Genomic DNA, 61,898 nt, shown 5'->3' with positions numbered 1-61,898 from the left:
GGATCAAACCCACGTCTCCTGCATTGCAGGTGGATTCTTTACCACGCAGCCACCTGGGAAGGAACTGCAGACTTCCTCTACTCACTGTGGGAAGGCAGACATGCTTTAGTACGCAACCCAACTCAATACAACTCTTACTCCCCTCAAAGAGCTTTTCAAGGGGGGCTTATATAGCTTTACAGAACAAAAACTGGCCCGAGCCACGCAAGTACATCATGGCACGCATGCGCAGTTCTCTAGGTGACCTCAGCTGTTACGTAACCGTGCAAAGGCACTATTTACAAAACGTGAAGTGACAGCAAAAGGTCATGGGGCAAGAGAGCCTGCCCACTGCCATCTTGGCTAATTTGTAGGAACAATCCCCACACTGAGTTATTTCCTTTTACAATAAACCAATAATCTCTGAGTCCTATGAGTCTCTAGCAAATTAAGCCCACAGAGGAGGTTGCTATAACTTTCATCCATATTCAATTGGTCAGTTCAGTTCAGTCACTCAGTCATGTCTAATTCTTTGCGACCCCATGGACTGCACCACGCCAAGCCTCCCTGTTCATCAACAACTCCCAGAGTTTACTCAAACTGATGTCCATCGATTTGGTGATGCCATCCAACCATCCAACCTCTGTCGTCCCCTTCTCCTCCCACCTTCAATCTTTCTCAGCATCAGGGTCCTTTCCAATGAATCAGTTCTTTGCATTAGGTGGCCAAAGTTACGGAGTTTCAGCTTCAGTTCTTCCAGTGAATATTCAGGGCTGATCTCCTTCAGAATGGACTGGTTGGATTTCCTTGCAGTCCAAGGGACTCTCAAGAGTCTTCTCCAACACCACAGTTCAAAAGCATCAATTCTTTGGTGCTCAGCTTTCTTTGTAGTCCAACCCTCACATCCATACATGACTACTGGAAAAACCATAGCTTTGACTAGACGGACCTTTGTTGGTCAGAAGCACAGGTAGTAACACTTTGTAGGGAGGAGGCGGGCAGTCTTATAGGACTGAGCCCTTAACCTGTAGGGCTCTGACACCATCTCCAGGCAGAGAATGTCAGAACTGAGTTGAATGGTAAGACACCCAGTTGATAAATTGCTTGGTGGTGTGGGAAAAAGGCCCACATTAAAACTGGTGATCAGAACCTTAATACTCTTATAAAATACAAATGGAAAATGAACAAAAATCAGCAAGTAAGTCGGCTTAAATAATGCATTTTTATTATGTCTTACTAAGAATATTTCTAATAGTAACCATGATCAAGCAACTACTATGTATAATCAAGGACTTCTCATATGTTATTTCAGTTAAAAACTCTCCATTAGTCCTTACAGGTATGCATTATCCTTATTTGGCAGATGAAGAAAATTAAGCCAAGGAGTAGTTACGTAAATAGCAAGTTCTCTGACACTGCCTGCAAAACCAGTCATCAGATCAAAACCAGGATGAGGTGGTGGTAGTGCGTCACCCCGCTGATCTCCAGGATTGATCTGGGTAGTCTGGGTGGTCTCTTGGACACCAAGTAGCCTTCAGATACAAATAGGTGCTATTTGAAAAGTTATGTGATCCCTTATACTGAGCATAGTAACATTTTATGATGTTTGCAAGTTTATTTAAGCCGTTGACGATCCTAGTGAATTACAAACAGCTCATATGTTTTAGGAATTTGCTTAAATTACTATAGAGCCTACCCTGAGCTGAACACACAATACCTTGGCCTGGGTGGAGACAGCAAAACTCAGGTGTCTCTCTGTCTGGAACACACCAAACTAAACTCCAGAGCATCAGCAAACCCTGTTAAACGGCACAGGACACCTTTGCATGCATTCTAATTTTTTAAACAGAATGGACAGCCAAATCAAACTGCCCCTTCAGTATCATCCAAGGGACCTACCTGAGAACACAGTCCAAATGTTGACCATCCGCTATTACTGGAAAATGGCTTGAGATGACCAATCAAAGGGAGCAATGGCACAGATTAAGAAAAATATTAATTGGGCAAGATGTACAATAAACTAAAACAACAGGAATCAGCTTTGCAAGGATCACTGTATCATGTACACATCCCCATGACTAATTGTCCACGACTGAGAACATACTGTTTAGCACACGGAACTCTACTCAGTCATCTGTGGTGAACTAAATGGGTAGGAAATCTAAAAAAGAGGGGCTATGTGTATATGTAAAACTGATTCACTTTGCTCTACAGCAAAAACTAACACTTCAGAGCAACTACGTTCCAATAAAAATTAATTTAAAAAATTTAAAAAGAAGAAAAAGAACTAAACTTTAAAGGAGAAAGGTCAAAGAGCCAACAAAGAAAAAAAAAAAAGTCCATTGCTAAGTTTTAATAATAGATGCCACACGTTGCTACACAGAGAATACAAGTATATGTGACTCTTATGCCTATGGATATGTATGTACATTGAACCTCTGGAATTACCAGCACGTGAGGGATCAGAAAAAGAAGCCAATAGGAAAGACTGGGGAAGAGTTACAAGAGCTAGTGGCCAAGACAGAGTTCCGAGAAAGAAGTATTTAACAGGGCAAAAAGAGCAAAAACATCCTAAGAAGTGCCCAATGGATCTGACAACAGAGTCACTGATGACCTTGACAAAAATGATTTCAGTAGATAGTTAAGGGCAAAAGCCAGTTTACAGTAGGTCAGTCAGTTCAGTTGCTCAGTTGTGTCTGAGTCGTTTTGACCCCATGGACTGCAACACGCCAGGCCTCCCTGTCCATCACCAATTCCCAGAGTTTACTCAAACTCATGTCCATGGAGTCGGTGATGCCATCCAACCATCTCATCCTCTGCCGTCCCCTTCTCCTCCCGCCTTCGATCTTTCCCAGCATCAGGGTCTTTTCCAATGAGTCAGTTCTTTGCATCAGGTGGCCAAAGCATTGGAGTTTCAGCTTCAGCATAGGGGCTTCCCTAGTGGCTCAGACAGTAAAAGCGTCAGTCTGCAATGCCGGAAACCCGGGTTCGATCCCTGGGTTGGGAAGATCCCCTGGAGAAGGAAATGGCACCCCACTCCAATATTTTTGCCTGGAAAATTCCATGGACTGCGGAGCCTGGTAGGTTACCGTCCATGGGGTCACAAAGAGTCGGACACAACTGAGTGACTTCACTTGACTTCATAGTGGGTTAAGGAAAGGGAAGAATGGAAAACCTTTCACCAGTCCATTCACCCATTCACTGATCCCGGTGTATCTAATTGGCTGTGGGTGCAGTGGGTTCTGAAAGGAAGGATGGCAACAAGTTAAGGCTTATTCATTTTTCCCAAGCTCTCCCGGCCAACAGAGAATCGAGTGCTCTAATCCACTCCCTTCTGCTTGACAGACATGATATAGTATCAGTACAAACTGCTGAAAACGAATAGAAGTTGAGTGATAAATACTCAGTATGGTACAAGCCATAGGAAAAATAATTTGACCGTAGTACAAAGAGATCCATGATTTACCCACAGGTCTAATTTCTTCATTCAAGGCCATTCATTGCCTGCAGATTGAGGTCCTGAGCACCAGCAGACATTTCTGCAGCATCAAATGGGATCTTCTCAAAATTAAAGTCCTTCCACTTTGAATATAGTGTCTGAGCTCCAGTCGCAACATCTTCCACCACAAAACTTTCGATCTTTATAACTGGAATCTCAAATGTCTTGTACGTCATGTGAATTCCCCAGTCATGGAGGCAGTCCTTCCTGGCACAGAAGATCTTAGATTTCTTCTCAAAATTCCCAAATTTCTTCGGTTTGGGATGTGACTTAGTCACGAAGCACTCCCTGAAAGCATCTCTAACCACAGTGAAATGGCATTCCTATAGATAAAGGGATTGAATAGCACCCGAAACAGAATGTTAGAACCAGACTGTAGCTGTGATTTAAAAAATAAAATTCCACAATAATCTGAGATGAGAAGGAGGCAGGATCCCACTTCTTTTACAGATGGAGTAGGGAGGAAATGTGAATTTGCCTCAAGACCAGAGTAGAATCCATGCAGTCTGACTCCCAACCACACAGATGGAGGTGAGGGTGGGCGTGGAGGTACCAGTGAGTTGATGGGGAACACTTCATGCAGAGAAGGACTAAGAAGTTTCCAGGCAACCTGGCTCCTGAAAATAGACTGTCACTGTTGTAGTCGCTAAGTCACATCTGGCTCTGCAACCCCATGGACTGTAGCCGGCTAGGCTCCTCTCTCTGTGGGATTCTCCAGGCAAAAATACTGGAGTGGGTTGCCATTCCCTTCTCCAGGGGATCTTCCCGACCCAGGGATTGAACCTGAGTCTCCCGCATTGGCAGGTGGACTCTCTACCACTGAGCCATCAGGGAAACCCCTGAAAATATTAACAGATACTCGGTATTAATTCAGAGACAAAGGGGTATTTGCTGAAGATCTGGGAAGCCCAAGTTCACCAGTGGCCCTGACAGAAGAATCCCAAGGATACAGAGAACAAGAAAGGGTCTATGTGTATCTGAAGAGTCTCAGGGACTAAGCTGTCCACTGGCCCCACCCACAACATTAGAATAAACCAGAACAAAGTTCACAGTGCACGGAACAAATACAGACCCTACAAACCAGGCCCTCAGGAAAACAGAGTCTAAAAGGGCTATTTCAACAGAAAATGGCCCAAATTGGAGCTGAAAGGACTTTTTACATCTAAAGAAAAAGACTCAGAAAGGTATGGGAACTTGCTAGTATTAGCCCTAAATGTGTTTCTTGCTCCAGTGTTGGACTGACCAGAGACTTCTGCTTTCTGAAGACTAAACATCCCTAATGTAACAACTCATCATGTGAACCAGCCCAGGCCCTCCACTGTCCCCAGTCAGCAGCAACAGAGTTATGTCCAATTTTTGTCTTTGGAGACTTTTCTAATCCTTTATCTAAAGGTTTTAAGAAAAAAAAAAAAAAAATAGAAAACTAAGCTGCAGATGTGTTTAAAATCAGGAGATTCTGCTTCCATTGTAAAAGTGATCCATATCCCCAAAAGAAAGTTTAGAAAACTTCTCTTAAAATAGGTGTGGGAGGAAGGCTCAAGAGGGAGGGGACACGTGTACTTGTGGCTGATTCACGTTGTTATACAGCAGAAACTCAAACAACACTGTATAACAATTGTACTCCAATTAAAAAAAATTTTTTTAAGAAAACATAAAATAGTAGAAAGAGAAAAGAACCATGCCGTCTCACTGCAAAATGTTAGTATGTTTTAGTATACTTCTGCTAGCCTTTTTTGGTATAAACTTAAGTGTTTTCACTGGTGGTGGTGATGGTGGTATTGTTGCTATTATTTCACACTGCTCTGATCATAGCATATTTACTACTTTGTATCCTGGGGTTTTTTCCACTTTGCCATTAATTTGTAAAAAGTTTTTCCTTATACTACATAAGCTTCCTAATTTTGTTTAAAAAATTTTATTCTGGAGTAACTGCAGATTTACAGAAAAGTTGGAAAGACTGTCCTGTGTACCCTTCACCTAGCTTCCTTAATAAGCACTTCCATCTTACATATCATAGCATATTTGTCAGAACTAAGAAATTAATATCGGTACATTACTATTTACTAAGCTATAAATTTTACTACTTTTTCTAATAATACCTTTATCTGTTTTAGGATCTAATCCAGAATACCACATTGCATTTAGCATAACAGTTATTTGTAATGGCTATACAGTATTTAGTTAAGCAGCAACTTTTAAGGTATTCCTTTACTGTTGAACATTCAGGGTTTCTTTTAAATGTTTTAGCCTTTTAAAAATACGTGGACCTTGGCCAGGATAACAAAAGAAATAAGAGTATTCTTACTATAATTCTCTCACCGATAGATAAGCTTTAATGAGTGCTAAAAAATGACCCAGTGCTCTTTGTGAAAAGCGTTGCTTACCTCCACCACTCTTATATCAGCTGTGTAACACGCAAAGGTTTTGCACTTTCCGCAGAGCAGTTTTTTATTGTTCTTATCAACAACAGGTTTTACTTTTCCTTGATTATCCCTGATTAATTTTTCTTGAACCTGTATCTGGTGAATCTAAGTGCAAAAAAGCAGACCAAAAAACCTTTAAATTTGTACTCTCGGTATAATTAATACATACACACACACACACACACACACACAAACACACACACCCCGTACATTATAATTTATTCCTATACAACTTCTATGAACATACAGTACCTGGTTTTGTTTATAAAAAATCCCACAGATAATTTTGATTCTCCTAATTCTTTGTTAGTCAGTGTTTAACTGTGGCCTCTCCAATTAGTCTTTCCATATCTTCATCAAAGATCCATAAAAGCATGAAAGATGTCCATAAAATAGTCATGCGAACCATGCTTTCTACATTAGTAGTTGGTAAAACTTTTAAAATCCTTCACAAATAGACATATGATATGCATTGACTGTTTTAGGAATAAAATACCCACTCCCAAGGTATAAACCTATTGAATAGAACAGCAGGCAGAAGAGTCCCCCACCACCTAAAATCTTTTTTCTCTCTTCCCTTCCAAACCACAAAGAATATTGTTGAATTACATTAAAGTTAAATGTCTAGGATGACTACATTCTACCTCAAAATTTAGGCCTTGGCTAAGTACAACTTAAAACACTGAAACATTATATATAAAATAAACATAAGATTCTGAAGGACGAAGAGAAGAAGGCAGACCAGCTAGGAACCATGGGGCCCTAGAAACCACATGTGAGTGAGATCCCTGGGGTTTGTCTTTTTTCGCCTTGTGTATATATCCCAGACATGGGGCCGAAGAAGCTGGCAACCAGAAATACCTCTCGGCACACACAGAAAGTCTGAACAAAAGCCTGTCTCTCTAGCCAAAGGATGAAGACAGGGGCAACTAGCGAGACAGAAAACTTTTAGACACTAGCTGTTCCACAGAGAGAAATCAACAACAGTGACCAAAAAAAAAAAAAAAAAAAGAACCAAGAAACCCTGAATCTAGTGGGGAGGAACCTAGAATTCCACTTCGCAGGGCTGATACGAAGCATCTCAACACTCCCCCCTGGTGGTGTCAGAGAATGCCACACAGGGAGCCAGGATTTTCAGTCCTGCCACACGGTAGCCCCCCTTGTCTGCAGAATCCATAGAGATCACGTTGGGGTCCAGAACGTCCATCCCCAAGGGGAAGTAACAAGGAGCCTCCCCTTGCTGACATCAACAGAAGCTGAGTAGGAAACCTCGACTTCTACCCTCGCCTGGCAGTTATGAAACAGGGTCACCTACCTCCCCTGCCAGAACAGTATCAGAAGCAGCCAGCTAACACGGAAGGTTAAGGTCCCAAATTTCATCATCTGGTATGAAAACCTCTGGGTTTTGATTTAAAAATCACTCTTTATACCAAAGACCAGAAAGATCTCAATTTGAATGGAAAATAAAAGACAACCAGTTGATGTTAACACTGAGATGACAGAGATTTGAGAATCATCTGACAAAACCTTTAAACTAGCTATAATAAAAATGCTTCAATGGGTCATCATAAACACTCCTGAAGCAAACAAACTTAGAGGCTCAACAAAGAAATGGAAGGTATAAAGAAGAACAGAATGGAAATTTTGGAACTAAAAGATACAATAACCAAAACAAAAAGTTTGGTGGATGGGCTCAATAGCAGAACGGAGAGGACAAAGGAAAGAATCCGTGAATCTAAACAACAGAAAGCAAACAGAAAAAAATTAACAAATGAGCAGAGCCTCAGCTAACTTGAGGACTACTTTAAAAAGATCTAACAGTTATGACAGGAGAGGGGAAAGAGCAGAGCTTAAAAAGTACTCAAAGAAACAATGACTAAACATTTCCCAAATTTTGCATAACAGAACCCTACAGACATAAGATGCTGGACAAATCCAAACAGGATAAATGCAAAGAAACCACACCAAGACACATTGTAGTTAAACTTCCGGAAACTAAAGACACAGGAAAAAACTTCAGTGTGTATGTATGGTTTGCCCCTTACCTTCATTTATTTATCTATTTCTGGATTTACATGGTTTTTACATGGTAATTTCACCTTTAAGAGATTTATCCTATGGGAAGTCCAGATCATTTGATTTATATTGTCTTTTAAAATATTTTTTCAATTGAAGTGTAGTTGATTTACAATGTATGCCAATCTCTGCTGTATAGCAAAGTGACTCAGCTACACACATATAGACACGTTTTTTCTAGTATGGTTTATCACAGGATATTAAATATGTTCGCTGTGCTATCCAGTAGGACCTTCTTGTTTATCCTATTGTTGTGTAAACTATTACATATAACAGTTTACATTTAATTCGCTGATCCCAAGCTTCCCTCCCCGATCCACTCCTCCCCGGCAAACACAAGTCTGTTCTCTAAACACACAGGAAAAAAATCTTGAGAGCAACCAGAAAAAAAAAAAAAAAAAAATGGCACCTTACCTACAAGGGAAAAACCATCTGAATGACACCAGATTTCTCACCAGAGAATGTGGACAGCAGACAAAAGTGGCACAATATTTTTCAAATGCTAAAAGAAAACCCTGTCAATCCAAATGCCTATATTTGCAGCAATATATACTTAGAAATAAAGAAGAAATCAAGACATTCTCAGGTGAAGCAAAAGAAATTATTTTAAGAATTTGTGCACCAGCAGACATTCCCTTCCCTAAAAGAAGAGCAAAAAGAAGTTCTCTAAAGAGAAGAACATGACAGAAGAAGAAACCCTGAAACCTCAAACATAAAGGAAGAAAGAGCATGGTGATTATAGAGCAGAGCTGGCTGTGGAAGGGTCTGCTCTGCCCCACTGGTCTGTGGGGCTGCCTCTGTTTTATCCAATGTTCCAGGTGGAACCAGACAGCTTAGGTGTAAGCCCTGTTCCTACCACTTACAGCCGTGTCATTCTGGGCAAGCGCCTCAAATATAAAATGGGAACAGTCACAGCATTTACTTCAGAGGTTGTTGGGAGGTAACATGAGTTAATAATTGATCAGGACTGCCTGGCATAGCTTTAATGCTCCTAGTATTCGTCTTGGTCTGTTAGGCTAGTATTTTGCCAAGAACCATGAAAATGTTAATGATGGTGATTTGTACTTCAGTACTGGGTAGGGCAATATCTATTCGTGAGTTATTTTTGCAGAAATGCCATCGCTATTTTCATTCATGCATGTGTCTATATAAACTCTGGAGCTATTTTACAAAGCTAAAGCCTCATTTCTATTTTGATTGTGGGCTATGATAAATGCACAACTGGATTTGCAGTGAAGGCACAGCTTTAAAATAGTCAGCCATTCAAGAAAATGCTGTTTCTTTTCTTTCTTTTTCAAAAGTTTTTGACTTGGCTGTGCCGGTACGTCGGAGAAGGCAATGGCACCCCACTCCAGTGCTCTTGCCTGGAAAATCCCATGGACGGAGGAGCCTGGTAGCCTGCAATCCATGGGGTCACTAGAGTCGGGCACAACTGAGCGACTTCACTTTCAGTTTTCATTTTCATGCAAATGGAAACCCACTCCAGTATTCTTGCCTGGAGAATCCCAGGGACGGGGGAGCCTGGTGGGCTGCCGTCTCTGGGGTCGCACAGAGTCGGACACAACTGAAGCGACTTAGCAGCAGCAGCCGGTATTAGTTGCAGCATGTGGGATCTAGTTCCCTGACCAAGGATTGAACGTGGGCTCCCTGCATTGGGAGCTTGGAGCCTTAGCCACTGGACCACCAGGGTAGTCCCAGGGTTTCTTTTGTCTTAATTTACCTTCTATTACTCAGTAAAATTTTTTTAGTTGTCCTAGTGGTGTTGGAGAAGACTCTTGAGAGTCCCTTGGACTGCAAGGAGATCCAACCAGTCCATCCTGAAGGAGATGAGTCCTGGGTGTTCACTGGAAGGACTGATGTTGAAGCTGAAACTCCAATACTTTGGCCACTTCGTGCAAAGAGCTGACTCATTTGAAAAGACCCTGATGCTGGGAGGGATAGGGGGCAGGAGGAGAAGGGGACGACAGAGGATGAGATGGCTGGATGGCATCACCAACACGATGGACATGAGTTTGGGTGAACTCCAGGAGTTGGTGATGGACAGGGAGGCCTGGCGTGCTGCTGTTCATGGGGTTGCAAAGAATTGGACACGACTAAGCGACTGAACTGAACTGAACTGATTTATGCTTCAAACAGTTCTGGTCAGGCCAACAGATGCAGAGTTTAGCCAGATGGACTCTGCCAGCTCTACCCCAACCTAGCTGTGTGATCTACTGACACTGAAAATTTTCATGCCTCAGTTTTCCTCCCAGAGCGTGACTTCATGAGAGGCTCAACCACATGGATCGCTGCGAGACCCGTTGATATAAATAAGCATTTGCAGGGCTTGGTGGAGAGCCCATGTTCTGCACGGATGAGTCAGTTATTGTCACTGTGAGCGGAAATGTCCCAGCCCCATATACCTTGTACTGGTTACTGATCACCCATTGGAAGCCATGGATCTCTAAAGCACTTCAAACTCAAATAAAGCTTGATTTATATTAAAAAATTTAGGCCTGGAATATAGGCCAGGAAAGCAATCAAAATATGATTTCCTCTCCCCTGATTCCCCACTCTACTCCATCCCACCTGTAACTATCTTCATTGTCTTTGTAAGAATAAAGGAAGCGTAATGTGCCCGATTTCCAATTCACATCTTCACTGTTATAAAACTGCTGCATGATGTGTGCATTTGCCTCGTTATTTCCTCTGGGTAAATTTCTAGAAACGAAATTCCTGGGTTACATGATATACATTTCCCTATGAGGAATTTTAATTTCTCAGACATGGTTCTGATCATTACTTAAGGCAGGCTCAGGGTGGGGGGAATGTGACGGGAAAAAGGTACAAATATAAACTTTCCCTTTGGGCATCCAATTAAAAAAAATCACCTACATATACTAAAATGCAATTAAATAGTTCAGTTCAGTTCAGTCACTCAGTCGTGTCCAACTCTTGCAACCCCATGGACTGCAGCATGCCAGGCTTCCCTCTCCATCACCAACTGCTGGAGCCTGCTTAAACTCATGTCCATCGCATCGGTGATGCCATCCAACCATCTCATCCTCTGTTGTCCCCTTCTCCTCCCGCCTTCAATCTTTCCCAGCAGCAGGGTCTTTTCAAATGAGTCGGTTCTACGCATCACGTGGCCAAAGTACTGGCGTTTCAGCTTCAGCATCAGTCCTTCCAATGAATATTCAGGACTGATCTCCTTTAGAATAGACTGGTTTGATCTCCTTGCAGTCCAAGGGACTCTCAAATGTCTTCTCCAACACCACAGTTCAAAAGCATCAGTTCTTCAACACTCAGCTTTCTTCACAGTCCAACTCTCACACCCATACATGACTACTGGAAAAACCATAGCCTTGACTAGATGAACCTTTGTTAGTAAAGTAATGTCTCTGTTTTTTAATATGCTGTCTAGGTTGGTCATATCTTTTCTTTCAAGGAGCAAGCATCTTTTAATTTCATGGCTGCAGTCACCATCTGCAATGATTTTGGAGCCCCCCAAAATAAAGTCTTTCACTGTTTCCATTGTAATAATCTCAAATATTTTAAATGTCACTAAAGGCAATAAATATAAATCCTAAAAATTAAAACTCTTACTTCTATACTGAAAACTAAGTAAAACTGAGTAACTGGATAAAGAGGTTTAACCAAAGTCACAAGTTAAGTCTAGAGCACACAGTCTCCCCTTCGCCCACCTGTGGTTGGGAAGCAGCCTAACTCCCTACACTGAGGTGAGAAAAGCGAAACTATGAATACCTGATTGTATGCAGTCGTGGGCAGAGATCAGGTTGGAAATTCTGTAGCCAAAATGAATTTTCTTTTACCCTGAATCTTATCCTCTACTCCTAAGAAAGGAAAGTAGGCTTCTTCATTTTGATTTCAAATGACCCTCCACAACTAGAACTATGAAAAATATCCTTTATACTTTATTGCTCTAGAATGAAGTCCAATCAGATCCTGAGGCTTCCATCATGGAAATACGTTTCTGGAGGGTTCTGGGCCGTCTACAGGTTCAGCTAGATGGCTGCAGAATAACCAGAGGTCCCCGAGAGCCACAGTGCTCTGGGGAAGTCAGCCACATGGAGGTAATGGACAAGGCAGCTGTGGGTGTGGAGAAGAGAGTGCACAAGCTCCCTTTCCCCCTACTCAAGGGCTGCCTTAATGCACTCTGAACTTCTTCCCTCACTTGTGCAAAGTTTTTTGATATAAAGGGCCCAGGTGCTCAGATCCAATGTCCAGTTCAGTTCAGTCGCTCAGTCATGTCCGACTCTGCGACCCCATGAGCTGCAGCATGCCGGGCCTCCCTGTCCAACACCAACTCTCGAAGCCTACCAAAACTCATGTCCATTGAGTCAGTGATGCCATCCAACCATCTCATCCTCTGTCATCCCCTTCTCCTCCTGCTCTCAATCTGTCCCAGCATCAGGGTCTTTTCAAATGAGTCAGCTCTTCGCATGAGGTGGCCAAGTATTGGAGTTTCAGCCTCAACATCAGATCTTCCAGTGAACACCCAGGACTCATCTCCTTTAGGATGGACTGGTTGGATCTCCTTGCAGTCCAAGAGACTCTCAAGAGTCTTCTCCAACACCACAGTTCAAAAGCATCAATTCTTCGGAGCTCAGCTTTCTTCACAGTCCAACTTTCACATCTATACATGACTACTGGAAAAACCATAGCCTTGACTAGATGGACCTTTGTTGGCAAAGCAATGTCTCTGCTTTTTAATATGCTGTCAAGGTTGGTCATAACGTTTCTTCCAAGGAGTAAGCATCTTTTCATTTCATGGCTGCAGTCACCATCTGCAGTGATTTTGGAGCCAAAAAAAAAAAGTCAGCCACTGTTTCCACTGTTTCCCCATCTATTTCCCACGAAGTGATGTGACCAAATGCCATGATCTTAGTTTTCTGAATGTTGAGCTTTAAGCCAACTTTTTCACTCTCCTCCTTCACTTTCATCAAGAGGCTCTTTAGTTCTTCTTCACTTTCTGCCATAAGGGTGGTGTCATCTGCATATCTGAGGTTACTGATATTTCTCCCGGCAATCTTGATTCTAGCTTGTGCTTCTTCCAGCCCAGCGTTTCTCATGATGTACTCTGCACAGAAGTTAAATAAGCAGGGTGACAATATACAGCCTTGACGTACTCCTTTTCCTATTTGGAACCAGTCTGTTGTTCCATGTCCAGTTCTAACTGTTGCTTCCTGACCTGCATATAGGTTACTCAAGAGGCAGGTCAGGTGATCTGGTATTCCCATCTCTTTCAGAATTTTCCACAGTTTCTTGTGATCCACACAGTCAAAGGCTTTGGCATAGTCAAGAAAGCAGAAATAGATATTTTTCTGGAACTCTCTTGCTTTTTCGATGATCCAGTGGATGTTGGCAATTTCATCTCTGGTTCCTCTGCCTTTTCTAAAACCAGCTTGAACATCTGGAAGTTCATGGTTCACGTATTGCTGAAGCCTGGCTTGGAGAATTTTGAGCATTACTTTACTAGCGAGTGAGATGAGTGCAATTCTGTGGTAGTTTGAGCATTCTTTGGCATTGCCTTTCTTAGGGATTGGAATGACAACTGCCCTTTTCCAGTCCTGTGGCCACTGCTGAGTGTTCCAAATTTGCTGACATATTGAGTGCAGCACTTTAACAGCATCATCTTTCAGGATTTGAAATAGCTCAGCTGGAATTCCATCACCTCCACTAGCTTTGTTTGTAGTGATGCTTTCTAAGGCCCACTTGACTTCACATTCCAGGATGTCTAGCTCTAGGTGGGTGATCACACCATCATAATTAACTGGGTCGTGAAGATCTTTTTTGTACAGTTCTGTGTATTCTTGCCACCTCTTCTTAATATCTTCTTCTGTTAGGTCCATACCATTTCTGTCCTTTATCGAGCCCATCTTTGCACGAAATGTTCCCTTGGTATCTCTAGTTTTCTTGACAAGATTTCTAGTCTTTGCTTTTTCAAAACACCACAGACAGGGGCTCACCCCGAGAACCATAAATCCTTTGACTTTTAAGAGAATAAGGTTTCCCCTACCTTGGTATACTTCTCCTAAGCCTCTTCCCTTGACAGCAAAGCCTGCCTCTTTCAACATGGCAGTGTGCGCTGGTCACCACAACAGGACAGGGATGAGACCAAGACTCCGTGCTCCCAACCGCCATGGAATTACCAGCTAGCAGAGACTCTTGGCCACCCTGGAGCTGGGTCCTCGCTCACTCTTTACCATCTCTGCCCATTTTCACTCAATGCACGTTAGGGGAATTCCCCTGTGTGAATTAAATAGCCTAATTCAACAGATATTTAACAACAGTCCATTTTCTCCTCACGGCACTCTATGACCTGATGCGTTGGCTACAAAAGAACGTATGGCTGAGTACCTTCGCTATTCACCTGAAACTACCACAATATTGTTAGTCAGCTATACCCCAATACAAAATAGAAAGTTTGAAAAAAAAGTCAAAAAACAGAAAAGTAAATTTTATTTAAAATATAATTTTAAAAAGTAAAAAAAAAAAATTGAACTCTAGGGCTTCTCTGTCGGCTCAGTGTTAAACAATCCGTCTGCTAATACAGGAGACACGGGTTCAATCCCTGGTCCAGGAAGATCCCACATGCTGTGGAGCAACTAAACCCGTGTGCCACAACTATTGAGCCTGTGCTCCAGAGCCTGAGAACCACAGCTACTGAAGCCTTCACTTCTAAGCCCATGCTCCACAATAAGAGCAGCCACAGCAATGAGAAGCCCACTTGCCTCAACTAGAGAGTAGCCCCACTCACTGCAGCTAGAGAAAAGTCCTGGTAGCAACAAAAACAGCACAACCAAAAATAATATAAATAAAATTATTTTAAAAAAAAAGAATATCTGTATGTTTGTTCTAGCCTCTGTCTTCCTCAACAGGCTTTTACTCTATTGCTTTTGCCACACGTGAGTGTAAGCACAACATTACCTAGTGGAGGAGATTTAAAAAATTATGCCAAAGCTAAAAAGGTTTTAAAGCCTTTAATCAGCATCATCCCTATATTCTACAAAATGGAGAAGTGGCTCAGTGAAAAAACCCTATCGTAAGTAAAATTAAGGGGGGGAATTAAGAGGAACTAAAGAATTTCCCTGCAATTCTTCTCAGTGAAAATGTAGACGAGGTACTTTCAAATATCTTGTTCTCCTAACTTTAGGAAGAAATGTTTTTTAAAATGAGTCAACACTGACATAACGTCGTAATTTTTTCCTACAGTAAGCATTAGTTTGCTTTCGATAGTTCATTCCTTCTGAATACTTTTTTGAGCATACCGATTACGACTTTTCAAAATTATGAACTCTATGGAATTAGTCTACTGAATTATAAGACTCATCTTCATGAAGTTAAAATAGGCCTCTCACCCTTGTCCTGTAACAACTCCCATTTTAAGCACTTAAACCAGGCACTGTAGGAAGCAATGCATACATCTCACTGTATCTCCAAAACTACCCTGTGAGCTCTACATATAAGAATGATAATTTCAAAGAGGAACTATCTGAAGTTGCACATTTTGGAAGTGGCAGAGTTGAGATTGGAACCACTGTCTAACGTTAAAGTTCTTCCCCAGGCCTGCAGGGTCCAGTGTTTCCAGAGTCTGAGATGAAGTCTCTGCAAACAGTCTGGAGAAAGTATGGGTGTCTGTGTGGGGGGGTATCTGTGTGTGTGTGTGTGTCTCTTTCCCTAATCTGCTTCCATGCAGTGAGAGGCTGGACGGAGCCAACACGCTCCATCAAGGTCCACTCTCTCATCCATATGTGTAAACAGGCCTTCCAACACTGGGCACAGCTCCAAGCACAGTGCGCCAGGACCTTCTCCCTGAGGACTCCAGACGTTAGAGAGAGGTGTGAAGAAAAGACTAAGAAGAGCTGTGTCTTGCAGTTAGGGTGTTGTCCTCAAAATGAACTGTCCATGTAGGAACTATTCTAGCTGTTTCCCTTTTAGATCTAAAAGCATAGCTTCAAGCATTAGCACTAATAAAATGTATTTTAGCTCATTGAGAAGTAAAGCAGAATGAACCTGATATTTACTGTGGGGTGAATTCCTGGTGGGCCAGTGGTTCAGAACCCACCTTCCAAAGCCGGGGAAGAGAGTTTGATCCCTGGTTGAGAAACGAAGATCCCACATACTGTGGGGCAACTAAGTCTGCCACAGCTTCTAAGCCTGTGTGCCACAGCTAGAGAGAAGCCTGCACTTTGCAACGAAGATCCTATGTGTTGCTACTAAACCCAATGCAGACAAATAAACAAATACTTAAAAAAATAAAAATATAACCTAAGAAACACTCAGAGCAAAATGATAACAGGTACCAACCATGTTCACGGTCCCTGTTCATGGCTTACAGTTAGATTCTGAAGGAGTAACATGGATGCAAAGGCTTACCTTTTCCTTAAATACTGCTTCATTCCATCTCTGCAGGCTTGAAATGGAGTCATTCATCATTTTTTCTTTGCAGATGTTCAGTTGTTCTTTTTCGATTACATCAGCATTACTAGTCAGAAGGAAGCACTTGCTCCCTCTTGCTCTTCCTCTACCTGTTAGAAAATAAACATTTTACTTGGTGTCTTTGATGTAAAACTCTGACAAATCTGAGAATGTGAAAGAAGCAGGGCTGTTCCTAAAATTCAGCTTTGGTTCACTGAATCCCACTTTCTGGAAAAGCGAGTTGGTAGGGCGTGGAGTCAAACGCAGGTGTGCAGCTGCACATTAAACATTCAGACAAACAAGGAGCCCACTTTAGGCTGGTTGCTCACGGTCTCCCTGGTGCAGTGTGATGGGACAGACACATTATTAGAGACACTGCTTAAAGACAACCCAGCAGGCACCTCCAGGATGACACTGTGACAGCCCCAAAGATGAATGATAAACAGATGGGGAAATGGGGAAATAAGATATGTTCACAGGACTTCACTGGTGGTTCAGTGGATGGGAATCTACCTGCAATGCCGGGGAAACAGGTTAAAGTCCTGGTCCAGGAAGATTCCGCATGCCACGGGGCAACTAAGCTTGTGCACCACAACTACGAGCCCCCGTGCTCTGAAGTCTGCACACCCTAGAGCCTGTGCTCAGCAATGAGACAAGCCACCATAACGAGAAGCCCGCATACCACAACCGGAGAGAAGCCCGAGCGAAAAGCAGAGAGAACCCAGCATAGACAAAAACAAACACACAAAACCTGAAAAAGAGACGTGTTCACAACCACCAGAATATAGGTGGAAGATGAGAAGTGGTATAAGAAAGATGGATAAAAGGGCCACGGGCATTCAAATTAGAGATGATTACTAATCATCTCAGCTGGGAGACTGAGGAACCGGCGATGTGGAAGCAGGGGAAGAGAAACAAAGATCAGCAGCAGCAATACATGAGCAAGCCCTTCAAAAAGGAAACCAGATGAAGCCAGGTAGGCTCAAGTGGGTAATGCACAAAGTGGAAGAATGGGAAATAAGGTTGGAAAGATAAGAGGGTGCTGGATTTTGAAAACGCTTTAACATCAAGAACGTTTGGGAACCATGGGAGTTTCTATACAGGGAGGTGACATGCTCAGAGCTGTTTTTCAGGAAAAATACTGTGGCAGCTGTAGTTATGGAAATCAAGAAAAAATAAGAAAGACTAGTTAGGAGGCTGCCTAGTTCCAGTGGGAGAACTCCTTGCATGTCCTTTCTGGCACACAGGGGACCCACCAGCACCTAAGCACAACCATAAACGGCTTACATGTGACTGCCGAAGCCTCAAAGCTGGAATTTTCCTTCCATCAACATGTCAGCCAATATTAACCAAGTAAGCAGTATTCATTGTGACCAAGAACAAAGACAAAATTGTGGACAAAACTGTAGCCATCCCATCCTGACCAAGCAGGTCACCGTAAGGGCCAGTGATAGAAGGGTCCACTGTGCCACCAGTCACAGTAAAGGAGAAGGGCTGGAATGACAGGCACATTCACAAGTCAGACAAAATGGCAGCCTTTGAGCCCTGGCACCAAAGCCCTTCTTACCTCTGGTTTGGATCATTTTGATGACATTGCCCACATACTCGTAGAGGATGACCAGATTGCACTGAGCAATGTCAATGCCTTCATCGGCAACCGAGGTAGCAATCAGAATCTTGCTGTCTCTGTTGGTTCTGAATGCGTCCAATGCACACTTCTGTGCTGGGAGGGTCATTCCTGTCAGAGGGCATTATATAACTCACCAAGAGGGAACTTTACCCTTGAAAAAAATAGCTGTTAATTATGGAAAGCTTACGATATGCCAGGTACTGTGATAAGTGCTTTACATTCATGATCTCACAACAGCCTCGGGGAAGGGCCTATCCCTGTCCTTGCTTTAGAGTAGATAAGCTGGGGGTCTAACATCTTGGACTCTGTCACAAGTCTGCCTGACCTCAAATTCCAGCTGCAGCACCTATTAGCTATGTGGTTTCAGTCATGATATCCCAAAACAAATATTAAATTTTTTGAAAAAATACCAACAGCTGGACAAATATCATAGGATACCACTTATGTGTAGAGTCTAAAGAAAAGGGTACAAATGCAAGTATTTACAAAACGGAAGTAGAGTCATGGATGTAGAAAGCAAACGTGGTTACCAGAGGGGAAGGGGGGAAGGGATGAACAGAGACTGGGCCTGACATACACACACTACTATATACAAAACATAACTAGTAAGAACCTGCTCAGTACTCTGTAATGGCCTACATAGGAAAAGGATCTAAAAAAGAGTGGCTACATGTATACATGTAACTGATTCACTTAGCTGTGTACCTGAAACTAACGCAACTACTTCCAATAAATCAACTATTTCCAATAAAAATTAAAAAAAATATATCAATAGCTAACTGTAACATCTTTGTGCACGTACAGGAGTTCTCAGCTAACAAGACCTTTTCACATCTACTTACTCACTGGAACTTCACAAGGCCCTTTTTAGGTTGATATGGCAAATGTCATGATTCCCCTTTATTACAGGTGAAGACCTGGATGTTTTGGAGGGATGGTGAACTGACAGCTTACTAGCAGAACCAGGCTTGGGATTTAAGTTGAGGACCCTACCACTGTGCAGTTCCCGGCCACTGATAACACTGAGAAGAGCAGGAACTTAAGTGGTCTCCACCTCAGAGTTAACAGAATTTATAAAAGTTCCAACTCTGTCCCAAATCTTGAGATATATTTTGCTGAGGCCAAAACAATTTCTTTTCACCATGATCTACTGAACAATGAACATGCCCAAGACAGACACCACACTTCACTAATTTCTGAACATAACTATTTGCTCATCAAACATTTATTCTGCAATTATAATGATAGAATGGTTAAAAGGTTCATTTTTATCTAAAGGGAGCTTCTGGTTTGCAGAAGAAGGCTATATATGGGAAACTATAATTCAATGTAATGACAATGAATGGAGCCAGAACTGTGTGCTGTGGGGTATGGGTGAGGGAGACTCCGCCCTAGTGGTCTAGACTTAGGAGGAGGGAGAGGCTGCCCGGCAGAAGCACAGTTACTGGCACAGAGTGAGTTCTCAATGAATGTGGGTAGATGGTGGATGGATAGATGAATGAATGAATGGATGGATGGATGGAGGGATGGACAAACAAATATCTTCTGGGGGCTTATGTATGGATGAATAACAAAGCTTGAAAATCAAGTTGGACTCATGCTGGAGTCATACAGCAGAAGCCTCTAATTCCAACCACAAGGTAGTGTTGGACCTCATTTGGTAAGCCAACTATTCAAAATCTGACTTTGCTTTTTAGATTAATGAAGTTTAAATTTTGCATAAAGGGAAACTTCAAGGGTGATGACCGAGGACTGAGGGCAGGACTGTTTTTTATAAACAGCTTAAATAAGAGATACAGTGAGGACCTGTCATTGCTTGTCACTGAGGTGTGGGGAGCAAGGCTGTGAGAATGTCAGCATGAGGACTGGCCACCTAGGATCAAAGGGAGCCTTTCATCCTTTAACCCTCTCTACCTAGATTTTAGGACTATCTCTAGGACTTTTTTTAATTATAAAATACATAATGCATATAAGTGTTTTACACTTTAAAGAATAACAATAAAATAGAGCATTTCTATTTCCAGTTAATCTACTGGTTGAAAATTTGAGCAAGAGAGTAATATACTTAAACAATATTGAAAACAAAACAAAACTTCGGTTTTGTCTGCAGGACATATGGGAGGAGGAAAGTCTACAAGTTTCTGACATTTGAGCATGGTGATGGCATTTCAATGCATCCACTGAGCTAGGCTGAACTGCAGTCCCCAGATATTCACCTAGGTGTTTCTGTGAAGGGAATTTGCAGATATAATTAAACTTCTTAAATCAGTTGATACGGTTACTCAATAGGGACTTCATTTTAGGCCGGCCTGACCTAAACAAGGCAGCCCTTGAAAAGAGGACTGAGGTGATCCGCCTGTGGGGTTCCACCTGGTCCTGACCTGCCCTGTGGACTCAGACTGGCTTTGCCAGTCCAGGTGTGTATGTCAATTCCTTGAACTAAATCCCTGTGTGCCTGTCTGTGTACAATATACATGTGTTGCTATATATTATATATGAATGTATATATGTATGTATTTATAATCTCCTACTGGTTTTGCTTCTCTGGTTGAACCCTGACTGATACAAGCACTAAGAAAGAATTAAAATAGATCATATATGTTCTTATATATATATTAGATCTAATGCACTATATATAAATACCCATTGTCTGATTTGTTCTGCCACGTCCAGTCAATATGCAAGGTTTTAGAAAGCTGAGTTTAGGATTTTCTTCAATCCACTTCTTTAAGGCCTGAAAATACAAAGCAATTGTCACTATTTGTATACTATCTGTATTAATTCAATATTGAATATATGCCACCTGATTTGGAGAGCTGACTCATTGGAAAAGATCTTGATGCTGGGAAAGAATGAAGGCAAAAAGAGGGAACGGCAGAGGATGGGATGGTTAGATAGCACCACTGACTCAATGGACATGGGATTTGAGCAAACTCAGGGAGACAGTGGAGGACAGGGGAACTTGGCATGGGAGTGACTGAGGGTCTTTATGAGTTGGCAGTCCCACTCACAAAGAGTTGGACGTGACTTAGTGACTAAACAACAATGCAAGTAGAAAAAAAGCTTAAAGTAAGCGATAATGGAAAAGAATTCAAAAAGAATGTGTGTATATGTATAACCAAATCACTTTGCTGTACAGCAGAAATAAATACGATGCCATAAATCAACTCTACTTCAATGTTTAAAAAGTATACAGACAAGTACGCTGAAGTAGTTTTCAGACTAATGGACCTGAGGAATCAAAAGCTTCTTGTGATTGAATTCTATGCAATAAATAGCTATAATGGTGTCTATCTTTGTAATCCAATATAAATCAATTTCTAAGACATTTTTTTCAGTGAAAAAGGCAAGGTTCAGAATAGTGGGTAGGTAGAAAATAAGTGAATTTAGAAAGATCTCAGGACACAAGATCAATATACAGACATTAGCTGTATTTCTAAATATCAACAACAAACAGAAGTATCATTTATAATAGCATTAATACTTAGGTATAAGTTTAACAAAATACGTGCAGAATCTGTATGCTGAAAATGACAAAACACTGATAAAAGAAACCAAAGATGTGGCAGGCTGCCTCTAAGGTAGCTGTGAGTGATCTCCACCCCTTGGAATTCAGATCCTGTTCAGTCCCTTCCCCTCAAGTATGCACTGAACTTACTGACTTGCTTCTAATGAATAAAATAAGGCAGACCTGAGGGGAGTCGCTTCCAAGCTGGAGCTATAGCATGGCTGTGACCTTGATATTAGGCGGCCTCTCAACCTCTCTTGGATTACTTTCTCTAAGGGAGGCCAGTACCTCTTTGTGAGGCCGGCCTGTGGAGAGGCCCCCATGGATGAGCTAAGCATGTGTGTGCACACTTAGTCACTAAGTCATGTCCGACTCTCTTTGGGACCCCTATGGACTGTCGCCCTCCAGGCTCCTCTGTCAATGGGATTTCCCGGCAAGAATACTAAAGTGGGCTGCCATTTCCTTCTCCAAGGGATCTTCCTGACCCAGGGATCAAACCCGTGTCTTCTGTGTCTCCTGCATTGCAGGCAGATTCTTTACCCACTGAGTGATCAGGGAAGCCCCCATGAATGAGCTAAGCACATCTTCTGCCAAAAACCACACAAGTGGGGTTGGATGTTGATCCTCCCAGCCTTGAGACGGCTGTAGCCGTGGCCAACAACTTGACTGGAGCCTCATGAGACATCCTGAGACGGAAACACCCAGTTAGTTGTTTCCAGATTACTGACCCATATGCATTATAGATGTCTCTTGTTTCCAACTACTTAGTTTTGTGATAAACTGTTATCAGCAGTAGGTAACTAATACAGAACCCCTACCTAAATAAAAAAGATACATTGTTATAATTTCTCCCCAGTTTTATCTATAGGTTCAGTGCAATCCCAAATGAAATTTCAACAGATTTTCTCATAGATGTGGATGAGTTTATTCTAAAATAAAAATGGAAAGGGAAAGAAAGATAGCTAAGACAATGTTGAAAAAAATTAAAAAGTTGGAAGACTCACACTACCTGATTTCAAGACTTAATTACTATAAAGCTACAGTAATCAAGACCGCGTAGGATGGGTGAAAGGATAGATGTACAAATGAATGGAACAGAAAACAGAATCCAGAAATAGACCAACAGGAACAGAGCCAACTGATCTTTCTAAGTTACAAACGCAATTCAATGGAGAAAGGATAGTCTTTTCATCGTATATGATGAAATAACTGGATACACACATGCTAAGAGAAAAAAAACCTCAATCCATACTTCAAAATGAATTGTAGACTTAAATATAAAATCTAAATCTATAAAACTTCTAGAAGATAACATGGGAAAAAAATCTGTGCTCTTGGGTAGGCAAAGGTTGCTTAGACACAAAATCAAAAGCACAATCCACAAAAAGGAAAAAAAAAAGATAAAATGGACCTGTCAAAGGTTAAAACTTTCAGTAAGAGATATGGTTAAGAGAATGAAAAGATCTTGAAGAAAAATGTGTGCAAATCACAATTCTGATAGAGGACATTTTTGTCAGAAAAAAGAACTCTCAAAAAACTAACAACAATAACTTAAAAACTCAACAATAATAAATAACCCAGTTAAACTCCATTTTAAAATGGGCAAAAGATGTAAACAGATCCTTCACCAAAGGAGATACATGAATGGCTAACAAGCATATGAAAAAAATGATAAATCATATTAGTCATTAGTGAAATACAAATTAAAACCTTAGTGAGGTACCGCTAGGTGCCCACAGACACAGCTAAAAATTTTTTAATTGATGGAAGGAATAAAAATTTATGAAATGCTTGCTGTGAGGGTATCAAGGCATTAAAAACCAGAGTGACTGAGACAGTGAGGTATCAGTGTAAGGATAAACAAAGAGAAAATCAGAATAGAATAACGAGCCCAGAAACAGACCCACACAGACCCTATATAGGGATGCTTAATTGCAAAGAAGTAAAGAATGGACAATCTTTTAATTGAAATTGTACTGGGCCAACTTGTTATCCACAAGGAGGGAGAAGCTTACATCCACTAGTGCTCGGGTTTTCACAAAGAGGATGGTTCTGGTCTCTCGGTTTAAGTGGTATTCCTCTTGCAAGATGAAGCAGAGATCTTTGAGTTTAGGGTTCTCATTGCTGGGATCCACGGAAATATCTTCTAGTTCCACCAGCTTTTCTGCAAAAAGGGGAATATTTTACAAAAGTTTTATGCGCGTGTGCTAAGTTGCTTCAGTCACATCCAACTCTTTGCTATACTATGGACTATAGCCTGCCAGCCTCCTCTGCCCACGATATTCTCCAGGCAACAATACTGGAGTGGGTTGCCATGCCCTCCTCCAGAGGATCCACCTGACCCAGAGGTCAAACCCACATGTCTTGCATCTCCTGCACTGGTAGGCAGGTTCTTTACCACTAGTGCCACCTGGGAGCCCACAAAAGGTTTATAAATTCTAGTAATTTAGAACACACTGCAACCTTTAGCTATAGTTCAAACATTTCATCTCTCAATCTCTGACCAGAATTTTACGATAAATAACCACCAATGCAATGCATACACTGAATACACTAATAAATGCATAAATTTCCCTTCCCCCCAAAAAGTTAGTTGTTCAGTATTTAGCATATCTATAGTTAATACTTTGGTATAGACCCAAAAAATTATTATTTGGGAAAAGGCATTTGAGAGAGGAAGAAGAAAGACTTACTTTTCACTTAATATTTTCCTATATTTTTCTTAATATGAACACAGTGGCATCAAGAGCCATGTCGGTTTTCTTCTTTATATAGAAGTACATAATTACAATCTTGTTCAGTCGCCAAGTCGTGTCCAACTCTTTGCTCCCCGTGAACTGCAGCATGCCAGGCTTCCCTGTCCTTCACTACCTCGCAGAGTTAGCTCAAATTACAGTCTTAATATCATTAAAACTTTTTTTATATTTTTTAAATCTTTATCAAATTACTAAAAGTTAAACCAAAAAAATGTTCCTATCAATTGACTATTTCTATGGGATATATCCTTTGCAAATCCTATTTTTTCCTTCTTCAAAACAGGAAATAGTGTAAGCAGCAGATTCTTTTCCTAAGTGCAGATTTCCCTGAAGTCTCACAGTCCTGCCATGTATCCTATCTCCGTAAGCCCAGAACAAGTCCCTGAGCATCACCAGGTGTTGCTAAGTGTGACGCCATATGTGTACACTGCCCCTGGAGTCTCCAGGTTCCACTGGCTTCCTCCCCCTGGAAACACCACCCACCTTCAAATCTCTGAGTGAGATCTTGCTCAATTGCATCAAATCCTGCTGCCCGGACATTGCTGAAGAAGTTTTTCAAGTAATTCAGAGCATCTTTCATCCGTGCATCCTCACTGATAATGAGGGCATCATTGTATTTCTGTTGAAAATGGAAAGTTTCAGTATGTTTCTAATGTCTAATACAACTGCTGTACTTAAGTTCATTTCACCGTACTTAACACAGAATTAATTTTAATAATAAACTTGTCTCAAGTCTATTCCAACTTAAAAGTTTTTAAAGATGAATTATCTCTAACAGTACTGCAATAAAACCTTAGAACCATACTGTAGAAAAAAAAAAAAAAAAACAAGAAAACACCTCAATTAGCTAGAATTAGTCATTAATTCGGATCACTTTGGATCCTAGACTCCTTGGAAGAGAAAGAAAATTACATGAAAAACAAATGTCAAAGATTAAATCACAAAAATGAAAGTAAAGCAACTTCCACATCAACCTGCTTCATAATTTGGACATTCAACTTAACCTCTTTGTACATCCAAAACCATCACTGAATTGCACCTGTTCAGAATGATGGCGCTGACCCCTTACATCAGATATTCAGTTAAGTCCATTAAAATTCTACAAATTCATATGGATTGAATGTATTTTAAAAATATTTTCAATGGCACGATAAGCAGAGGTGATGGTGGTAACTGTTGCTTAAGTTCTTGGTTAACCAGCAAACAACTACAGACTCTGGACTTCCTAGCACGTGGTTTGACCAAAGGTAGGAAAACATGCTTCAAGCTATGGCAACACGACCCACCTACTGAACTTCAAAGACTTTAAAGATGGCTGTCCCTGGTCATGTATTTACAGTAATATTCCCCACCACTGAGGTCAAATCTGGGGATACTGAGGTACAGCACAGACCCACGGCCCTTGTTTCTGTCCCTCGGCCTCTAGGGCCAGGTTTCAGAGAGCAAAGACAGATGTTGAATAGGATAGCTTTTGGCATTTGCTTCATAAGAACCACTGGGAAAGTTCCTAAATGATGCTCTCTCAGCTGCCATAGCACAGCTCCCAGTAGGTGTTACAATGGAAATATCCTTTTCCAAAGAAGCCACATACCCGCAAATGTGATGTGTACAAAAACAGGGCTTTACAAATTCTGCTTTCTTCATCTTTGTCTGGCATCTGAAACACCATGCACGCTTTCTGAACTGCGATAATCCACTGTTCATATTTCTGTGTCCCAAAATTCCTATTTTGAATGCGAGATAAGTTTTCTGAAAAAAAAACAAACAAACCTGTTTTCCATTGTGTCATCTGGCTAGTCATTAAGGCTCTAAGCATGTCTCGCTTTCTAATTTTGATTCCTTACTCTTTGTACACAGAGTATTTCTCTTGAGACAGTTCTCAGCAGTGTGTCTACGTACAAACACAATTGCTTACTAAATACCGACTACGTACCAAGAATCAACATGTCTTGTATTTATAATTTCATTTCACAACGCCATGACATAGATACACTTTATAGATGAGGAAATGGAAGCTCGGAGAAGTGAAATCATCACGCCAAGTCACACAGCTAGTATATACAGGGAGCTGCTGCTGCTGCTGCTAAGTCGCTTCAGTCGTATCCTACTGTGTGACCCCATAGACGGCAGCCCACCAGGCTCCCTCGTCCCTGGGATTCTCCAGGCAAGAACACTGGAGTGGGGTGCCATTTCCTTCTCCAGTGCATGAAAGTGAAAAGTGAAAGTGAAGTCGCTCAGTCGTGTCTGACTCTTAGCGACCTCATGGACTGCAGCCCACCAGGCTCCTCCATCCATGGGATTTTCCAGGCAAGAGTACTGGAGTGGGGTGCCATTGCCTTCTCTGATAGAGGGAGCACAGGAATTCAAACCCAGATGAGTCCTATACCCAAGCTCTACCAGTTCTCTGAGCTGACAACCAAACAGCCCAGAGGCCAACGGCCATGGAATAAAACCTAACTGCCCCCCTGCCTTTTTTTTGGCTGTGCTGGGTCTTTGCTGCAGCACACAGGGGCTTTTCTAGTGGCTGCATGGGGGCTTCTCTAGCTGGGGTACACGGAGTTAGCTGCCCCGCGGCATATGGGATTTTAGCTCCCAGACCAGGGTTTGAATCTTCGTCCCCTGTATTAGAAGGGAGATTCTTAACCACTGGACCACCAGGGAAATTCCCTCACCCATTCATCTTTAATCAGAGGAACAAAGGCGGTTACCCAGACAAGGAGCAGTAACCCAGACAAGGAGCAGTAACCCAATCTACAAACAAGGGGACTATCAATAAACTAGAGTAATCAACAGGTATTTACTGAACTTCGGTAGGTGCAAAAACGAGCTAGGCCATCTGGCAATAAGCAGCTGACAGTATCTGAACAGGTGAAGAGATGGCGGAAGGGTATAAGAGACGAGAAGAAGAAGAAGGCAGAAAGCCATGTCTCCCCACCCTTCTCCACCTCCACAACCCTGACCATGTCCTAAGGCTTCTGGATAATACCATGATCTCCTCCTACCTCATCTCCTTACCTCCTTCCCCCTTCCCTCCAGTCCAGTCTCCATTCAACAACTGGAAGGAATTTCCAAAATTGCAGATGAGAGACAATGCTAATCCACTGATTACAAGCCTTTAGGGAGGGACTTCCCTGGCAGTCCAGGGGTTAAGACTTCACCCTTCAAAGCAGAGGGTGCAGGTTTGACTCCTGGTCAGAGAACCAGGGTCCCAAATGACGTAACAAAAGTCCTGCGTGTTACAACTAACACTCTGTGCAGCCAAATAAATAAATACATGTATTGTTTCTAAGTCTTGAGGGACTTCCTTGGTGGTCCAGTAGCTAAGGCTCTGCACACCCAACGAAGGGGGCCTGGGTTTGATCCCTGATCAGGGAACTAGATCCCACATGCCGCAACTAAGACCCAGCACAGCCAAATAAATAAATGTTAAAAATAACAATAATAAATGCTTTAAAAAATAAAACACAAGTGTTAAGTGGGTTTCTCCAGCCAAACTCCTAGTCTGGCCCACAGGGGGCTCTGTGTTCTGGCCTTTACCTGCTTAACTTTCCTTCCTACAGTTCTCAGGACTAGTGAAAGCCCCCAGACTCTCTCCCGGGCGCCGGTCTCCTTGCCTGAAATACCGCTCACCCCCACCACTCCCCCACCCCGTGTTGCCTCCACACTGTCACTCACCCGCCTTTGGCACTGCAGGTAGCCAAACCGAAAATGCCATGAGGGCAGGGCTTGTGTCTGAGGGTCCACACTGTGTTCCCACCACCGAGCACTTAGCCCAGCACTGAATGAACAAACAAGGGAATGAATTTGTTTGAGGGAACTGCTAATAGGCAAGGAGGGGAAAGTTGGCGAGGGAAGCAGAACCAGATTGTGCAAGCAGGGCGCACACGGCCGGGTGAGCGGCGCCGTGAGAGCTCTGCCTGGAGAACCAGGATCGCCAGCAGGACACTGACGAGATAAAGTGGGTCATCCCAGGAAGACGAGCTGCGTAATGGGGGTTCGACGGGAAAGAGGGTAGAGGCAGGCAAAGCAGCTGTTAGAATAAGTTGTTAGAAATCAAGCTGTGAAAGAAAGAAGAGACGCTAAGCGTGAGAGAAGCTCAGACGCAGAAGTTACCTTGGAGACGAGAATTCAACATCTCCGAAACTCTAAGTTCACTTGTGCCTGCCCAAGTTGCTCCTTGCTCTAGAACGAGGAACACCTGCCAATGCACACACAGGTGCCAAGAGAGAAGCCCCGCACTCGCTCACTCCCACCCAAACCCAGGGAGCTCTTAAATCTGAACACTTCTGTTTGCACAAGCCTGCTTCCTTCACTAGCCCATCTCCACTGCCTCAGTTTGGCTCTCTTCATTTCTCATCACAGAACTTATCAGTTCAAAATCGTGCGTTGCTTCCCATTTGCTTTTAGGATATTTATTTATTTATTTGGCAGCACTGGCTCTGAGTTGTGTGGGAATCTAGTTCCCTGACTGCAGATGGAAGCCAGGCCCCTGGCATTTTGAGTGTGGAGTCTAAGCCACTGGACCACCAGGGAAGTCCCACTTCTAGGATAAAATTCAAACTCAGCATGGCCTGCAGGACACCTTCACTGTCTGCCCCCGGCCTCTCCCCCAGCCCCACTCTCCTTTCTACTAGTCACCTGTTAGAATTAGCATGAAATCCTGCAGATTCTAAAATTCACTGTGCTCTCTCTTCCCTCTGCAACTGCTGTCTTTTTGACCTCACTTGATCACCTCTCCTTAACCTGGCTGACTTCAAGATCTGTCGCACACATTACCTCCCCCAGGAAGTCCTCCCTACAGCCCAGTCCTGGCCTAAGCTCCCCTGTGCGCCCGTAATAGCAGTGTGTAACCCTGCCTTGCCACAGGGTGACTATTCACATCTTTGTTTGATGCTGAGTTCCTTGAAGGCAAGACTGTCTTTAATCTTGGTGCTTCGTTTACCTAGCAGAGTACCTGGCACAATACCCGATGAATTAATTACTTGATTTTAAAAAGGAGAAGAGAACTTGGCAACTTCAAGAGAGTCTCAAAAGAATAAAGAATCAAAGGTCACCCGTAGGTTTGAATCCAAGACTTCCAGGCAATGGTGGTTTCATTCATATAATGGAAAGCTAAACTTGGAAGGTCAAGAAAGCAATGGATTGAATTAAATATGGTATTTTTCAGGTGTGTGTGTCTAGGTGGATTTACTTTGGATTTAAAAAGGAAAAAAAAAAAGCAAGAGAAAATAAAGGAGGACTTATAAGCCTCATGAATAACATAAACAAGAAAGTTAAACTCTAGGTACGGTCTTGACATTGTTTGGACTAAGAAAAGTGCAAAAAGACCCCAGTGAACAACAGATGGCCATTCCCAGATGGAGAGAAGACAAAATGAGGTTATTCTCACCAAGAGTTACGGTCCCAAGTTCTTCAAAGATACTCTTTGCTAGAGCCTCTGTCTCTGCCATCAGCTGAGATATGACGCATTTAAATTTGTCTGTAGTCCGTGATTCCACTTTCCTGAAAACTAGAGCCATCAAAGGAAAGTTAGTATTTCTCAGGAAGAACACATCATAGTTGAACGCAGATATCTCCAAACCTTTCTCTGCCTTTGTCACCTCCTCTGTAAAACCCAAGGCCCCAAGCTCACAGGCAGGTCATCTGAATGATGAAACAAATACTCAAGACACCTTGCAGCCACTCCCTAGTGTTGAATGCACGCATTCTAACATTTTTCATGATCCAAGTCTAAATTCAACTTTTAAAAAAAATAATTTTGTTTATTTATTTTTGGCTGTGCTGGGTCTTCATTGCTGCTCGGCTTCTCTCTAGTTGTGGCGAGCAGGGGCTACTCTCTAGCTGGAGTCCGCGAGCTTCTGATTGTGGTGCTTCTTTTGTTGAGGGGCACAGGCCCAAGGGCATGCAGACTTCAGCAGTGGGCTCAGTAGTTGCAGCTCCCAGGCTCTAGAGCTCAGGCTTAGCAGCTGTGGTGCAAGGGCTTAGCTGCCCCATGGCATGCGGGATCTTCCTGGACCAGGGACTGAACCCGTGTCTCCTGCATTGGCAGGTGGATTCTTTACCACTGAGCCACCAAGGAAGCCCTCAGGCACACTATAGATTCTAGATTTCCACATGCGTATCTGGTGAAAGAGGTCAGAATCAAGAGACCTGGGAGCTGGGAGTCCTCAGCCACAGTTTAGACTCTGCATCAAAAGCTCTGGGGCCTTTGGCGAGCACCTCAACTTTCCTAGGACTGTTTTCTTCCCTCAAAAATGCCCCGTGGCTGCTTTCTTGTCACTAAGTCATGCCCAACTCATTCGTGACCCCGTGGACTATAGCCCTCCAGGCTCTTCTGTTCATGGGATATCCCAGGCAAGGATCCTGGAGTGGGCCAGCGTTTCCTTTCCCTAATTCAACTTCTTACTCGGGCTTTCCTGTTAACTCAACACAAAGCTCCTGCTCTGACTAGGCTGATATCCATCTTGTTTCTACAAACACCGTATTTTAAGTCCTGTCTCTGTTCTTTGATCTTCTCCCTTCCCACCTAACCCCCAGGCGTGTTCACAATGTTCCAAATATTCATTTTTGCAGTATCTGCAGAACATGCTGGGTTCTGGTGATAGCTGAAAAGAACGTGCGCTGTGCTCCAGAGAAGGCTGTCATCTTAGGAGAGAAAATACACAAGCCAGACGACCAGGCAGAGAGCGGTGACCCAGTACGCACAAAGAGCCACGGAGCACAGGGAGGCTTCTCTCATTCTTCCTGCGGCGGCAATGTCAGGGGATAAACAGGGGAAGAGGCGAGGAGGAGTGAGCACAGTCATGTGCAAAGGCTGGGATGGACAAAGCTTGGAGGGAGAACACACGTGACTCCTCCATCCCAGGAGCCCAGAGAAATGCAACTTGGTTGGGTTTGTGGGAAGTAAAAGGAGATGAAGCTCAACATGTGGGAGAGACCAGATGATAAAAAAAAAATTGTGCCTGTCCAACTCTTTGCAACTCTTTCGGACTGGAGCCCACCAGGCTCCTCTGCCCATGGGATTTTTCAGGCAAGAATACTGGAGTGGGTTGCCGTTTCCTTCTTCAGGGGATCTTCCTGACCCGGGGATCTAACCTGCATCTTCTGTGCCTCCTGCACTAGCAGGCAGATTTTTTTTTAACTGCTGAGCCACTGAGGAAGCCCAAAGAAATTTGCATATGACATCAAAAGCCGTAGGTTGAGCACCTTGTCTACATTCCTTACAGCCAGCGCCCTGACTGTCTTAGGCATGTTTCTTCTGCCTTGTAGTCATTTGGTCGTGTGCTATTTAGAGAGTGAGGGGTGAAGTCATACGTGTCTTCCGTACCCTCTCTCCCTTGCTGGGTTAATACAGCATTGATATTCAAGAAATATCAATCTCTGTTAGTCAATCTTAGTAATCAAATCATATTCGGATCTTTTGAGGAAAGACATGATGAGTTCAGATACTTTTACTTCAACCAAAATTCCAGATACATATTCAAATAACAGATAGGAACTCAGTATTGTCCTCAGGCCCAGAAGGCAGGAAGGACCGAGCCACCTACATGCTAAGGTGTTCTCAGCACCTCTCTCACAGCCAGTACCTTTGTTAAGGTTTATGGAAATGAACAGTGAGAAGGATTGCTTTCTACAGGCCACTCCTGAGCTTCACTGGGGAGAGAAGCTGGAAATACGATTATTTTCCACATTGGCAGATAAATATTTCCCTCTAGACAGAGAAAGGGTAAGAAGTCAGCGTTCATCTATGTGACCCTGAACTAAGAATAGCAGAGGGTAACAAAGTCCCATAGGGCTTGTGACTGGATCCTACTTACACTTCTGGGGCTTATAAAAAACCTCCTCCAGTTCCTCCAAGTTGTCTCTGACTGTTGTTAACACTGACGTGTCGAGAGAAGCACACAGTCTGCAGATATATTCTGTGGCTTCGGCTTCATTTTTGGCATCTCCAACACCAACTGAGGCCGTCAGCCCAACGACCTGTGAGGAGCATTCCAAATTGTCAGATGTCTGGGAAATAGCAAGATGTTTCCACAATCCCTCATGTAACTCTTTCCTGATAAAGTAGGGTTTTTATTTTTTAAACTAACTTCAGATAAAGAATTTTTTTTTTCCCCTGACACTCTCTACGACATCAAAAATGGAAAGGTCCCCATTAGGTGAAGCGCCGAGTAAAGGCAGGAGGCACTGCTCTGCAGCTGAGCACGGGTCAGCACAGAAGCCCAGAGAAGAGACCCTCTCCAGGCAGGACTGCTCTCGTCTTTACCCGTTTCCCCCGTGACACACAGGACGATACACTGTAAAGGGCAAGGACTTCCATTTCAATCTCAGCCATGTCACACTGGCTGGGTGTCTTGGACAAAAATCTTCATCTCTCTGTAAAGTTGGGCAACTTTAGCCATTTAAACTGGAAGTTGTGAGACACAGAGAACAGACTTGTGATTGCCGAGGGAGAAAGAGGTAAGGGAGGGATGGACTGGGAGTCTGGGATTAGCAGATGCAAACTTTTATATATAGGATGGATAAACAGTAATGTCCTACTGTATACACAGGGAACTATATTCAATATTGTGTGATAAACCCTAATGGAAAAGAATATGAGAGCAACTGAATTGCTTTGCTGTACAGCAGAAATTAATACAAGAGAAATTAATACTGTAAATCAAATATGCTTCAATTTTTTTTTAATGGTAGCTTCAATTTTAAAAAAGTGATAACTTCAATTTTTAAAAAATGGTAGCTGGGTGACTTCAATAAGATGACGTTTGTAAAGAATTTAGTTTAATGGTCTTCTAATAAATATTTATTTCTTCCTCTAAGAGTCACTCAAATATTGAATGACTGAGTGAATCATTCAAATAAACAAGGAATCTAGTTAACTATCAATTTTATTCTAGAAAAAAAAACTGTAAGAAATGTGATTTCTACTGAATTCTGTCTGAATTTTGGGCACCATACTGGATTTCTTCTAACCTGTGCTTCCTAAATGGTTAATTGTTAAGCCTAGAGAATGCAACACCAATGTGAGACTGGTAAACAGAAGGCATGGTTTCCAACCTCATTTGGCCTCAATAATACCAGGCCATTCATCTGTGTTCCTCTCAGTTGTGTCTCCCATTTCAAATTTTCTCCATGCACCCTGAGCTCCCACCTCCATTCTCATCTTGATTATTCTCAGTGAACCATCTTTCTCTCCTTCATTGAAGAGAAAATGCCAGGGATGCCATACCCTTCCTTCCCCCACCTATAAACTGTTCTCTGTCTTGACTCCTCTCAGCCCTTCCCCTCTGATGACACCAAAAACATCGCCTCGTCCACTCCCCTGTACTAATGTATCTACTCAGCCCATACCCGCTCGTCTCTCCTGGCCTCTTGTTCTGTCAATCATTCCCTCTCTCCCATCCTGCCCCACGGGTGGCTATCCACAACTTCATACTCTGCACCCAGGCAATATGAAGAACGTCATGATTCTTGGGGATTCCCTGGAAGTCCAGTGGTTAGGACTCAACACATCCACTGCTGTGGCCTGGGTTCAATCCCTGGTTGGGGAACTAAGGTCCCCATAAGCCATACAGCCAAAAAACTTTAAGCTTCTCCAGCCCCTATGCACTTTCATACCCCTGTGCCTCTAGACACACAGTAGCCTTTACTGAAAACCATCCAGCTATTTTCCTTATAAACTCTTGTTAGTTTTTACCTATCCTAACTTCTATTAGGTCTTGCTTTACTTTCATAGCACATTTAAGATCACTTTTATTTCTTTTCTGTACAACTCCATTGTGTGTTATTACCATAAATTATGACATAATTCTCACATATTTGGCTCCCTACAAAACTTAAGCTGCTTGAAGGCAAGGACTATCTTTTTATATTTGTGGCCCAGTGCCTGGCACAGGGCATGACACATGGAGGTACCTACTACATATTTGTTAAGTCAATAAATGAATCAATCAATCAAAACTAACCTAATGAGTTATACAGTATGCAAGGATCTAAGAAGGACATCCTCAATATGGCCACAAGGGTAAGTAAATAGGACTTAGGAAGAAATCCACCTGATTTTGGACATACCTGGGGCAGTGAGTCTGAAGATCCTCCAAGTTTCTGATCTAGATAATTAAACATGATCATATTATATGGATGGTTTTTATTGGTGTTGTGACATTCATCAAATATCATCAAAGTAAAGATGGAGAGTGATGGGATAGTCCCATCTTTAAGGCTGTTCACAAGAATCTGTGGTGTTAAAATGATGATGTCATTGTTCTCAACAATCTGTTCCACAGAGACACTGTCAGCTATCTCTCCAGAAATGCCTGAAACTTTGTACCTAGAAGATGACAGAAATTTCCCATTAGCAACCATGATGTGAATAAGGAACCACAAAAATCAGAATGTCAATTAAATTCTCCCTAAGTCCAAAAGGAATGGATTTGGAGAAAAGGTAAGTGCTTGGAGCAAAGCCTGACACACAGAAAAGGGAAAAAAGGGAGAGTATTAGCCGTGCAGACTCTCCTACCCATGGACTGTAGCCACCAGGCTCCTCCGTCCATGGGATTCTCCAGGCAAGAAAACTGGAGTGGGCTGCCATTCCCTTCTCCAGGGGATCTTCTCGACCCAGGGATCGAACTGGGATCTCCTGCATTGTCAGTAGATTCTTTGCTGTGTCTGGCATACAGTAAGTGATCAATAAATGTAATGTAGAAGAATTGCTGGCATTAATAGAATGTATTCCACGTGGTACCTGAGGATACAGATGGCCAACGATAATTCTTTCAAGCCGCCGTGAAAGAACAGAGAAAATAGTAATATTAAATAAATTATAGAATCATTAAAAAAGTGAAATGTGCCATTTAAATATAAAAGTTATCTTAATCAAAGGAGTTTAGGATTTCAGGTGTATCCATAAAGGAGTTATCTCTAAATTATTAAAAAGCTTAATCTACTATAAGTTTTTTGAATCATGGTTTTCTAAAAGCAAAACAAAGCACAAAACACATCAGTTACATGACCTAGAGGGAAAAAAAGCTGGACCACTTATACCTACCCAAGTCTTTCAAAATATTCTGAGAACGCAGATTTCTGCTGTTCATACAGCGGGAGTTGAACAGCAAAAAAGACAACTTTCCCCTTGCGTCCTTGCGGAAATTGCTTAAGATGATGTTCGCATATAAGAAGGGCAACAAAGGTTTTTCCACAACCTTTTAACATATAAAGAGAAAGACAACATGTAACTAATAGTATACTAAAATACTTCCATAGAAAGGTCATTACTGGGGGCTCCTCTAAAACCACAGAGCTGACAAGTAAACGGATGATGAGGGTGGATTAACAACTGTAGAACTCACACTCTGACGCAAAAACCAAGCTACTTCCTAGGCACTCGCACACAGCCAGGGACTGCAGGAAGCTGAAAGCAAGCATTCTCTCCCCTTCCTCGTGTCCCTGAAAACACTATGAAACTATATGAATAACGGTTTTTTCAAAAGATCAATGGAACAGTGAAACAATTGAAACTTGCCTACTTGGTCCCAGTGTTCAATCAAGTGGACAAAAGGAAGCAAACAGAGAAATAAACTATCTCAGTAATTGCATCTACTTACCAGTAGGAGCACATATTATTGTATTCTTTCCCTTCTGAGCAGGTAAAGCGAGCTCTAGTTGGAAATTTCTTGGTTTCAATGGGCTATAAGCAGGAGGCACTTCTGTAACACAACAGAAACTAAGTTAGCAAACAGTGACCACTCTGAGGAATCAAGTCAACACTATCTTCCAAAGGACAAGAAATCTGACTGTAGCAAGAAAGACCTCATTTAAGAAATTCTTGTCTCTAATTAACCATTCCAGCTTCTGCACTGATTTGAAATACAGAATTCTCCCTCAATAACAAAGTACCAATGGCAGGAAGGAAAAAAGGAGAAAAAAAAAAAAACTCAAAGATTTCTTTCTGAAACAATCATGGAAGCCTAATCAGGAGAAACTAAAGCAAGAATGGCCTAATCCAGGGCAAAACAGATCACCACCAGTTAAAGGAAATGCTGCATGAGACAAAACCACAAATCCTTCTAAGGCCTTTGAAAAACACCGAACTGAATACCAGACTCCAAAGTAATCTCTTACTGACAAGCAACCATGCTTTATAATTCTGCAGGCTCTCACATGGTATTCTCTCTTAACAGAATCAGAAGTTTTAAAAAAATAATCAGAGGTATCTCACTAACAGATAAGCATACAGAATGTTAAGAGCTAGAAAGACCTTGGAAATCATCCGTTGAGTCTAACCTACCTATTTTAAAGTAAATGGAAATTTCTAAATGGTTAAGTGAGTTCTCTAAGGACCTTTACCTGTCAGAAAACTTAAAGCAATTGACATTCACTGACTTTATTCTGGAGTGACAAAAATGTGTATCATTTTATTGCAGAAACAGTCCATCAATTCTCACCTTATGTTCTTATCCCCAAATCACATTCTTCTTCCAGCCCTTCTTTATTGATCCTATTTTTTTTCTCTGATGCCCTTTTATAAATTACTCTTTACTTGATTTATTATGCTGCTTTCTGGTCTCCTCAGGAAAATATGCTTCTAGAAACATAAAGTGGGCCTTATAGGGACACAGTTAACTCATAGTGCCTTTGTGTGCATTAGAAAAAGGACTCCCTTTTGGAGGATATAGCCCCTCACCGCACTGTGCTGGCAAACAACGCAGGCTGGATCTCAGCCCCAGCTCCACCTCTCAGGCCCACACATTTGTACAGTGCACACACTTATCAACATAGACTGCAGCCCTGGGATCTTGAGAGGAAACTGAACAAGTGACTCACAAAGAGCAGAAGTATTTCTTTAGAAAGCAGGGCTGATTTCAGAGGTCACAGGCATTGAGCTGGGAGGACTCTATTTGCATTTTCAGTGTAGACATGCACATCCTTAGTGATAAAAGAAGACAAAAAAAAGAAGAAGGGAAAAAAAGGAAGAAGCTGGCAAGCGCTATGGAAGGGAGAGAATGGTATTTCTAGTTGTAGGGAACATATCTGTTTTAACATAGATTCTCTTTTTGTTCTGATTTTTCCTTAGAAACCTTTCTATTAAGCTATGACTTTTGGCACTGCAAGACATGACTCCACTCGAAATATCTCAGGAGCATCATTATGGAGAAGAACCAACAATGCTGAGTACCTGAAGAAGGACAGGGATTCTGGCTAAGATTCTGGTTTTCTGGTTCTTCCTTGTAGACAATCTGTATGTCCAAAGTTTTCATTTCATCATCCTCAAGATCTTTCATTTGAACATTTTCTGCACCTTTATGAAAACAAAACACATCTTATCATCTTTATCTGATTATGATCTTGATGGTGAAAGCCCTACAAAGAGGTCATAAAATTTTAAACTTCCATGACAATTTCTCATAACCCTTCCCTCTACCTTTTAAAACAACTAAATGAAATCTTTTTGAATTTGAAATCTTGACTTGAAGTTTGAACTCCAGTGTTGTTTAGGACTTTATTATTCAAAGTGTGGAACATGGACCAGCAACTTCTTTAGGAGCTTGCTGGAAATGCAAACTCTTGAGCCCCGAAAGAATCAGAAGCTTCATTTTAACAAGATCCCTAGGCGATCCACAACCACGCCAAAGACAAGCCCTATTAGCAGAAACACTCTTGTCTTCCATTCCTGACCTGACCCAAGACACCAGATGTGTATTTAGACAGATAATTTCTGAAACAATTTATGATCTTAAAGAAGACTCTGAAAGGCTAAGACCAGACACTCAGATGGTTTATCAAACTCAGCCCTTAAAATAATGCTCCGAGAAGATGTTATTAGCTTCAGGAAGCCAAGGGATAGCTCAGCCACTTAATCAAAACAGATTCTTCCTTTCAGTCTTGTTCTAGTTCGGTTCCAGATGGATTCTAGGCAAGAGAACCACCAGATAGTGTTTAAGATGATTCTATTCTGAAAAGGCAGTGAGTTGTGGAGTTTGAACCTTTAACTCTAGAATTTTCAAGCTATTTCTCTCATCATCTAAACCCAGAGAGTGAGCTCAGATTCCGCCTTTCCCCCAAATACTCTGGGCAGATAGGCTAATTCTGGATGAAAGGGTTGTCCTGATCCATTTTCAGGGGATATATACCACCCAACTAATTCTGTAGATAAAAAGAACCACCTACCTCCCAGAACTCAGCTTCACCCTGGCCTCTCACTAGAGATATAGCCAAGATTATTTGAAGGTAAAAATGCTTCTGACAGTGAGTGAAAGGTAGGTAGGAATGCAAGAAGCTCCAAGCAGAACTATGAAGAAGGACCTATTTTCAGACCCTCGCACCCTTCCAAATATCCTACCTTTCTCTACCATCCACAGTTCGCTGAACTTGCTCTCTTCTTTCTCCAGTGCAAGTTTCAACGTTTTGGGCCAGTTCTCTTTGTCTGATCTGAGAAGGCATTCAATCATTTTCTCTGCACCTGCCATCAGCCCCTTGTTGGAACTTATCTAAGGAAGACAATTGTAGTGGACTGATCAAGTGTTTCAAAAGTTTTCATTGTATGAGTTTTTACTGAAGAAACGTCAATTCAAATACGATCAAATTTAAAATCATTGTATGCTCTGGTTCACTAGGCCTCTTTCACGACCGTTCTTGCACCAGTGCGACTTGATCTTTTAAGATACACTCCCCTTTATCCTCGTCCTCTTACACATGGTATCACCATGTCAAGCCATGTGTTCTTACCTCCTCTGAGATGTTATTATATCAACATCAGCTATATCAGGAAAACAAACTACTTTACACCTATTCAAAATATGGGTATACTGGCATAGGCATATTTGGAAAGATATAACAAAATATTAACAAATAGTTTTTTCTGGATAGTGAGACTTACATGGTTATTATTATTAATCATGATAATTAAAATTCATTGAGCAATTACTATTATGTGCCAGAGATATGTAAGCACTTCACCTATATCATCTCATTCAAAGCCTATAAAAATACCTTACTAATAAGGTACCATTATTATTGCCATTTTATACAGGAAACAGAGACTTAGAGAAACTAAATGTGCCCAAGATCACACCACTAGTAAGCGGCTGAGCTTGGATTAACAAAATTGATTTGTGTCCAGAGACTGAATACTTAACCACTGGAGTCCATAAGCTTTTTTCTTTTTATTTGCTAAACTGTTTGACTTTATTTAAATTTGTATAAAACATTATTCACAAAATAAAGTAATCTTAACTGAAAATAGGGCAAACCTGAAAAAAATCTGTGACACAAATTGATTACTCAGATCACAAATAAAAGTATCCTTCTAGGTAATTATACCTTAGATTTGAGGACTTTAGTAGATTTTAATGATATTGTTCAGTTCTAAAATAACATAGAAAACAGAAGACATTCCTCATGGTCAAATTTTTCCCCCAAATTCAATATTTAATATTAATTAAAATACCTGAATAATTTCTTCACATTCTTGACTAATTAAACATCCAGATATTTCAGGAAGGATATCTTTTGGATTGATTGTGGTTTTAAATTCGGGTTGTAAACGCTTTAAAAGTAATCTATACTCCTCCAATTTTTCAATTTTTTGGAAATCCCAACTTTCAATGGCTTCACAAAGTCCAGAATAACCTGAAAAGTAGGGAAAAAATGGGGCTGTTAGGATACCAACTAAAAAAATATGTTGAGATTAAGATTTAGAAGTCATGTTTGAATGTATTGTGAGAAAACTGAAAACAACTGTAAATCACTTCCATTATTTATGATCTTTCAAAAAGAAAATTCAATATTCATTTAGGCACCCCGCGTTTACGGTGGAGCTAGTGGCAAGAACCTGTCTGCCAATGAAGGAGATGTGAGAGATCCGGGTTCAATCCCTGGGTCAGAAAGATCCCCTGGAGAAGGGAATGGCCACCCACTCCAGTATTCTTGCCTGGAGAATCCCATGGGCAGAGGAGCCTGACGGGCTACAGTCCATGGGTCACAAAGAGTCAGACACGACTGAGTGACTGACACTTTCACTGAGAATAAATTTGAGGTCTTGTATTTGGTCTCAGTAAGACCTCTTCCTTCCAAGGTATCCCATGGACTTCACCTACAATCTCTGATTTGCCTTTCTTTCAATTGAGTCAAACCATCATGCTAAGTATCTTCTCAGTGCAAAGTAGTAAAAAAGGGCAAAAAGAAATATGAATGTTAATTCCTGACACTCAGGGCCTTACTGCCTACATTATTCCAAGGAAAGAATAGTAAGCACAATGGGAAATTTGAGTGAAAAAATTATTTCCAACTAGAATTATCCAGGAATGCTTGGCTCTAAGTTTCTCTTCAGAGAACCACCAGGCTTGTCTGACTATCAGGCCCACACTCTTTTCACTGGACTATAAAAACCATATTGGCACATATGAAGCTATTACCCAGCTTAATACCTGGAATATTCCAGTACCTTAGTGGGTGTGTGTCTCCTCTCTCTCACTCTTCTATCTTCCTGCAAAGATAGCACTATCCTGTATTTGATTTATCACTCTTGATTTCTTAGAATAGTTGTGTGGCATATACTCAATTCTCTAAAGAATACATGTCTAGTTTAAGCTTGTTTGAAATGTTTTAATTTTATTCTTCACTAAATGCAATTTTCTCTGACTTTTTAGAAAGTTTAATATTACATTTCTAAGTTTCACCCATGCTGTCATCTGTAGCTATGTTCATACATCTCCACTGCAGGATAATCGACTCTTGTGTGAATATCACAAAATGTATTTATCCAGTCTCTTTCTGAAGGATACTGGTGTTGCTTCTAGTTTTGTTTCTTTGCCTGCTTGTTTTTGGCATTACCAACTGATTATAGTATGAACATTCTTTGTATGTACCTTCTGGAATACATGTGTTAAGAATTTCTCTGGGCATATACTTAACAGTGAAACTGCTGGATAGAAGGAGAGTTGTAACTATATGAACTGATGCCAATTGTTTTTCAAAACAGTTGTAGCAGTTACACTCCTTAAGGACTGTCATCCTTAAGATTTCCCATTATTAAAAATCCTCTTTGAGCCTTCCCACGAGCTGCGATTCATGGGGTCGCAAAGAGTCGGAAACGACTGAGGACTGAACAGAACTGTTGGACTTCCTGAATTTTGCTATTATGTTCCTAATTTACAACTTCCTAATTGCTAATTGGGCTGAGAATCTTTTCTCATGTTTATTAACCTTTCATGCTTCCTATTCTTTGAAGACTCACTTCACATCTTTTGCCTTGTAAATATTTTCTTTCTTTTTAAATTGATTTTAAGCCTTTTAAATATATCATGGATACTAATTCTTTGGTGATAATGTAGTTTGAAAATATCCTCCCCCAGTTTGTCACTTGTTTTTTCACTTTCTATATAGTGTTTTTTGATAAACATATACTCTTAATTTTAATATCCTCAAATTTATCAATCTAGGTTAATGCTTTAAGGTCTTATCTCATAAATCTTGTCATACCCTAAGGTCAGAAAAATGCTCTTCTATATACTGGTCTAAAATAGTTGACCTTTTGCTATTATGAATTAAGTCTTGAATTCTTTTGATTTATTGTGTGTGTGCAAGTATATGTATGTACATGGAATGAGGTAAGGAAGACAAGTTTATTTGTATCCACATGGATATGAAAGCTAGGGTTTGCCGGGTTTTTAACATTATCCCATTTGAAATGGCCTACTGCGGTGTATCAAAAAGTCCCTCCTTTCTGAATAATCCTCTTTTCCCAGTGATCTCCAGTACATCAGAGTTCCATAAATATATGAGTCTGATTGAAGGCTCTCCACTCTGTCTCATCAGTCAGTTGTTCAATACCAGGGCCAGCATCACACTGTATCAATGCCTGTGACTTTTAATAGATCTTGATATCTAAAAAAGGAACCCCCAACCTACTGAACTCTTCTTTACAAGTGTACTGACTATGCTTGGGTCATAGTTCTTCCACATACAGTTTAGAATCTGCTTGTCAAGTTCATAAAGAAGCATGCGGGATTTTTATTTAGAATTGTATTGAATGTATATCTCAGTGTAGGGAGAACTGACACTTCTATGGTCTTCCTCTCCACGTGCCTAGGTATATATCTCCACCTAGCTAGGACTTTTTTTTTTTTTTTTTTTTTTTCGGTTTTGCCATACAGCTTGCAGGATCTCAGTTCCCCAACCAGGGAGTGAATCCAGGCCGTGGCAGTGAAAGAACAGAGTTCTAACCATTCGACCACCAAGGAATTCCCTAGAATTTCTTTATATTTTTTCAAAACCCTTTCGTCATTTTCTCTATTGAGTCCACACATCTTTGGTTAGATTTATTGCTAAATATAACTTTGTTACTATTAGATATGGTATTTCATTTTGGATTACATTTGCCATTTTTCCCAGTGGGTGGAAATACAACTAATTTTTGTATACTGATCTTATATCCAATAAACATGCTAAACTGTTCCATTAGTTGTAATAACCTCTCTGTAGATTCCTTTGGAAATTTCAAGTAGGCAGTTATAGCATCTGCCTGAAAATGGTCTTTACATTGCCTCAGATTAAGAGATATAAACTAAACGTGGATACTTATAAATTAATAGAATTTCACCTTTACAGAATCTTTAAACAGTCAAGTAATAACTCTGATTTGTGAGTAAAAAGAATGAACTAACCTGCTTGGTGAAGGGCATCCAAAAAGCCACGGAACCAGCCTTCCTCCTGGAGCTCCAATAGGACCTGGAGGAAAAGTGAGGCAGCCTCCATGGGTCCCTTGTTGTTTTTCTCGGCCTGAATATGCTGCACCACATCTACAAACAGAGGCAAGAGGGACTCATCAAACTTCAGAACTGCTGATCACTGGAGGTAAAACCACTAATCATTGGAAGCGTTGTCAGATCTTCTCAAACGGGGCTGGGGAGTCACAGCAATGGAAGGACCTGCAGGAAAAAGCAAGTTCTCCGTCTTGGTCAATCACCCCTACCCCCAGCCTCTCTGGAAACTTCTCCTAGTCTGTTGTGGAAGTCTGGACGCATGCTGGAGGGTAGTCCTTAAGAAAAGGAGTCTCTTAAAGATGCCTGCAAGAGTCTCCTCATAACAAGTGAGAAGTCATGGCAGCACCAGGTTAGGTAGAAAAACCATGGCTTCTTCTAACATTTGAAAGTTTCTTGTTCAAAAGTCTGAATTAATCGCAGACTAAAAGGGTGTGAGGATAGGACCACTCCTGTCATCAGTGACAATTACAGTGGACACAGCAACCAGCCAATTTGGAGAACGCAGCAGTGGCTATAAGACTGGAAAAGGTCAGTTTTCATTCCAGTCCCTAAGAAGGGTAATGCCAAAGAATGCTCAAACTACCACAAAATGGCACTCATATCACACGCTAGTAAAGTAATGCTCAAAATTCTCCAAGCCAGGCTTCAGCAATACATGAACCGTGAACTTCCAGATGTCCAAGCTGGATTTAGAAAAGGAAGAGGATCCAGAGATCAAACTGCCAACACCCGTTGGATCACAGAAAAAAAGCAACGTAGTTCCAGAAAAACATCTACTCCTGCTTTATTGACTATGCCAAAGCTTCTGACTGTGTGGATCACAACAAACTGTGGAAAATTCTGAAAGAGATGGGAATACCAGGCCACCTTATCTGCCTCTTGAGAAATCTGTATGCAGGTCAGGAAGCAACAGTTAGAACTGGACATGGAACAACAGACTGGTTCCAAATCGGGAAAGGAGCATGTGAAGGCTGTATATTGTCACCATGCTTATTTAACGTCTATGCAGAGTACATCATGAGAAATGCTGGGCTGGATGAAGCACAAGCTGGAATGAAGATTTCCGGGAGAAATATCAATAACCTCAGATATGCAGATGACACCACATTTATGGCAGAAAGCAAAGAAGAACAAAAGAGCCTCTTGATGAAAGTAAAAGAGGAGAGTGAAAAAGTTGGCTTAAACCTCAACATCCAGAAAACGAAGATCATGGCATCTGGTCCCATCACCTCATGGGAAATAGATGGGGAAACAGTGATAGACTTTATTTTGGGGGGCTCCAAAATCACCACAGATGGTGATTGCAACCGTGAAATTAAAAGACACTTGCTTCTTGGAAGAAAAGTTATGACCAACCTAGAGAGCATATTAAAAAGCAGAGACATTACTTTGGCAAAAAGGTTCATCCAGACAAAGCTATGGTTTTTCCAGTAGTCACGTATGAATGTGCGAGTTGGACTATAAGAAAGCTGAGCACCAAAGAATTCGTGCTTTTGAACTGTGGTGTTGGAGAAGACTCTTGAGAGTCCCTTGGACTGCAAGGAGATCCAACCAGTCAATCCTAAAGGAAATCATTGGAAGGACTGATGCTGAAGCTGAAACTCCAATACTTTGGCCACCTGATTCAAAGAACTGACTCATTTGAAAAAACCCTGATTCTGGGAAAGATTGAAGGCAGGAGGAGAAGGGGATGACAGAGGATGAGATGGTTGGATGGCATCACCGACTCGATGGACATGAGTTTGAGTAAGCTCCAGGAGTTGGTGTTGTACAGGGTGGCCTGGCATGCTGCTGTCCATGGGGCTGCAAACAGTCAGACACGACTGAGTGACTGAACTGAACTGAACAGCAATCAGAGTTAGAATAAACAGAGGTCCTTTTATGGTCCTATTTCCAGGCTTTTGTTAAGACATGTAAAAAAATTTAGACAGAAATCACAATAGAGTCAGGAGACCAGAAGGGGGCGCTCTCATGCCCTGTGCCCATACTGCTACTGCTAAGTCGCTTCAGTCGTGTGACTGACTCTGTGCGACCCCATAGACGGCAGCCCACCAGGCTCCCCCGTCCCTGGGATTCTCCAGGCCAGAACACTGGAGTGGGCTGCCATTTCCTTCTCCAATGCATCTGTGCCCATAGCAGAGCCCAAGAGGAAGAAGTCAGACTTCTTTCCTGGCAAGGAGTGAGCCAAGGAAAAGCCAATGACTGTTTACTACAGCCCCTCCCAGGCTCCTTTTCTCCTCTATAAAAGTGTTCTTCCTTGGCCCTGCAGGGACCTGCATGGGGCTGCCATGATTGCAGACCTCAGATTGCAGTTCTCTGCTGATCCTGAAAAAGTCTGTCTTTGCTGGAGAAATATCTGGCAGTCTATTTATTTCAGGTCAACAGATGGTAGGAAATATGGTAGAAGAGAAAAAGCAAAAGGAGCTAAAGAAAACACAGTGAGGCCAGGTAACAGACAACTATCCACCAACCAGCTGGTGGTCTTACTGATTTTGCACAGTAACTCCACGTCTGGGCTGATAACCAAAGTTACCTTCGTATGACCTGACACTTGATCATTTTCCCCACTGTCGAAGCAAAGCGAAGTCAGTTGCTCAGTCATGTCCGACTCTTTGTGACCCCATGGACTGTAGCCTACCACGCTCCTCCATCCGTGGGATTTTGCAGGCAAGAGCACTGGAGTGGGTTGCCATTGCCTTCTCCAGAGGATCTTCTTGACTCAGGGACTGAACCCAGGTCTCCCGCATTAAGCAGACGCTCTACCGTCTGAGCCACCAGGGAAGTCCTATTGCCAGTGGTATGTAAATTCTAAGGAGTGATTCCAATTGTCGGGCAGGTTCACCTCTGTATTCTCAGAGTTTAGAAGACCTAGTACTCAATGCACACTTAACAAAGGTATGCTGAATGAATGCAAGCAGACAGGAAGGAACGCCTCCCTTTTCTGCCAAGGTCTCTGCAACAATAAAACAAACCCTTTTAAAGTATAAAATTCAATGGCTTTTGCAGCTGTAAATCCATCACCACTATATAATTTTAATGCCTTTTCTTTACTGTAGAAAGAAATCTTATACCCATTAGCAGTCATTCCCCATTTCCCCCATGGTAACTATGGATTTGCCTATTTTGGACATTTCATATGAACCGGATCATAGAGTAGGCGGTCCTCATGGCTGGGTTCTTTCACTTAGCATAATGTTTTCAAGTTCATCCATATTGTAATCATGTATCATATTTAATCCTTTTCCTTGCTGAATAACATTCCATTGTATGGATGCACCAGTTTTGTCTATCTATTCATCAGTTAATGGGCATTTAGGTTTCTACATTTTGTCTTTTATGAACAGTAATGTTATAAGCATTCACGTACAAGATTTTGTGTGGATATAAATATTCATTTCTCTTAAGTACATATACAGCTAGGCACAAGATTGCTGGGTCTTAAGGTCACAGTCTAAAGCCTGGGGTTAGGATTTAACCAAAAGAGCTGAGAAAACAAGGCGGGGGAGGTACAGAGAATTTAATCAGTGTAACAGAAACAGAAAAAGTGGGTGGAAAAGCAGAGTTTATGTGATGATACAAAGGAATGAACAGGAAAGATGTCAACCAACTATATGCAAACAGCTGCCTATGGGGCTGGACTTGAGAACTCTACGGTATTGTTAACATTCAAAAATAAGATAATATTATACACAGTATTTTTAAGCTTGCTTTTAAAAAATTATTTATTTCTGGCCTCACTGGGTCCTCCCTGCCACGTGGGTGGCTCTCTAGCTGCAGAGAGATGAGGCTACTGTCTAGCTGTGCGGAGGCTTCTTATTGCAGCGGCTTCTTTTGCTGTGGAGCGCACTCCAGGCGCGCAGGCCTCAGCAGGTGTGGCAGGTGGCTCAGGAGTTGCGGCTCTCGGGGTCTCGGGCACAGGCTCAGTAGTTGCGAAGCACGGGCTTCGTTGCTCCGCGGCACGTGGGGTCTCCCCGGATCAGGGATTGAATCCATGTCCCCTGCACTGCAGGCAGTTCTTTACCACTGAGCCACTCAAGCTCACTTTTTAAACTTACCTTGTGGGGTTTTTTTTCTTTTATGAGGAGTTTATTGTCTTTTTTTTTTTTTTAAGGTTTATTCAGGGAGATACATACTCCACAGAAACTTTTGATATTTTTATTGTGCTGTATTATAACTATAAATTAAAGTTAATATATATTAAAAAACAATCCCACCTGTGCACTCCCATAAGCATACTATGGTTTTCCATCAATGCACTCACCACACTTTATTATGTTCAGTTACCTGACTTCACACATGCACTCTAATCTCAGGGCAGAACCTTCCTATCAATCCTTCATTTCCTGAAAGGATGCTTCCTATTAACTAATATGTGTAGGCAATGGCACCCCACTCCAGTACTCTTGCCTGGAAAATCCCATGGATGAAGGAGCCTGGTAGGCTGCAGTCCATGGGGTCGCCAAGAGTTGGACACGACTGAGTGACTTCACTTTCACTTTCATGCATTGGAGAAGGAAATGGCAACCCACTCCAGTGTTCTTGCCTGGAGAATCCCGGGGACAGGGGAGCCTGGTGGGCTGCTGTCTATGGGGTCGCACAGAGTTGGACACGACTGAAGTGACTTAGCAGCAGCAGTAGTAGTATGTTTTAATGCTAGCCAGTGCTAGCCTAATGCCTGACACAGCTTAACTGCTGAGTTGCTGGTTATTAAGTCAATACACAGTACATGAAAGAATGAGATGCACATCATTGTTAGTGTTCCACTCTTTGGAGGATTTCTAGAAGAGACAGATGTCTTGCACCCCTTACATTCTTCAAGGGCCCCAACTCCTCTGCGGTCAGTAGGATGTTATTTTGTTACTTCTCTCTGAGCACAGCTACTAAGGGGGAATGCTTTGTGTTGGTGGCATTCTTTCACTCCTCACTCCACAGCCTGTGCTTCGGATGTGCATAGCAATTAGCACGCAAGTTACCTGTCTGCTTTAATACAGTTTCAAAAAACTGCCTCACATCAGGAAAGTTATGTAGGCGTTTGGAGCAGACTCCCTCTTTCACCTCAACTCTTTCCGGGCAGCCCCTCCCTTCTCTTCTCCCCAAGGCTCTGCTCACTTCTGGCACAAAGTACCTCAATACAAATCTGTAAAATGGCCATTATCCATCATCATGGGACTCATATGCTATGGGGAAACACCTGAATTGAAGCCTAAAGCCATTCCCTCCAGTGAATCTTGCTCCTCTCATAGTTTGAAAAGATACATGCACCTCAGTATTTATTGCAGCACTACTTACAGTAGCCAAGACATGGAAGCAACCTAGATGTCCAATGGCAGAGGAATGGATACAAAAGATATGGTACATATATGCAATGGAATATTAGCCATAAAAAAGAATGGCATAATGCCATTTGCAGCAACATGGATGTACCTAGAGATTATCATACTAAGTGAACTCAGACAGAGAAAGACAAATATCATATCATATCACTTATATGTGGAATCTTAAAAATGATACTGATGAACTTATTTACAAAACAGAAACAGACTCACAGACTACGAAAACAAACTAACGGTTACCAAAGGGGAAAGGTGGGGGAGAGAGATAAATTAAGAGTCTCGGATAAACATACACACACTGCTGCTGCTGCTGCTAAGTCGCTTCAGTTGTGTCCAACCCTGTGCGACCCCATAGACGGCAGCCCACCAGGCTCCCCCGTCCCTGGGATTCTCCAGGCAAGAACACTGGGGTGGGCACACTATACAAAACAGGTAATCTATGGAGCGCCTGCTGTATAGCACCTAGAACTCTGCTCAATATTCTGTGATAATCTATATGAGAAAAGAATCTGAAAAAGAATGGTATAGGTATAACTGAATCACTTTGCTGTACATGAAACTAATGCAACATTGTAAATCAACTATACCCAATATAAAATAAAAATCAAATTTATAAAAGTTTCCAGTCATTTGCTGGTAAGATCCAGATCTGGCAGAGTGAGTCTCAACTTCTCCCGGAGTACAGCACTTTCTTACCATTTGTATACTTCGGTCCTCGCCTGTCTCCACCAACCCCTTGGACTTTAAAGTATTTTAAGGGCGGGCTTGTATCTTATTCTGAATCTCTGATGTCAGCGCAAAGACCAACACAGTAGACGGACACAACTATTAGCACAAATAAATGAAACAGCGACATGCTTCCCCAGCTTTAAGTATAAACAAATGTGCAGCTCTAAGCAAGTCATTTCACTTCGCTGGGACTCAGTTTCCCCATGTGGGCTTCCAAGGGCTTCTCAAACTCTTGACAATCCCCAGTCTAAAATATTGCGAAGATCTCGCCACAAACCCGGCGTTAACTGTATTGACTGAAAGACCGGGATGGGGGTTGAGGGGTGGAATAAGAAAGAAATCCTGAACTGTTTTCTTGCACCAAGAGGCAGGCGGCAACCACTCACCGTCCCTAAACCAGGGGGTCATGTAGCTCAGGATGTAGGTAGGGTCCAGGATCTTGCTGACATAGCCGCGGAAGGCGTGCAAATTCCGCCGCTGCTCGGCCGTCATGCCGGCGACTCTGCTCCCCGGGACCCCCTGCCTCGCCTGCGCTCTGCTCGGCGCCGCTGCGCTCGGCTCCGCTCCGCGAAAACACAGCTGTGAGGCGCGAGAAATTTGCAGAGGTGAGCACTCCTCGCGGAGGCGGAGCTGCAGGGGAAGCCGGGCTGCGGGGGGAAAATCGAAACTGAAACCAGGGGCGGGGGGCCCCCCAGGCTCCGCGATCAACCGCGGGTCCCCGGCGCGGTTTCGGTTTCGTTTCCTCGCCAGCTCGCGGATCCCGAGGGACCCAAGGGGACCCCTGCGAGTTACTCTTTGGTGTTCACTTCATCTTACTTTCTGTTTTGCTTTTAGGGCCGTAAAGTTGAGATACGACAAAATGCATAGATGTTAATTTATAATTCCATGAGTTCGGGGAGATGTATGCGGGTGTAACCACTTTGCCCAGGTTGTCTGGGTCCTGTGGTCTAGTGTCTTAACTTTACAGGACACTGTCACCTGTTTTCCAAAGTGGCCATCCCGTGGTGCCTTCCCCACCCGGAGTGTGAGAGAGCTTCAGGGGACGCAAGCCCAGGAAGTACACACGCTGGTCAGTTGTTGCTCGCTAGTTTGGTTTGGGTTGGGCTTTTGCCTGGTATGAAATAGTGCGCTGTTGTCAAATATATGTAGTCCAAATACCCTCTCCCAGTCTGTGACTTACATCATTCTCTTTAAGGTGCCTTTTGAGCATAAATTTATTTTGGTGAAACCTAATTTACCAGTTTTTTCGTTGTTTACTGCCTTTTGTGTCCTCTTTGATGAATCTTTGCCTACTAAAGATATTCTGTGTTTTCTTTTAGGGTCTTTGAGTTTTCAGCTTTTATCTTTAGGTTATGGCCATCTCGAATTAATTTTGTTGTGGGAGGAGGTAGAGGTCAAGCTTTCACTTTTTCCATACTTGTTTCACACAAACTATTTCCTTGAAAACTTTTCCCTTTGAATAGGCTTGGCACCTTTGTCAAAAAATCAACTGACTGTGCACTATTTCTAACTTTATTCTGTTCCACTTATCTATTTGTTGATACTGCTTTATGTCTCTTTGTAAAGACTATATTGGGACTTACCTGGTGGCTAAAACTCTTGCTCCCAGTGCAGATGGCCTTGGTGTGATCCCTTGTGGGGAACTAGATCCCACATGCTGCAACTAAAGATCCTGCGTGCTGCAACTGAGGCCTGATACAGCCAAATAAATTTAAACATACGAAAGAAAAAAAAGTGCATTGACTGTTCTGGGATCTTTGGATTTTAATATGAAGTTTTCTTGCCTAGAGAATCTCATGGACAGAGGAGCCTCGCGGGCTGCAATCCGTAGGGTCACAAAGAGTCAGACACCTGTGAGTGACTTTCACTTTCATGAAATATTGTTTGCCAACTCCTATTTTTAAAACAGCATATTGGGATTTTGATCAGAACTACATCAAACCTACAGATGAACTTGAGGAGAAATGACATTTTTAACAATATTGAGCCTTCAAATCCATGAACGTAAGTTTTCATTTATCTGGGTCTTTAATTGCCCTCAGCATTATTTTATAGTTTTACAAGTACAGATCTTCTACATATCTATTAAATTTATTCTTAACTATTTTACATTCTTTGAGGCTTCTGAAAATTGAATTGTTTCTAAAGTGTCATTTTCAAACTTTCCGTTGCTGGTATATAGAATTTACTAATTGACTTGTTTTATGCAATTCACTAATTCACTTATTAGCTCTAGAGAGTTACTGTTCTGTAGAGTTCTTAAAAATTTCTATGTAACCAGTATGCCATTTGGGAATACAGGGTTTTATTTCTTTTCCAATCTTTATGCCTTTTATTTTGCTTCTTTTCCATATGGCACCTCCTGTGGCTTCAAAAGAAAGCTGAATAAAACTAGTGAGTTGACACCCTTACCTTATTACCAATCTAAGCAGGGAAACAATCAATGTTCACTTTAACTACAGACTCTGTACAGAGAACAAACCTGACTCCATACTGACTCCATTCCTTTAGCTCTAACTTGTGTGGTCTGTTGCCTGTGCTTAGTCGCACTGACTGTACCAAGGGCTCCTCAAACTCAAAAGAATGCTGCCTTGAGCCTGAAATTTACAAGATAGTCCATTCTCAAGACTCCGATCTTTAGAGGTGTTAACACCTTTCCATTCATAGAGAGATAAAAATTTGAAAGCAGAGCATATTTGTCTTGTCAGAGGTTTGCAGGAACATCATGCCAGACCTAGGTCAACAGCAGTAAGAACAAAGGATTCCAATGCCAAGAAGTTTGCAACAACCAGCCACACCCCTTCCCCTTTTAATGTAAAAGAAGTGAAGTGAAGTCGCTCCATTGTGTCCTACCATGCTCCTCTGTCCATGGGATTTTCCAGGCAAGAGTACTGGAGCTAGTTGCCATTTCCTTCTCCAGGGGATCTTCCTGACCCAGGGATCAAACCCGGGTCTCCTGCATTGTAGGCAGATCCTTTACCATCTGCACCACCAGGGAAGTCACAATATAAAAGGCGGCTCAGTTTTAACGTTTGAAAGATGGTTCCTTAGGACACTAGTCCACCATCTTCTTGGTCTGTTGGCTTTCCAAACAAAGTCATTATTCCCTGCCCCAGCAACTTGTCTCTGAATTTATTGGCCAGTCATACAGTGAGTGGTACAAGCTTGGACTCAGTAAACAGGTTGGCTATTGGTTTTTCCTAGATGCCCTTTATCAGATTGATGTTTTCTTCATTTCCACTTTGCTTTCATTTATTGATTTTTTAATATTAAATCAACCTAGAACTCTCAGGATAAATCACATTTGATCATGAAGTAGCACCCTTTAAAAAATATATTTCTGGATTCAGTTTGCTAATATTTTGTATCTATGGTCATACATTTGTACCTATGGCCGTACATTTTCTTGTAATGTTAGAGTTATGCTGACCTTATAAAACAAAAGTTTGTGTAAGACAGGTATTGTTCCTTCCTTAAATATTTAACAGAATACACCAGTGAAGCCACTTGGGATTGGAGTTTTGTTTGAAGATTCTTTTATTATTATTATTTTTCATTGAAGGATAATTACTTTACAGAATTTTGTTGTTTTCTGTTAAACCTTAACACGAATCACCCATAGGTATACCATATATTCCTTCCCTTTTGAACCTCTCTCCCATCTCCCACCCCATCCCACCCCTCTAGATTGATACATGAAGATTCTTCATAACAGTTCGATTTCTTTACTGGATATAAGGCCATTCTAATTTTTTGTTGTTGTTGTTTAGTTGTTAAGTTGTGTCTGACTCTTTTGTGACCCCACGGACTGAAGTCCACCAGGCTCTTCTGTCTATGGGATTTTCCAGGCAAGAATACTATAGTGGATTGCCATTTTCTTCTCCAAGGGATCTTCCAGACCCAGGGATTGAACACTCATCTCCTGCATTGGCAGGCGGATTCTTTACCACTGAGCCACCTGGGAAGCCCTAATTGTTTACCTGACGTCAAATCAGTTTTGGTTAAGTTGTGCTTATTAAGGAATTTGGCCATTTCCTCTAAATCATTAAATTTGTTGGTATAAACCTATTCATGATATTCTTTATTATCTTTTTACCTTAAAAAAATCAGTCTTGTAGAATCTAAAATATGACACAAATGACTTTTCCACAAAACAGAAACAGATTCACAGACATAGAGGACAAAGACTTGTGGTTGCCAAGAAGGAGTGGGGTGGCGGAGAAATGCACTGAGAGTTTGGGGGTAGCAGATGCAAACTGTTATATATATGATGAATAAACAACAAGGCCCTACTGTATAGCACTGGGAACTGTATTCAGCATCCTGTAATAAACGATAATGGAAAGGAATGTAAAAAAGAACAGATATATAACTGAATCACTTTGCTGTACAGCAGAAATTAACACATTGTGACTCAAATATACATCAATTAAAAATCAGCCTTGCCAGGAATTTACCAACTCTGTTTTTTCAAAAACCAACTGTGGCTTTGATAGCTTCATTGTTATTCTGTTTTCTGTTTCCCTGATTTCTGCTCTAATCATTATTTTCTCCTACATCCACTGGGTTTAATTTGCTCTTCTTTTACTAGTTTGGTAAGTTAGAAGTTTAAATCACAATTTTATACATTTTTCTTTCCTAATAAAAGACATTTAAGGCTATAAATTTTCCTTTCCTCAGCTGAGAAGTTTTTAATCCCATCAGTTTGACAGATTTTGTTTTCCACATCATTCTATTTGAAAGTTTCTAATATCCCTGTGATTTCTTCTTTAACCTATGAGTTAACTAGAAGTATGCTGTTTATTTTCCAAATATTGGGAATTTCCCAAATAGCTTGATGTTACTGACTTCCAATTTTAAACTGTTGTGATCCAAAAGCATACGTTGTAGGATTTCAGTCTTTTGGAATTTATTGGAATTTGCTTTATGACCCAGCATATAGACTATCTTGATACACCTTTCAGATATACTTAAGAAGAATGTGTATTCTATAGTTCTTGAGTATAAGATTTGATAAATTTCAATTATGTCAGCTTGGTTTGAGTGTGGTTCGAGTCTCCTGTCTTTACTATTCATAGTTTTTACTTGCTGTATCAAGTACTGAGAGGGGGTGTTAAAATCTCCAGTCATGATTCTGGTTTGTCCATGTGTCCCTTTTGCTCTATCAGTTTTTACTTCATAAATTTTGTAGCTCTGTTATCAGATGTGTACACATTTAGGACTGTTGCTTTCCTGATAAATGGTGTCTTTATGAATCTTTTTGTCTGTATTGACTCTTGTTATATCAAGTCAACTTCGTGTGTTATACAGCTTTCTCATGCTTACCGTTTGCATGGTGTATCATTTCCATCCTATTATTTTCAACTTCTGTTAATATGTAGAGTGTACCTTTAGGATACAGTTTATAGTTGGGTGTTCCTTTTTTATCCAGTCTGACAATCTCTGCCTTTTAATTGGAACATTACATCTATTTATATTTAGTCATTTTATGGGTTTTAAACTGCAATTTTGCTGTTTGTTGCATCTGATTTTGTTAGCTATAAATTGTCTTCTTTTTAGTTTGTCCCTGTGTGTGTGTGTGTGTGTGTGTGTGTGTGTGTATGTATGAGCAACCATATATAGTGGTTGCTCTATTGATTACAATGTGCATCTTTAACTGATATCAGTCTACTTATAATTAATATTATACCACATCAAGTAAAAATATAAGATCCTTGCAAGCACCCATCCCAGCCCATCATTTTGCTATTGTCCTAATTTTTACTTTTTATGCATTATAAACCACATAATACAATGCTATGAGCTTTATTGTAAAAAGTCAGTTGTCTTTTAAATAAAATAATTATTTTCTTTTCTATTTTCCCATTTACAATTTCTAGTGTTATTCATTCCCATTTGTAGATAATTTTTTTTTTCCATCTGATGTCATTTCTTCTGGTTCCTCCAATATGTTGTTTAGGCTTCCAGTGAATTTATCATTTTTAATATTGTTTTGAAGAGTTCTAAGATTTACACTGTTTTTTTTTCTTTCAATTTCTCAGCTGAGAAACTCTATGTTCATCACTATAGCTGCCTTTTAAGTTCATGTATATATTTCTAATTTTATCTTTAGAGTCTGCTTAATTCCACCATGTGGATTATCTCACAGTATGTGGTTGGGTTTTTTCTTTCTTTTTACTTTTTTGGCTATGCTGCACAGCATGCGGGATCTTAGTTCCTTGGCCATGGGTCAAACCCGCACACCTGCATTGGAAGCACTGAGTCTTAACAACTGGACCACAGGGAGGTGCCACACTATGGTTTTGTAACTTTTTTCTCTTGACTATGGATTCCCTCACACATTTAATAATCTTTTATTTTACCCTGGACATCACAGATATGCTGTAGAATCTCTGGATTCTGTCATTTTACTTTGGGAAGTGTTGTTTTTTGTCTAATATATTAACTTACCAGCTATTAATTTTGAAATTATAGAGGCCTTGTTTCACAGTTCTGGTGGGTTTCACACATCTGTTAAAGGTTTGCCTTTATGCAAGGTGATTCCCTTATTTGGGATATAGTCTTTTCTGTTAAGGTATGGCCCTGAGGGGTTTCAGTGAAAAGCTCTACATGTTTCCACTGTCTTTCCAAGTTGGTGAAACTCAGACTCCAAATTCTGCCTTCCCTTTCCAGCTATCTTGTGAAGCTTTTCCAGCCTTTCAGCTGTTGCTTACCTGGGCCCTTGAATTCTTCCCTCCATGGAAGGATTTGAGTGAACCTTATATACAAATTCTAGGGGTCCCTCTGTTTCCTTTCAGAAATTTCCCCCTCAGTATCATCACTGTGGCAGCCCCAGGGTTCAGCTTCTAATTCAATGACTGCTTGCCATTGAATTCAGTGACTCTCTGCTTGTGTTCAAACTGACAGATGGACTAGTGGGAACCCTCAGAAGAAAAGCCAAATAAATGCAGTTCTCATGCAGTACAGTTCCCGTCATTCAGTATTCTACTTCCCTCTAGTTCCTGCTTTTTTTTCAATGCCTCCAAGTACTTGTTCTTTATATTTTGTCCATTTTTATCACTGTTTTCTCATACAAGCTATTCTGCCACTAATGGGGTTTAAATTTTTAACTGAGGAAGAAAAATCAGATCTAAAATTCCTTAAAAAAAGAAAGACATGCCTCCTTTTATGCTACAGAGCTTTGAATAACAATGAATTAATTAAACATCAACAATTACAGTGTAGAATCGGAAGGAACTGAAGTTGCATAAACAGAGTCATTTGAGAGGTCAGAGAAGAAGCGGAAGGAGGAAAGCATCACAGAACGATGAGAAGAAAGGATTCGGCAGAACTGCTAGCTCACCTGGGCATTACCTTCAACCAGCACATTTGCGCAGTACTGTGAAAAGAACTGGGTATGTGGGGATAAGTGACAAAAGTTTCCCTCAGGTGGAGAAGCATAAATAAGAAATTGACCAATGAGAAGTAATGCAAAGAATGCAAGTAAAGTCATGAGTCAGAAAATAATGGACATTGGGAAAAAAGCTTTTAATACAATGGTAAGGGTGTATTTTTCTGAACAGGCCACACTTCATTCAGCTGGATCTTTGAGAAGGAATCAACTGTTCATAAAAAGCTGGGGCAGTGGATTTCATGCAGGGGGACGGAAAACAGAAATAGGTCAACAAGAAAAAGTGAAAAACACTGGTAGCTGGAACTTCAAGAACGAGGGGTAAATAGTAGGCAGTGCTGCTGAAGAGGCAAGCAGGGCCTTGTAATGCAAGGAATGAAGGGCAGTGGGAACACACCGCAAGGTTTTAAGCAAAACAACATAATCTGATAACATTCTTCCTGGTTCCTATGCAGAACTAGTAGTTCAGTTGGGAGGTGACTCATGTAAAATATATGAAGGCTTAGATAAGGACAGTGGCAGTGGAGAGCAGAAGAGATATATTTTAGAGACAGGATTGCGTCAATAGCTGCAGAAAAGAAGAGGGAAAAGAATCAAGCCTACAGTTCAGGTATCTGGTCTGAATGACTGAAAATGGTCGCACCATGACTAAAATGGACTTTATGACATTCTAGTGTGAGAGGCGGACAAGAAACTAGATGTCAGGTAAGAGCAATGAGGAGAATACAGCACGATACGGGAATAAAGAGCAAATGGGGGCTGCTTATGCTATACAGATTGATCAGGGAAGATTCATATCAAGGGAGAACATGCCAACTGGGTGAAGAGCGTTCTACTCCAAAGGAAGAGAAACTACAAAGTCTGGAAGGCGATAGTAAACTGAGTCTGCAGGAAAAAAAATAAAGGTTAGCAGGGCTGTGGGAGTGGGATGGACTGGGGAAAGAGAGGTGGCCAAGGCAGTCAAATACGGCCTGACAGAAGACAGGGACGATTTTGATCCTGAGCACTCTAGGTAACTAATGCAGGATTTTGAGCGGGAGAACAGAAAACAAACTGCAAGGGGGAAGGTGGGAGCAGCGACCTGGTAAGAAGCTACAGTGCTGGTCCCAGTGAGAGAGAGTGGACTCTTGAACTAGGGTCAAAGCAGTGGCAGTGCTGAAGTTGCTGGATGTGTAACCTTAAAACCCCCACGACAATTTGCTAATGGACTGGAGGAAGGATACGTGAGACAGGAGTCAAGAACACCCGTTGGTTTCTCCTGAGCAGCTGCATGAGTGGGGGTGCCATCTGCTAACATGGACATTGGAAGAGAGGCGAGCTTGGAGGAGGAAATCAAGAACAGGCTCGCTCGCTTGCTGACAAGGACAGCCCACAGGTGGTGCTTCTCAAACATCACTGTGCGCATGAATCATGCTGATTCTAATCCAGTGTACCTGAGACTGCATTCCTAACAAGCTCCCGGGTGATGCTGATGGTGGTGGGCCACAGACCTCAGTCTGGACAGCAAAGTCAGAGATAAGGGAAAAGGAGGAGAACTGCAAGATCAAAGTTGTTATTAAAGTGAACGGAAGTGAAACCCAGAACACACAGGGAGGAATGAGCCTCAACTAGTGGTTCTCAAACTAGTGTGTAGGCCGGTAGCAGAGGAACCACCTGGAGACTCATGAGAAAAACACATTTCTTGGCATCCCAGACCTTCTGAATCAGAAACTGTGTGGGTGGAGCCCAGCAATCTGTGTTTTCACAAACTCTCCCAGTGATTCTGATGCGTGTGAAAGTCTGAGAACAGAGGCCGAGAGAAAGAGAACTTCATTGTGCAAAGATGAGTGCTATCACAGGTTGACAGCAAAGATTACAAGTCACTTTTCTCAGTATTTACAACCTGTTATCAAGTAGCTGCCCACTCCAGTGTTCTTGCCTGGAGAATCCCAGGGACGGCGGAGCCTGGTGGGCTGCCGTCTACGGGGTCGCACAGAGTCGGACACGACTGAAGCGACTTAGCAGCAGCAGCAGCAGCAGCAGGTAACTGCAGTTCCCCTCATCAACAGTAGAGTCACTTTTCCCTCCCCTGAGTCTGCGTGGAATTACGACTTTGAATGAGGAAATGACAGTGTGTCAATACTGAGTCAGGTTTCAAGCTTCTGCTTTCTCTTGGAGCCCTATGACCATGATATGAACAAGCTCATGCTAATGTGCTACAAGATAAATGACCACATGGAAAGTGTCCTGTAATCCTAGCTGAGGCCAGCCTAGGTCAGCAGACCCACCAGTTAACTGGACACATGAGAAAGCCAGTTAAGACCAAGTAGGCAGGCAGTGTCTCTAATAATGTGCTAGAGGTTATCATTTTTGATACATTTTGATGATAATGTGCTAGAGGGTTTTTTTGTTTTTTGGTTTTTTTTTTTTTTTTTGGCCTGAGCTTAGCACTGACTAATCTGCCCAGTCAATATGGAGTGTGTGGGAGAGAAATGGAAGGTCTGAGGAGGAAAAGGTGGGAAATATCCATTGTATCAATGAGGAAGAGTAATAAGCTTGTCCACTAATGTGTATCATCCGGAAGTTCTTGGTTCATGTACTGTTGAAGCCTGGCTTGGAGAATTTTGAGCATTACTTTGCTAGTGTGTGAGATGAGTGCTACTGTGTGGTAGTTTGAACCTTCTTTGGCATTGCCTTTCTTTGGGAGGCAAGCTAGGCTTTCAAATTCTCCAAGCTAGGCACTAATAATATGTTAACGAAGAACTTTCAGATGTTCAAGCTGGTTTTAGAAAAGGCAGAGGAACCGAGATCAAATTGCCATCTGTTGATCATTGAAAAAGCAAGAGAGTTCCAGAAAAACATCTGCTTCATTGATTACACTAAAGCCTTTGACTGTGTGGATAACAACAAACTGTGGAAAATTCTTCAAGAGATGGGAATACCAAACCACCTGACCTGCCCCTTGAGAAATCTGTATGCAGGTCAAGAAGCAACAGTTAGAACCGGACAAGAAATGGACTGGTTCCAAATTGGGAAAGGAGTAAGTCAAGGCTGTATATTGTCACCCTGCTTAAATCAAGATTGCTGGGAGAAGTATCAATAAGCTCACATATGCAGATGACACCACCCTTATGGTAGAAAACAAAGAGAAACTAAAGAGCCTCTTAGTGAAAGTGAAAGAGGATAGTGAAAACTCAACATTCAGAAAACTAAGATCATGGCATCTGGTCCCATCACTTCGGGGCAAATAGATGGGGACACGATGGAAACAGTGACAGACTTTTTCTTGGGTTCCAAAATCACTGCAGGTTGTGACTGCAGCCAGGAAATTAAAAGATGCTTGCTCCTTGGAAGAAAAGTTATGGCCAACCTAGACAGCATATTAAAAATCAGAGACATTACTTTGCCAACGAAGGTCCGTCTAGTCAAAGCTATGGTTTTTCCAGTAGTCATGTATGGATGTGAGAGTTGGACTATAAAGAAAGCTGAGCACCAAAGAATTGATGCTTTCAAACTGTGATGCTGGAGAAGGCTCTTGAGAGTCCCTTGGACTGCAAGGAGATCAAACCAGTCAATCCTAAAGGAAATCAGTCCTGAATATTCATTGGAAGGACTGATGCTGAAGCTGAAGCTCCAATACTTTGGCCACCTGATGCAAAGAACTGACTCACTGGAAAAAGACCCTGATGCTAGGAAAGATTGAAGGTGGGAGGAGAAGGAGACGACAGAGGATGAGTTGGTTGGATGACATCACCAACTCAATGGAAATGAGTTTCAGCAAGCTCCGGGAGTTGGTGATGGACAGGGAAGCCTGGCATGCTACAGTCCATGGAGTTGCAAAGAGTTGGACACGACTGAACAACTAAACTGAACTGAATGTGTATCATACGAAGTTTGGGCTGGTGACTGTTTTTATGTTAACAATCTATAGTTACTGATTTCCTTCAGGAACACTTAGCAGGATGTATGTAGGGACAAGTCTAGAGATGGGTTCACCCAGATTGAGGTCTTGCTAGGTAACAGGTTCATAAACTATTACTTGCAGGACAAATCTAGCATGTGGCTTGGTTTTTACAGGCTGCAAGCTAAAAAATGCTATGACATTTTTAAAGCGCTATAGGGAAAAACTATAGATCATACTATTAAAGACTATACAACAGAGACTACGTATGGCCCCTAAAGCTGAAAATATTTACTATTTGACCCTTTACAGGAAATGACTGCCAACCCCTAAATGATGTGAATGAGGACAGAAAGTTGGAGGGTATTGCAATGAACTGATTTAAGTATAATCCAGAAAATCATAGCTGGGTATGAAGGAAAGTGTAGCAAGGAAGGGTGACTTAGTAAGGTCAAAAGATGGTCACTCCTCTTCCTGAGTTCTGTCTAAGTCATATTAGATATCCTCAGAGGCAGTCTAACCTGATCTACCCAGAGCAGTAGTTCCTGCTATAATGATCACATGAAGGTACAGTGAGGTACTCAAGAACTTGAAAATAAAAGACACTTCTTGTGTTGTACCGTGTGTAGGACACTGTATGTATTTGGCACAGGAGATACCAGATAAAATTGGGAAAAAAGGAAAGTATACGAAACTAGAGGAAACACTTCTTAGTCACTTTGGAAAGCATCTCCTTTTATCAGCCTCCTTTAGGTTGTATTCTCCAATACTTTGGCCACATGATGCAAAGAACTGACTCATTTGAAAAGACGCTGGGAAAGATTGAAGGCGGGAGGAGAAGGGGCCTACAGAGGATGAGATGGTTGGATGGCATCACTGACTCAATGGACATGTTTGAGTAAACTCAGGGAGTTGGTGGACAGGGAGGCCTGGTGTGCTGCAGTCCATGGGGTCGCCAAGTCGAACATGACTGAGCAACTGGACTTTAGGTTGTATTCTCTAGATTTCTCACTGATGCCTTCCTCCCTTCTTGCTCTGCCTCCCCTCTCTGGGAGGTCTCATCATTCCCCACAGCCTCATTACTACTCTAATTACCAGTGACTCTTCAATCCTGTCTCTAGCCCCAATTGTTCTTCCAAGATATACACTCCTACTTCCAGCTACCCACTGGAAATCTTCATCTGCATAGGTAGCCTCTATTCCATGCTGTGCAAAGAATTTTTGTGGACATGCTTTCTACTTGTCCTGGCCAACATGATAGCCACAAGCCTTGTGTGACTATTAAAGTGAAATTCAAAAGTCCTCTAGGTTTTGCCTTTTCATTTTTGGCTGCTCTGGGTCTTCGTTGCTGCTCCAGGGTCCTCAGGCGGGCCTTCTCTAGCTGCAGAGAGCACGGGCCACTCTCTAGCTGCGGTGCCCAGGCTTCCCACTGCAGTGGCTTCTCTTGTTGCAGAGTGCCAAACATGGGCTTTAGGTGCATGGGTTTCAACAGCTGCAGCATGCATGCTCAGTG

General features: G+C 41.8%; 1 protein-coding gene across 1 annotated transcript; it reads right to left on the bottom strand.

Annotated features, from left to right (window-relative positions):
- DDX58 (DEXD/H-box helicase 58) lies at nucleotides 3,245-49,778 on the bottom strand. Its single transcript, XM_005683566.3, has 18 exons — nucleotides 49,502-49,778; nucleotides 42,955-43,089; nucleotides 39,738-39,919; nucleotides 38,631-38,778; nucleotides 37,467-37,589; nucleotides 35,896-35,997; nucleotides 35,340-35,493; nucleotides 34,364-34,622; nucleotides 32,110-32,272; nucleotides 29,682-29,801; nucleotides 25,884-26,041; nucleotides 24,776-24,911; nucleotides 23,552-23,700; nucleotides 20,672-20,762; nucleotides 17,966-18,136; nucleotides 16,357-16,508; nucleotides 5,863-6,006; nucleotides 3,245-3,801 (listed from the first exon to the last, which is right to left on the bottom strand). Exons 1-18 carry the CDS (start codon nucleotides 49,605-49,607, stop codon nucleotides 3,463-3,465), a joined length of 2,832 nt encoding a protein of 943 aa, XP_005683623.1. The 5' UTR covers nucleotides 49,608-49,778; the 3' UTR covers nucleotides 3,245-3,462.

The sequence above is a fragment of the Capra hircus genome, chromosome 8 (genome assembly GCF_001704415.2).
Source record: "Capra hircus breed San Clemente chromosome 8, ASM170441v1, whole genome shotgun sequence".
NCBI classification, from domain to species: domain Eukaryota; kingdom Metazoa; phylum Chordata; class Mammalia; order Artiodactyla; family Bovidae; genus Capra; species Capra hircus.
This window is presented reverse-complemented; position numbering and strand designations above follow the sequence as displayed.

Coding starts and splice junctions, on each gene's coding strand:
- DDX58 (XM_005683566.3), bottom strand. CDS start 49,607: ATGACGGCCGAGCAGCGGCGGAATTTGCACGCCTTCCGCGGCTATGTC. Junction 37,590..38,630: donor ACTGTGGATGGTAGAGAAAG/GTAGGATATTTG, acceptor GTTTTCATAAAG/GTGCAGAAAATGTTCAAATG. Junction 23,701..24,775: donor TCTCACTCAGAGATTTGAAG/GTGGGTGGTGTT, acceptor CCCTTTTTGCAG/AAAAGCTGGTGGAACTAGAA.